Source organism: Garra rufa, chromosome 6 (assembly GCF_049309525.1).
Source record: "Garra rufa chromosome 6, GarRuf1.0, whole genome shotgun sequence".
NCBI classification, from domain to species: domain Eukaryota; kingdom Metazoa; phylum Chordata; class Actinopteri; order Cypriniformes; family Cyprinidae; genus Garra; species Garra rufa.
The window spans coordinates 38219518-38281374 of NC_133366.1; the positions used below are offsets into that span (position 1 = coordinate 38219518).

The following is a 61857-nucleotide window of genomic DNA, read 5'->3' on the forward strand; positions in this document are numbered from 1 at the left end:
AAAAAGAAGTCAGAATTTCCTGTTTATATCTTGTGATACAAACTCGCAATTCTGACTTTTTTCTCAGAATTGTAAGATATAAACTATGCAGTTCTGAGTATTTATCGCAATTTTGAGTTTACATCTTGAAATTCTGACTTTATTTCTCATAATTGTGAGTTTATATCTTGACATTTTGACTTTTGCAATTGCGAGTTTAGCCTACATCTCACAATTCTGAGAAAACAGTCAAAATTTGCCATATAAATGTGTAATTCTGAGGGGAAAAAAAGTCAGAATTGAGAGTTTTTATTTCGTAACTCTGACTTTATTTCTTGCAATTTCGGGTTTAGCCTATATCTCACAATTCTGAGAAAAAGTGCAATGAATCACATTATATACAACTCGCAGTTGTGAGTTATAAAGTCAGAATTGCGGGATATAAACTTTGCAAGAAATAAAGTCAGAATTGCGAGTTTATATCTCATAATTCTGACTTTATTTCTCGCAAAGTTTATATCCTGCAATTCTGCCTTTATAACTCGCAACTGTTTATTCTCAGAATTACAAGTTTATATCTTGCAATTCTGACTTTTTTCTCAGAACTGTGAGATATAGGCTAAACTCAGAATTGCAAGTAATAAAGTCAGAATTGTGATATAAACAGGAAATTCTGACTTTTTTTCCCCCTCAGAATTGCAGGATATAAACTCACAATTGCAAGTTTATACCTAGCGATTCTGACTTTATTTCTAGCAATTGTGAGTTCAGCCTATATCTCAGAATTCTTAGAAAAAAGTCAAATATTGTGATATAATGTGATTCTAAGAAAAAAGAAGTCAGAATTACCTGTTTATATCTTGTATCTGTCTCACAATTCTGAGAGAAAAAAAAAGTCAGAATTGCGAGATGTAAACTCACATTTTTTATTATTTTTTATTATTATTATTATTCAGTGACGGAAACAGGTTTCCATACACTTCTAATGTTTTAACATGTTCTTCTTGATCAGATAATTGCAGCCATGGTGGCAATTATGGAGCTCTGGGGAGAAAAAAAAAATGAATCCTAGATTAATATCTGATGCTAAAATTTCCACTGAAATAACACATTTGTTTTCTTTTCTACAGTAGATAATTTATTTTAGTCTTACACATCACTTACATAAGTGACCTTCAGACAATTATTCTTGCAGTTTGATTTAAATCATGTATTGTGTGGCAGTTAGTAATTTACCTACGTTTGTCACTTGCTAATTTTGGACCCCGCTAAGCTTTAAACCAGAAGATTGTTCAGTAAGCTTCCAATCTCTCACTTGGTCCGTGATATATGGTTATCACAGTGAACATAGAATGCATATCATACCAAAATCCTGCATTACACATTTTGCACATGATTTTTCACAGGGCATTAAGCCAGATTTAAAAACAAGTTTTATTATTCTCTTCCCGTCTTTCCTCACCACATGGAAAATTCTGTACTTGAGTTCGTCCTCGCGTCCTCGGTATGTCGAAAATGATGACATGATGTGTAGACAGAGCTCATGCTGGTTATGGAAATCCCTAATTAAATGTTATTAGCTACGAGCTGTGAATGCTGGAGCACATATATTTAATATCTGTCATCGCAACCTTGATGAGATTTCTCTAGAGATCTTGCAAGACGAGACGACCGCTCGCATTTAGAACACGCAAGGACAAAGCTGCACAATCTAACCCTGCTGCTACATATAGTGTGTGAGAAATAAATCTAATACAAAATCACTTTAACATATTTGTTAAACTCTAACTTACAACAAGCTACTTTAGGCTTCAAAACCTTTTCGACTTCTGGGTTAAGGAGACAGCCTTTTGTACCAGTGAAGTTCTTTCCTGAAAAGTGCCCAATGATTTTCCGTCCCTTGCACAATCCATGCCAACAACTTCAGATAAACAGCAACAGAGGCCATTGTTATTGATCTTCAGCTATAAATACCAAGTGACTGGGCACAATAGTTTCTTTTTGCTTACTCAAGGCCTCATTAAAACCAGTAGCTGACTAAGGTGAGACAAGCACACTTTGCACACACATCAAGATGAATTTGCTAATGTGAGCAAAAAGAAGAAACTCAAAAGAATTACATGAGCAAGAGAAAGATATGACGTCGTACAAAACAAGGTCAGTTTTCTGTACAGTAAGTGTGCTAGCGTAACACATGTTTTCTTTTTATTTTGTTTGAGTACATTTCTTAGACAAGTTTCAAGACAAAATTATTAAAGTTAGTCCTAGCCAATCAACAGATAAGCACATAGACAGACCTATAATAGTGGTGCCCTTCACTTTTTTACCCATAACTGCTTTCAAATTACATGCAACAAAGCTAAATGAGTATGATAATAATAATTCAGACATTATTGATAATCATTAGTCTTTAAGTATGGGCTCTGGTCTAAAGTCTTTTTGTGCTATGATACATGATAATCTTGTAAAATAGGGTGTAATTGAAAGCTATTTCCCTATTATTATGCCTTTTATATTAATTATTGTCATTATGATAGTGTAACACATTTCTAAAGGGTTATTCAAAGGGCACTAGTCATGCTTCACTGTTCGAAATCACAAGGAATTAGATCATTCACGTCAGCTGTGGTTTTTTACGAGACAGTGTTGCTGTTCTGTCTGTAATAAATGGTGTTGCGATGACAGATGATTCTTGGAAGAGGTGTGATAGAAAATTTGACAAAAAATTGACCAAACTGATGATCTTAGTTGTGTTTTGAATATAACTTGGTTTTATATTATAGGCGGAGGAGGGCATGTTTCTCATCCTTGATTTATATGTCATGAAAAATCTTGCAGTGTAATTTTTGCTATTTCTTAGAAGGCACTGGAAAACCAGTTTTCATAGTGCTAGACTTGCTTTCTGAAAAGGTCGGATAAAGCTTTTTTTTATTTTTTAACAACTGGGGGGTTATTACTCTTGCCTCCCTACAGACCATAAAGGCTTCCGTTCTCCCCTCATATCAGCGCTGGCTGAGGAGAAATATCAACCCCACTGAGTGATTTATACTTCCTTTTTGCCTTGTCATATCAATACATTTTTAGTTATGACAGATTTCTTTCCTAGAATTTCAAGAAATAAGGAAACATAGCAAGAGCTAAAAATAAATAAATAAAACATCCAAAAACAGATCTACAAAACACATTTGCTCACATAGGCAAGCACAGTGACAACGTGCGTTTTTGCTTGAAACAAGCTAAATAATCTGCCAATGGGGTAAGAAAAATAATCTTGTTTTTTGTTTGAAATAAGATTATTTTTCTTACGCCATTAGCAGATTATTTTGCTTGTTCTAAGCAAAAACTCACTTAATTTTGACTTGTTTTTACTAAAAACAAGAAAATAATTTTTACTTGTCTAGAAAATCCTTCCTGATTTAAGAATTTTTAGATATTTTTTTGCAATGCACAATCTTAGTTATTGAAGCATGTTGTCACTGTGCTTGATAGCTAAGTCTTATATTGTTAGAAAAGCTGTTCTTTTAAAATTTTTATTCTTCAAAAAATCCTAAAAAGTATTACAGGTTCCAAAAAGATATTTGGTAGCACAACTGTAGATAATTCTAATAATAAATCAGCATATTAGAATGATTTCTGAAGGATCATGTGACACTGAAGACTGGAGTAATGACAGATGAAAATGTAGCTTTCATCGCATGAAAAGATATATATATTTTAATGTATAGGAAAATAGAAACCATTATTTTATATTGTAATAACATTTTGCAGTAAGATTGTTTTTATTCTGTATTATTGAGCAAATAAATGTAGTCTTAATGAGTGTAAGAGACTTACAAGTCTTAATGATCCCAAACTTTTGAGCGGCAGTGTATTAATAAATGTTAATTTTCCACCCATTTTTGGTTTAATTTAAGCAGGAGATATAGTAATTTTTAAGCAACATTTTAGTTAAATAAAACTGCAGAGAAAGTTAGGTTAAACATTTAACCTAACCGCTGGGTCAAAACAACCCAATTGCTCTGTTTTTCACCCAGATGTGGGCTGTTTTTTTAGTGTAATAATTAGTTTTCATATTGCAGTAGTATTTAATTGGACTATTTAATTTAACTGGAAAAAGCTGATTACAAAATGTAATTACAATTTTTTTTTAAAGTAAAAGAAATGATAAGCAGTTAGAGTATTTAAAACATACTTATACATAAAAAAGAGAGAAACTGTTTGTCCACATGTTATTTGTCCCATATACTATGCACTTATTTTAAGTATTTCATAAAAGAAAAAAGAAAAAAAACACTATGGCGGTTTTGGTTTATCACAAATTTTACACCAGTGAAGCTCATTTTCATTATCTCACTAAGGGTCCCACAAACCCATAGCCTGGTCCTGGTCCTTGGCATTAAAGCATCTGAAAAAGCCCTGCTCTAAGGAGTTAAATACCATGGTGTTATTGCTCCAAGACTAATTGAGAGAGTCTTCACAATGTCCTTGCCTCCAGGGAGCTTGTGCTATCATGGCCACAAGCACATCTCAGAAGTCACTTAATGTAAAAGTAAAGCCGTTCACACTGACAGCGATTTACAATGACAAGGCGACCTGAAATCATTCATTTTCAATAGAGCTCTTTGGTTTGTAATATACAACCTTGAAGAGTATAGCTTTTTCAAGACATTTTATCAAGACATGGGTTGTTAGAATAGCTGTGTTCGATTTATGAATAACGCAAGGTCTGTGGTTAACATCACTGGAAGAGGCTTTCCTGTTCAATTCTACAACATAAATTGCACACAGTTCTACTTGAAATGTTTATTTTTAAACCATTGTGTTCTTTTCATACTCACTCTTCTGTACAACACTTGTACAGTACATTACAACTCATTCATCAAGCATGTCAAACATTCATACTATACCATGTATTCAAGTAATAAACGGAATAAATAGAAAATAGAATTTTGAAATTCATATTTGAGGTATGATTCTGTGTAAATTAGGTTGGTGGAGGGGAAAAAAGTGAAATCTCTTTAAAAAAAAAATTTTTAGTCAAAAATAGAAAGTTACTTATTCTAAAAATGCATTGACAACTCCTGCAGGAAACACAATAAGAATTAGCTTTCAGGATGCGTTCACACTTGTAGTTTGGTTTGTTTGGTTCATTTGGTCCGGACCAAAAAGGAAAATGATACATTTGGTTCTGGTTTGCTTAGCGTTCACACTGGCATTTTTGACAACAAACCTAAAGACACTGAACCTAAAGGCTTGGTGATATGTTCACAACCTGATTGTTTGGGTTGAATGACGTATATTTTGTGACGGAACTCACCAAACACTGGACTAAGCGCGTTCATTGTTGCGTGTATATGATTTTTATTTTCACCACCTGCAAACTCACAAAGAGCCCATAAAAAGGCACTTTACCTCCATGTTGCTTCACCTTTACCCTCTGCTGGTTTTGTTTTGGATACACCACTTGTTCCCTTTGTGAAATCATGTCGCATAGCATCGCATCTTGCTGTTTTTGGTTCGTTTAGAAGTATGTGGTCCGTCTTGCATTCGTATTTCAATCGAACCGCACCAGAGTTCGTTTGGAAGCGGACCGAGACCAATCTTTTAAGCGGTCTCGGTCCGCTTGTTTGGTGCGCACCAGGGTTCAAATGGCAGCGTTCACACTTACTCAAATGAACCGCACTAACAAAGCAATCGCACCAGAGTCCGTTTTAATCGAACCAAACATGACAAGTGTGAACACACCCTCAGGGTGTGCCTATATTGATGTCATGGCGGCTTTGGTGATTTCAGGCTCCTTAAGCTACAGCGGCCAAGTACAGTCAACCTCAACTTTACAGTTTTATTATTATTATTATTATTACATTTCTGGCCTTTTTGCATTTACTAATGCAAAATGAACCAACGACAAGAGGTGCGACTCAAACTGAGGTCTCGCTATATGTCTAACTGTTGCCCACAAGGCTATGGCTCTGACATCAAATCCATTTCTGAGCAACAAAAAAAGGGATAAGGAATTACGTTGGAGATTCTAAAGGGCAGCCAAGCAATCACAATATGCTGAAGCAATCAGGGTTCATCCACCATCATCTCTGTCACCGTGTGGCCCCAGGCCTTCGCCCAGTCAGAGGTCAGTTGACACTGAGTGACAGTTGGGACAGGAACAAGTGACTCATGGAATGGAGTTTGAGGGATATGCAGTGGAATATAAGATTTCCTCCAATCAAGCTCACTCCAGAAAGCTGAACCCTCTTGGGCTTAGGGAGGGCACCATGTGGGAAATCTCAGAGAATTTCGGTTTGTTTATTAAGCGTGAGAGCTATGGGGTGAAACCCAGACAAAGTGGGAGGAGCAGTTTGAACTTTTGAATGGTATAGGCACTGCCATTCAAAAGTTTAGGTCAGTAAAAGTTTTTATTATTATTATTTTATTTAATTTTTTAAAAACAAATATTTTATGCAGAAAGAAGCATTAAGGGATAGTTCACCCAAAAAATTAAATTCTGCCATTAATTACTCTCCCTCGTAAGACCTTCGTTCATCTTCGGAACACAAAATAAGATATTTTTGATGAAATCCAAGAGCTTTCTGACCTTTCATAAACAGCAACGCAACTAAAACAGTCAAGGCCCAGAAAGGTAGTAATGACTTTATTCAACAATTTCTTTTCTTCTGTGGGTGAGTAATTAATTAACTAACTTTTTTTTCATTTTTGGGTGAACTAACCCTTTAAAATTGTCAAATATTACAGTAAAGACTTCTGTTTATATTAAAAATAAATGATATAATCAAAGAATGCTGAAAAAATCTATCACGATGTCCACAAAATATTAAGCAGCAGAAGAATTTCTTAATTTAATAAAACAGAAAACAGTTCACAGAAAACAGTGTATTTTGTTTTTACAGTAACATGAGAGACATACTGACCCCAAACTTTTGAACAATTAATATACATACATATACTCTAAACTAGACTAGAAGTTGTACTCCCCTCTCTCTCCCTCTGTCTCTTTCTCCTGTTCTCCCAGATTCCCATCACTAGTGGGACTGAGAACACAGCTTTTAATTTCCAGTTGTTTATCTTTAATAAGCAAAATGCTAAAATTGTACCTCCCAGACATTTTTAGTCTGTTTTAATAAACATTCCACAGATTAAATGAAATGTTTTCTCTTAAGTGGAAGAACATGTTCCATTTAAAAAGCTGTTTTCGTACTGTCACGTTTAGTCTTTTAAAGGGTAGAGACACGGCGTATTTGCACAAATACATGAACATGTTTACAGATACAAATGCACAAAAGCAGAGCAAGCAGTAAAATCGTGTGTACATTATCATTTTGACACTAGAAAACAGCTTATTTAATGAGAATGCATTATGTATAATTTTTTACATTATAAAAATGCTTAGTTCCCTGCATCAAGTTCATTTTTACATAATTATAGTGTCATAAAAGCAGACCAAGCAACATTAACAAAAAAAGATTTTATTTATGTGTATGTCAGCATGCTAGAAGCCTGTTTTCACCACTGAATAAAAGTTTTTTAAAAAGGTCATTGCGACTTTTTATTTCACAATTCTGACTCTCTTTTTATGTCAGAATTGCATGATACAAACTTTCAAAGTTGCCTTTTTTCTCAGAATTAAGATATAATCTTGCAGTTGCAAGTTATGAAGTCAATTGTGTGATGTAAACTAACAGCTGTGAATTGTAAAGTCAGAATTGCATGAAATAAAGTCAGAATTTGTATATCTCGCATTTCTGACTTTTTTCTCACAAGTTTATATCTCGCAATTCTGACTTTAATTTTTAGAATTGTGTGATATGATCTTGCAGGTTCGAGTTATAAAGTCAGAATTGCCTGATATAAACTCAGCTGTGAATTGTAAAGTCTGAATTGTGAGATATAAACTCACAATTCTGACTTTTTCCTTAGAATTGCATGAAATAAACTGACAATTGTGTCAAATAAAGTCAGAATTCGTATATCTCGCATTTCTGACTTTTTTTTCGCACAAGTTTATATCTCGCAGTTCTAACTTTAATTCTCAGATATGTAAGATATAATCTTGCAGTTTCGAGTTATAAAGTCAGAATTGCGTGATATAATCTCACAATTCTGACTTTTTTCTTAGTATTGCATGATATAAACTCACAATTGCGTCAAATAAAGTATATCTGACCTTTTTTCTCACAAATTTATATCTCTCATTTTTTACTTTTTATGTTTATGTCACAATTCTGACTTTAATTCTCAGACTTGTGAGATATAAACTCAAATTATGAAGTCTAATTTTAATTGCGAAAAAAAGACTGATATGTTCTCAAAATTTAGTTGAGTTTAGTTGAGTGTGTTATGAATTCATTCATAACAATTCATCAGTTCAGAGTTTATATCCATTTTGACATTATTTTTCAGAATTGCGACTTAATTTCTCAGGATTGCGAGTTTATATCTCACAATTCTGAGAAAAAAGTCAGAATTGCAAGTTTGTATTACACAGTTCTGAGAAAAAAAATCAGAATTGCGAGATGTAAACTTGCACAAATGAGATGTAAACTCACAATTGCAGAAAAAAAGTCTGAATTTTGAGACAAAAAGTCGCAATTACCTTTTCTTTTCTTTTTTTTTTTTACTTTTTATTTAGTTGTGGAAACGGGCTTCCATAGGGAAATGCAATCAAACGTCTGAAGATTAATCTGAATAGTTACTTCTTTTCTTTAAGTGTTGGCTTATTTTATTTTCCTTACCATTTTAGAGAGAATTTTAAAGTGTAACTGATTTGTTATTCTTCTTTTTATAATTGTGAACAATAAGACCAAGAGCATGTATTAAAATGCAATCAGGGTTCATTTTGATTTCATGTTGATACCTCAACCATCTGTTGACTCCTTAGTTACATTACTGTAGACTTTAGTTACATTACTGTGCACCAAAGTACAAGTAGCACATGATTAAAAACTATAGATAGTAGTGCCTTAGAGGCCCTAAAATGATCTTAGAATGCTGTCCTGCTGATGCTATAGGATTGCTTGTTCTAAGTAGTTGCAAAATAATTTATTGCCAGGGCTGTTCTGGCTGGTTGCTGGACAGATGATAAGGTGTTCTTGCTGGGGATGAAATAAACTGAAGTTGTTTGAGATACATTGATGCATTTTACTATCTATTTTCTTTGGTTTCTGAGGTCATTTAAGAACTTTACAATCATAGTGGCACAATAAGTGAACCTGGCAAAGTCTTCTTGTATAATCCATCAAATGGCGACTGTCACAAGAGAGAAGAAGTTGATTAAATGAATACAAAAACATTATTTTTTTGTTTTCATTCTCATAAGACACTGTGATTTTGATAATTTGCATGTCATTTAGAGAGATGTATCTATTAAAATGAGGGTTGAGGGGCAGGAACAACATTTGAATACAAATCTTAAAAACATGCACAGAAGCGAAAAAAAGAAGCGAGGAGCAGACACTACGAAATGAGTTCCATCAGCTGAGAAACACTTTTAGATAAAGCAAAGCTGTGGCAGATGCAGAATAAAGCTAAGGATTCAGAGCAGGTGCTTTGACTTAGAGTCTGATATTCTTAACCCATTGCAGTTTTGAGAAAAATGTGCTTGATTTTTATTAATTAATATTTTTTTCTGGCTCACATTTTATCTACACCTTCATTTTCAGAAGGAAATAAAAATAATAATAAGTAGAAGAATAAAAAAGTTATAAATTGTAAAAATATTTCTTAAAAATTCTGTTTCTACTACACCGCGTTCCAAATTATTATGCAAATTGTATGTAAGTGTCATAAACACACAGTTTTTTGTTTTTCAATTAAACTCATGGATGGTATTGTGTCTCATGGCTCTTTGGATCACTGAAATGAATCTCAGACACCTGTGATAAATAGTTTGCCAAATGAGCCCAATTAAAGGAAAAGTACTTAAGAAGGATGTTCCACATTATTAAGCAGGCCACAGGTTTCAAGAAATTATGGGAAAGAAAAAGGTCTCTCTGCTGCCGAAAAGCGTCAAATAGTGCAATGCTTTGGACAAGGTATGAAAACATTAGATATTTCACGAAAATTTAAGCGTGATCATCGTACTGTGAAGAGATTTGAGGCTGATTCAGAGCACAGACAGGTTCGTGCAGGTAAAGGCAGAATGAGGAAGGTTTCTGCCAGACAAATTCATCAGATTAAGAGAGCAGCTACTAAAATGCCATTACAAAGTAGCAAACAGGTTTTTGAAGCTGCTGGTGCCTCTTGAGTCCCGCGAACATCAAGGTGTAGGATCCTCCAGAGGCTTGCAGTTGTGCATAAACCTACTTTTCGGCCACTCCTAACTAATGCTCACAAGCAGAAACGGTTGCAGTGGGCCCAGACATACATGAAGACTCATTTTCAAACAGTCTTGTTTACTGATGAGTGTTGTGCATCTTTGGATGGTCCAGATAGATGGAGTAGTGGATGGAACATGTCCCAACAAGGCTGCGACCACAACAAGGAGGTGGCGTTTTTGGCCGGAATCATAGGGAGAGAGCTGGTTGGCCCCTTTAGGATCCCTAAAGGTATTAAAATGACCTCGGCAAAGTATGTCGAGTTTTTGACTGACCACTTTCTTTCATGGTACAAAAAGAAGAACTGTGCCTTCCGTAGCAAAATCATCTTCATGCATGACAATGCACCATCTCATGCTGCAAATAATACCTCAGTGTCATTGGCTGCTATCTGCATAAAAGATGAGAAACTCATGGTGTGGCCACCATCCTCCCCTGACCTCAACCAGATTGAGAACCTTTGGAGCATCCTCAAGCATAAGATCTATGAGGGTGGGAGGCAGTTCACATCAAAACAGCAGCTCTGGGAGGCTATTCTGGCATCCTGCAAACAAATTCAATCAGAAACTCTCCAAAAACTCACAAATTCAATGGATGCAACAATTGTGATAGCGATATCAAAGAAGGGGTCCTATGGTAAGATGTAACTTGCCCAGTTAGGATGTTTTTGATTGAAATAGATTTAGATTTCAGTAAATATGACCACCTAATGCTGCAAATTCAGCAAATGCCCATTTTCAGTTCTTTACAACCTATACAATGTTTTAACTCTGTTGTGCATAATAATGTGGAACAGTGCATTTTCAGTTTTTTATTTTTGAAATAAATACTGTTATCATTAGGAGGTTTGTTCAATAAAATTCGAATTATACCCTAATGGTTGATGACTTAAAAATTATACTGACTGTCATTTGCATTGACTAATTCTGAAAACCAGAGAAAGATATCATTTGCATAATAATTTGGAACGCGGTGTATATGTTTTATCAAACAACAGCAGCTTTGGTAAGCTTAAAAGATCAAGGCATCAACAAATAGTCATCTTCTCTCCATAGGTCCCGCTCACTGGTGTTCAGTCGCTTAAAGGGACAGTTCACCCAAAAATTTAAATTTTATGTTTATCTGCTTACTCCCAGAGCATTCAAGATGTAGGTGACTTTGTTTCTTCAGTAGAACACAAACAAAGATTTTTAACTCAAACCATTGCAGTCTGTCAGTCATATAATGGCAGTCAATGGTTAACAAATCTTCAAGAGTAAAAAAAAAAAACCATGCACAGACAAAACTGAACTTTCTGTCACAGTCCAAACACTTGAGTTTGTCGTCAATGGGACAAATAGAATGAAAGAACGTTTGCTTTGGCGGTTTGGTTTAAAGGGGTCATCGGATGCAAAACTCTCTTTTACATTTTGTTTGAACATTAATGTGTGTTGGCAGTTTGTGTACACAACCACCCTACAATGATAAAAATCCACCTAGTGGTATTTTTTTAATCTCTAAAAGTAATACCCCCTTTTTAAAATTAGGTCCTTCTCACTTCTCGACAAGAATGTCTCTGATTTAAACGATTGAGGTGTTCTGTTGTTGGATGTAATAATGAACATAGCAGTCGTCATTTACTCCCAACATCTTAGCCGCTGAAGACGCAGAGGATTAAGGTTACATTTTTATTTTTAAAAAGGAAAGCGCCGATCCTGATCTACATATGCAAATCATTCGTGATGCAGCTTAACCCACAGCAGAAGTGAGTATAAGGGTTTTTTATGCATCTTTGCAAATGCCCTTTCTTAATAATGTGCTAGTTAGCAAGTTTCGCAGCTAAACGCGGCTAAATTCGGCTAGGGTAAACATTACGGCTCATCATCCCACTGCAGAAAAGGGCGGGGCGAGCAAAGCTCATTAGCATTTAAAGAAACATGCAACAGAATAGCTTGCTCTAAAAAGTGCTGATATTGACAAGGCAAAAAGAGTGTTTTTTACACTGAGAAATTTTAATCAAAGTATGTTATAGACTTTTCATTAAGACCCTAAAGAATCATATCAACTTGTGGAAAATGGGCATCCGATGACCCCTTTAAACAGCTCTGTCGCATCTTTGAACAGATTTCATAAGGATCTCAGCGTAAGGTACAAAGTGGATAGTTTACCATTTTGTTTCGTAAACGAGGCACAGTGTCATAGAGAGTTCACAAGGAAACATTTGTTGAAAGATTAAGCGGTAGGGGAGAGTGGGGATGGTTGCAACACTTTTTGCATTTCCTTTAGTTTCTCAGAGACTGTTTGTATTAGAAAGGCGAAATTTTAATACAATAAAGCCGCATCTGTCAGCTACTCACCCATATTGCTGCAACATGTGTACATATTATAATATACGTGCACTTTACGCTTAAATAGACAAAGTGAAATGTTGCAACCGTCCCCACAATAGGGGACAGTTGCAACATTCAATAAAATGTAATGAGATCATTCTTAAATATAATTTTGCAGTTTCTTTATTTTATTTGTTCACAGTCATGGTCTTCAATAAGGTAAATTGGCTTTAAAAAAAACAAAGAATAGTAAATTAAAAACATTGTTAAGTAACAAGTAGATTTTTTTACCTATTCACTTAAAAAAGGAGAGATAACTAACTATTAAAGGGGTTCATTAGTATTATCATTATAAAATTACAATTATGTAATGTTATGGCTAGCTTTTAAATCAATATTGTGGTAAGGGACAGCATGTTGGGATGGTTGCAACAGTGTGTTGCAACTGTCCCTACAGTGATAGCCATGATAAAAATTGGTATATTAGCTTGACAACATATCACTGGCACACGCTAGCTATGCCTATTAGAAACTAAGAACGCACAGATTAAAATGTTTTTACAATTCGTCACACAAACAACTTAGACACTATGACCAAAAATCTAATCTTTAAAAACAAATACTTTTTTACCAAGAAAATGATTTTGGGTAGAAGGAATGATCACATGTGACTGATTTCTTCCAGGAAGTATAAGAGGCCAATAAAGCATATGCAGTATGAATATTATCACTGTATCTTATTCCTGCTTGAAGAAATAAGCTGTGACGCGGAGTCAGCGTGAGTGGGATCCATTTGCAACTTTATTAAAGGAAAACTCATAAACATACAGATCAGGGTCAGCGAGGAGTAAACAGAGCAATGCAGACAAACCAGAGTCATAAACAGTCCAGGCAGAGGTCGAGGCAGGCGGCGATAAGACAGGGATAATCCGGTAGACAAAGCAAGGGTCGAGAGGCAGGCGGCAATCAAACAGAGTCCAAGAACAAACAGTAGGCAACGAGAGATCAGACCAGGAATAAACGCTTAGAATGTATGCAGAGCAAAACAAGACTTCGCGAGGAGGTGAGCGTGTGAGTGCTCTAAATAGTCAGTGGGTGATGACTGACACCTGTGGGTGATGACTGACACCTGTGGGTGATCAGTCACAGGCACGGGGTTATGGGAAGTGGAGTCCAAATGGGAACTAGTATTCTGGTGATGGTTCCCTCTGGTGGCGATTGGAGGGAGCCACAGAGACCGGATTTGTGACAGAGCCCCCTCCCTGCGAGCGGCTCCTGACGCGAGGAGGTGCACGACGCCGAGGTCTACCCCGAGGCCTTGGAGCAGGCCGATCTGGATGGGAGCGGTGGAAGTCATTTACCAGATTAGGGTCCAGGATGTCCTGGGCGTTGACCCAAGAGCGCTCCTCCGGTCCATACCCCTCCCAGTCAACCAGGTACTGGAGGCCTCGGGCTCGGCGACGTGAATCCAGGATCTCGTGGACCTGGTAAGCCTCCTCGCCGTCGATGATCAAAGGAGGGGTACCCTGGTCACCGGTCTCCTCTAGGTTCTCCACTCCTCTCGGACCACCAGCGGGCTTGAGCAGGGACACATGAAAAGTGGGTGAGATGTGGTAATTTTGAGGTAAAGCCAATCTGAATGAAACCGGAGTTATTTCTCTGAGAATTTTGAAGGGACCCACGTACCTGGGACTGAGCTTCTTGCTCGGGAGTCGAAGACGTAGATCTCGGGTGGACAGCCACACCCACTGACCAGGACGATAGCGTGGATTAGGGCGTCGGTGGCGATCCGCCATCTCCCTAGTATGGCGAACAGCCCTCTGGAGGTGAGTGTGAGCCAGGTCCCATGTCTCCTCACTCCGCTGAAGCCAGGAGTTGACTGCTGGGAGTTCGGAGGGTTCGCCAGACCAGGGGAAGAGTGGTGGCTGGAAGCCCAGAATGCATTGAAACGGAGTGAGGTTAGTAGATGGTTTGCGGAGGGAGTTCTGGGCATATTCGGCCCATAGGAGGTACCGACTCCAGTCAGACTGGTTCTGATGGCAGTAAGATCTGAGGAATCGGGTGAGTTCTTGATTTAATCTCTCAGCCTGCCCATTGGATTGTGGGTGGTAACCTGATGTGAGACTGACATTAATATTGAGCAGTTTGCAGAGGGAAGCCCAGACACGTGAGGTGAACTGTGGACCGCGATCAGAGAGGATGTCTTCGGGAAGGCCGTAAAACCTGAATACCTGATTACACAGGGCTTCTGCAGTCTCGAGGGCGGATGGTAGTTTGGGCAGAGGGATGAAACGACAGGCTTTGGAGAATCGGTCGACTACTGTGAGAATGGTGGTATAACCTGAAGATGGAGGGAGATCGGTGATGAAATCGATGGCGATGTGTGACCAGGGACGTTGAGGTATGGGGAGTGGTTGGAGAAGGCCGGCAGGTAGTTGATGTGAGGATTTGGTTGTGTTGCAGGTAGCGCAGTTCCTTATAAAGGTGATAGTGTCAGCCTGCAGTGAAGACCACCAGTAACGGTTGGTGAGGAGTTGTACCGTGGCGGTGATGCCAGGGTGACCTGAACTGGGAGTAGAGTGGACAAGCTGCATGAGTCTCTGTCTTAGGGTTTGCGGAACGTAGGTGCGGTTAGGTGGGCACTCTGCTGGGGATGGATCGGTAAGATGACCCTCTAAGATCTCCGTCGTTATATCCCACCGAACGGGAGCCACAACGATGGTTGGAGAAAGGATGGGTTCCTGGGTGGTAGGTGAGGAGTTGGACTCATAGAGTCGAGAGAGAGCGTCCGCTTTCGTGTTCTGCGTGCCTGGCCGGTAGGTGACTGAGAAATTGAAGCGGGTAAAGAAGAGAGCCCACCTGGCCTGCCTGTGGTTGAGACGTTTGGCGGATCGAAGGTACTCTAAGTTGCGGTGGTCTGTGAGCACGACAAAGGGGTGTTGAGCTCCCTCCAGCCAGTGACGCCATTCCTCGAAGGCGGCCTTCATGGCCAGTAATTCTCAATTACCGACGTCATAGTTCTGTTCGGTGGGACTGAGTTTGTGTGAATAGAAAGCACATGGGAACATCTTGGAGGGATTACCGTGTCTTTGGGAGAGTACCGCGCCAATGCCTGTGTTGGATGCGTCTACCTCCACTATGAATTCCAGATCCGGATCAGGGTGATGCAGGATGGGAGCTGACGTGAACCTGTTCTTGAGCTCCTGGAATGCTTCAACAGCTGGTGGGGTCCACAAGAGACGTTTTCTGCCTCCTTTGATCATAGACGTTAGGGGAGCGGTGATAGTACTGAAGTTACGGATGAAACGTCGGTAGAAGTTTGCAAATCCGAGGAAGCGCTGCAGTTCCTTGATGGTAGAGGGTTGAGGCCACTTAACAACGGCGCGTACCTTTGAATCATCCATAGCAACCCCCTCTGAACTGATGATGTATCCCAGGAACGATACTTTGGTCTGGTGGAAGTCGCACTTCTCCAGCTTAGCATACAGTTGGTGCTGACTGAGACGCTGGAGAACTGACCGGACATGCTTGACGTGATCCTGGAAGGAGTCGGAATAGACGAGGATATCATCAATGTAGACGATAACCCAGCGATTGAGCATGTCCCGAAAGACGTCATTGATGTAGCCCTGAAAGACTGAAGGACTGTTGGCCAGGCCGAAGGGCATGACGAGATATTCGTAGTGCCCCGTGGTGGTAGAGAAGGCTGTTTTCCATTCATCCCCCTCCCTGATACGAATGAGGTTGTAGGCGTTTCGCAGGTCCAGCTTGGTGAAGAACTTGGCGGTCCGTAATTGTTCTAAGGCTGCAGGGACAAGAGGGAGTGGGTAGCGAAACTTCACAGTTAGTTCGTTCAGACCTCGATAGTCGATGCAGGGACGAAGACCGCCATCTTTTTTCTTCACAAAGAAGAAGCCTGCCGAAGCGGGAGAGATAGATGGACGAATGAATCCCTTCTTTAGTTCCTCCTCGATGTATGATTTCATGGCCGTGGATTCAGGCTGAGAAAGGGGAAATACACGGCCCTTGGGAGGATGAGATCCTGGTACCAGCTCTATGGAACAGTCAATGGAGCGATGGGGAGGTAATTGTGAGGCCTTGGCCTTGCTGAAGGCATCGGCGAGATCCAGGTATTCTTCAGGTAGGCGTAGAAGATTGGGGGAGGTGTCAGTCGTTTCGACCTCCTTAGCTCTGGGTGAGATCTGGGGAAGACACTGTTCCAAACAGGCATCAGACCATCGTAGGATCTGTTTCTCGGTCCAGGAGATGGTGGGGTTGTGTTTCTCCAGCCATGGAAAGCCTAGGATGATGGGAGTTTGAGGAGTTGACAGGACGAACAGACGGATGCTTTCGGTGTGAAGGGCCCCGGAGCACAAGGTGAGATCATTGGTGGTGTGTTGAATCTGTCCGGAGCCTAGTGGACGCCCATCTACTGCTGCCACTGCCAAATGAGAGGTACAAGGAACAAGAGAAATGGAATGAGCCCTGGCAAAATCATGATCTATAAAATTCCCAGCTGCCCCTGAATCAACCAGAGCAGTAGTCTGAATGGTTCTACTCTTGGTCTTTAGTGTTACAGGAATTTTGATACATGAATGTGAATGAAAACCAGGACTCACCGCAGCAGTTCTACGAGATGGGCGTGTGGGACAGGATGATCTCATGTGCCCGGGTAGCCCACAGTAGAGACAAAGGCTCTGTTGCATCCGTCGTTCCCTCTCCTCCGAACTGATGTGAGTGACTCCTAGCTGCATGGGCTCACCCTCTGGTAGTGGTGAGATGGCCGAAGCAGTGAAGCTGGATGATCGTGCTGGACGGCGTGACCGGATGAGGTTGTCAAGACGAATGGCCAGGTCAATGAATTGGGATAGTGATTTGCCCTCATCACGACATGCCAGCTCGGACTGCAGATCAGCATTGAGTCCTTTGCGGAATAGCAGCTTAAGGGGTTCATCAGGCCAGCCAGTCTGAGCCGCCAGGGTGCGAAAAGACAAAGCATAGTCCACAGCTGAGGTTCTGCCTTGACGAAGTTGAAGCAGTTGTTCTCCAGCCTCCTTACCATCCGCTGAATGCTCGAACACCTCCTTGAAGCTCTGTGTAAAACTGGCAAAAGAGGGAAAAGTGGCACCATCCACACTCCATACTGCCGTGGCCCAATCGAGCGCTCTGCCGGACAGCAAAGAGCAAACAAAAGCTATGCGGCTCGAGTCATTAGGATAAAGGGCTGGTTGTTGATTAACAAACAGAGAGCATTGTAAAAGAAAGCCCTTACATCTGGATGGAGTTCCATCAAATTTATCCGGAAATGCAAGCCGTGGGCTGGTCGTGGTGGTGGAGACTGCCATGGTTGGACTCGGCGGGCTGGGTTGAGAGACGGATGGTTCAGCAGCGGGAAGTCGCATAGCCTGTAGCGTCTTTACCAGTTCCTCCGTGAGCGTAGTGAGGCGGGTAAGTTGTTGTTGGTGAACCGCCAACACGGACGCTTGAGCAGATAACTCCGTGGTGAGTTGGTAGACAGTTGCTGGATCGGGATGCGGCGAAGTCTTCTGTGACGCGGAGTCAGCGTGAGTGGGATCCATTTGCAACTTTATTAAAGGAAAACTCATAAACATACAGATCAGGGTCAGCGAGGAGTAAACAGAGCAATGCAGACAAACCAGAGTCATAAACAGTCCAGGCAGAGGTCGAGGCAGGCGGCGATAAGACAGGGATAATCCGGTAGACAAAGCAAGGGTCGAGAGGCAGGCGGCAATCAAACAGAGTCCAAGAACAAACAGTAGGCAACGAGAGATCAGACCAGGAATAAACGCTTAGAATGTATGCAGAGCAAAACAAGACTTCGCGAGGAGGTGAGCATGTGAGTGCTCTAAATAGTCAGTGGGTGATGACTGACACCTGTGGGTGATGACTGACACCTGTGGGTGATCAGTCACAGGCACGGGGTTATGGGAAGTGGAGTCCAAATGGGAACTAGTATTCTGGTGATGGTTCCCTCTGGTGGCGATTGGAGGGAGCCACAGAGACCGGATTTGTGACATAAGCAATGTTGCAACTGCCACATGTTGCAACTGTCCCCACTCTCCCCTACTAGATCTGACTGCAGCTGCATCACAAACTGTAAGTAAATTATTTCATAATGCTTTGTCTGGAATTAATGTTTTGTTTTGTTTTTTATCATGTTGCCAAAACACTCACATGCAATAGCGAGGGGGCGCTGATACTGTTTCCTATGCAATGACATTAGCCAATCATAACAGTGGTTAATTCTTGACAAACCTTAAAGGACCCGCCCCTAAAACAGGTAGTTTTAGAAAGAGGGTTAAAAATAAATATTTTCCACATATTTATTTATTTATTTATTTATTTAATTTTTTTCAAAAAGCTATTAACAACCAATGAATTATCAATTAACAATATAAGTAACATTTAAAAAAAATCATGTCATGACTTCTTTAATAAACACTATATTCCTGAACCTTTGCAAACAACCTAGATAATAAAGATCTAAGTATTTGCATGATTGAAACACAGGTCACATTTCACAATGTTTATCTGTTGGACTTTTTTTTACAATGTTTATTCAGGTAGACTCATAGTAAATAAAGTATGGAAGCTATACAGCACAGTAACAACAACTCTCAGTAGAAATCAACAAATCTATAACACTATAGCATCTTAAGAATAATGACTACCCAAGACACACAGCAGGACATTCAGTATCCTCGTTCTCTTATTATTCTCTCTTCTTCATTTCTTTCATTCCCTCTTCTCTAATTTCCCTCTCCTCTGCCTCGTTCTCTCTGCCCCAGGTTGCTGTGTGATGCTGGGCTTTGCTCATCGCTGCTCCTCTCATAAAAACTTCAACAGGATCAGCTGCTTTCCAGACAGACTTGGCTTACTCCAACTGGGTTCCTAAATTAACTATGTTGTTATAAATATTTGCACATACACTTCCTGTCTTTCAGGAATTTTATTTTATATGTTTATTGATGTGTTTTGCAGTGATAATCAGGGCTTGCTAATGGGGTGAAAGAGCAGAACGGGTTAAAGGGTCGATAAAAATTAGTGTCGTAATCACGTGTTTATTAAGTGTCTGACTCCATATGAATTTCGAGTGACATGAGGGTGGGTAGATCATTACAGAATTTCAGTTTGAAGAATATTACATGTATAAAAATGTGTGACTCAGTTTGACTGACCCAACTTAGACAAGGTCACTAAAAATGACAAATGGCTTTACCACTCTGTGAAATATAGATAGGAAAACATGTTTATGCTTATCATTCTTTAAAAACGAGCTTTTTGCTTTAATGGACAAATAAAATTGAGCAATTTATTACACAACGCTGTAATAATGTGTCAGCAGCTTGTCATATACATATTTGTCAAACTCAAGTTAAGATGCAACATGCAGAGCATGTCAAAATGAACAAATAAACCATAGATGAATCCATTTAATTTACTATGGCCATATGAGAACCTTTTTTAAAAAGTGAATCTTTGAAAAAAAAAACATGTTTTTGTTTTCTTTTTTGAAGCGGGTTACTAAAGCAATTTTATCATTGTTAAATAATAACAACTCCCATTTGTGATAATAAAAAGTTTATTATTGATTTTTGTTGCACACTAAGATCAGTACAGAGACCTATCAATTGTACAACCTTCGACTTACATTAAAAGATGTGCGAAAACTCACTAGGTGACAGTTGTTTTGTGGCCAGCACTCCGACCGTGTGCTTTGTTCAACACTAACCCATTATTTCTGTACCAACTTTGCACTGCTAAAGGAACTTCTGCTTTTTGAACTGACTTCTAAGACCATGAAACCAGGAACAACCTTAAATTAACTCAGAGAGACTGTATGTTGTATTAGAGTGGGAGTTTGGATTTTCTCTTTTTCTCTGTCTTGTTATATTATCATTTGGTTGACATGTTTCTGTGAAACATCTGTGAAAATCCATTTTAGTTGATGTTAGCAAATTTTTTAAAAATGCCAGAGGAGGGGTAAGAACACATTTTTACCATTCCCCATGCATAATCAAATGAAAACCTTCTCTACTCTGAAGGCGCATTAGGTCTGATTAGTATAAGAATTAAAGAATTAAACTGAATTATAGTGGTCATATGATGCGGTTTCTTGTTTTCCTTTGTCTTCGGAGTGTTACAAGCTTTTTGTGCATAGATAATATCTGTAAAGTTGCAAAGCGTAAAGTCTCAAAACCAAAGAGATATTATTATAAAAGTTAAGACTAAGCCACACCTCCCTAAAACGGCTTATATAAAACACACCCCCACTTGTCCAAGTCACAGGGATTAGATTAGCATAACACCGCCCATATGTATATGTAAAGAAAGAAGGCATAACTTTTACCGGCTGTAGTAATGTTGTGGCTGCCATGTTGTGGAGACGCAGTGTGTTTCATTGCGAAAGCGAAAGTACTTTGTTTGGCCTTGCAAATGAGGATGCCACTAGCAAGAGTGGTTAAGTTATATTCACAACACTGTTCCGGAACAGTACAACGCAAATATTCGAGTGGGTGATGCGCATTTCACGGAGGACTGTTTCCTGTACCTGGGAGAGCAGCTTACAATGCCAGCTGTACACAAAGGGTTAAGGCTATAAAGTGGGGCAATTCCAATGTCGCAAGAACAGTCTGTGTTTCCGACTGTCAGCCTGTAAGTGTGTTTTCATATTTAAAGAATTCGGTACTCACTATTCAAATGCGAGTTTTGAGCAGTGTAGAGCAGTGCTTGTTGTTTCTCGTTCTATGATTGCAAATGCAGACTTGTTATGTTTACACAACGCGATGCAACACAACGCGTAAAAAGACAGTATGAGTCATTATAATCAGTAGTTATGTCCCTACTGGATGCAATTATAATGGGTTTTGTCTCGTCGCGCCGAAAAACGGCATGGTAAGGGGTGTAACATTTCAGAAACAAGCTTGAGGTATTCGGCCAATCACAACGCACCGGATAGCTGACCAATCAGAGAACACCTCAGTTTCCATCAACGATGAGTTTTGTAAAAATTGAAGCGTTTCAGAAAGGCGGGGCAGAGAGGAGCACCAATATTGTACAGTATGTGGAAAATAATGTTTTTTTTGAACCTCAAACTGCATAAACACATTGCATTACAACAAATACACAAAATAATGCTCTTTTTAGCAACATCATATGACCCCTTAAAATACAGTCATGCATTTTGCTGATGATATTATTTTGTTTTATGCCTGGGATAATTATGAGTGAGGCATCACGTCATTTTTTTCTATCCAACAGTGCCACCTCGTGGACTAAATTGCATGGTGAATTGCATGTATTTAGTCATCAGGTATTTACATATTTTTGTACACGAAAAATATACTTACACTATTACACACCTCGGGTCTCTAGCTTTTTTTTTTTAAATGAATCAGAAAACAGACATTCTTGCATATTTAGGGCCCGAACCCAGAATGGGATTAGGATTCTTTTTATTTATTTATTTATTTGTAACCTTCCAGGCACTTTTGGGGGCCTTAACATGTTAAAAAACTCTTGAAAATTTGCACACACGTTGGAATCTGCGGCCATCAGAGCCGGACAGACTTTGACATGGGGGGGGGGGGTCACCTGGGGGGGCGTGGCACAGCTAAAACCATGTCGAATTTTGAGGGGCTCTGGAGCGCACACCAATTGACCTACACATACACATATAGACCTCATCGGGCCGAACAACTTTCGCGCTCATAGTCCGTGCTTCGCCAAACAGGAACTCAGCTATTCAGGGATGTCTAAAAAGCGCATGCAATGGAATTTGAAATACTCCTCCTAGGCCTTTCCACCGATGGCCACCAAACTCGGTCAATATGACCTCAAGACATTGGGGACGCAAAATTGCCAGGGGATTTTTGATATCTCGAAAGGTTTGGCCGTGGCGGGGCTACAAAGTTATGGCGAGAAATGAGAAACAGGAAGTGCCTAATAACTTTGACATACTTTGTCTGATTTTGACCAAACTTCAGCATATACTTACACTATTACACACCTCGGGTCTCTAGCTTTTTTTTTTTTTAATGAATCAGAAAACAGACATTCTTCGTCGTCTGATGCCGATCACAGAGATGTGACTATTATGAGTCAAAGTTATAGCGCCACCAACTGGCAGCAGAAAGCGTGACGTTTTCGAAATGCTTTAAACTCAGCCTCTTTAATTTTACTCAATTTGCTTCAAACTTCAATCACAGTAATGTCAAAACACGACCGATGAGAATCTGTGAAGGGCGTTATCCATAACTTTTATCATGTTGCCATGGCAACGTGTCAAACTTTAAATTTAGATTTTTGTGTTTTTGAGCCACTTAAAATACTTAGAATTTTATGAAACTCAACACGCACATCTGTTTTAATGACAGTTAAACACTGATAAAAGCCCATAAATGGGCACTGAGCGGGCGCTCCATAGCGCCACCTTTTGACAAACGTTGAGGGGTTACTTTCTCCTACAGTCACCAAACTCGGTACATATATTGGACTCATCAAGCCGGACAACTTTCTAATTTACACCCATTAGCTATGACCAACAGGAAGTCAGCTATTTTTATTTAAATGTAATGTAATTTATTTAAAAATAAAAAAATGATGCATAGAATCAGTTGATATGTACTGTACTGTCAGTGTACTTTTACATAATTATTTTGTATAAATGCTTAAAGAGCATTAACATCTTTTTTAATCTTTAAAGGAAAAATAATATGATTTATATACATATATACACTCTCACTGATAGGATAAATTTTTTTATAAGTATGACACTATACTGCTCAGTTCACTTAATTAGAATTAGAAACAAATACATCAAGCTAATATGTATTTATTTTTAATGTATTTGTTTAATTATTTCACAGATGCTTATAAATCATTAAAATAATATTTAAAAATGGTTGTAGATCATAAAACATGTTGGTAACTATTTAAAATAGGATCTCTTTTGTTAACATTAGTTAATGCATTAACAAACATGAACGAACAATGAACAATATATTTGTACTCGATTTTCTTCAAACTTCATCAGAATAATGTCAAAACACTAGGGATGTGACGAGACACTTATCTCACGAGACGAGACGAGATTTTGGGTTCACGAGAACGAGACGAGACGAGACAAGACTTTTTAACTTTTTTAAATAAATCCTCAATGATAAAAAATATATAGGGGAAAATAGTATTTTATTCAACAAAAAACACAAAACGCAAAAAAATGTAGGTGCATTTTGATATGAACTTGTACTTTATGAAATTAAACTTATATTTTAATGAATTATATGCAGTAATAAAAATGTAAACTAATGCTGCATGATTCTGGGTAAACTGAAAAACTATTTTCTTTTATAAACTGGAGATCACGATTCTGAAGAAAAAAGGAATTAGAAATCCAAACAAAATTACGTAATTTACTAGTGGTTCTGAAATAATGTTCATTGCTTAAATCTGAATTAAAAAAAAAAAAAAATAGAAAGAAAGAAAAAAAAAAGAAGGAGCCCCTGTCTCAATTAATAAAGACTTGTTTGACTATTGGAATCTCTTGAATATATAATTCAATGACAAATAGTTTTTTTTTAAAACGTGTAGTTGTCGCCCTCTCCTGGCGAAGAGAATAAACGTTGCTCTACATACGTGTTAGAAGATACTTTCGTTTTGATCGCTACTGTAGACAATTAGTGTTTATATCCAAACTATAAGCTTTTATCCCAGTACTTATGTTATTTAAATGTCTGTAACAAAGAAATAATCATGCTTATGTTGTTTAAAAGACTGTTGCTTTCTGAAACCGAAGCAGTAAAAATGCAGATTTGAATGTCGTCAATAACTTTCACATTGTAAGCGTCAGTGGAGCTCGTGAAACAGTTGTAATAGACATTGCTAAATCATTGTCATTCATGAATAAGATTGCATGGGTGTTTGAATAGAGATCGTGATATTTTAACTATTAGTCATGCAGTTCCAATGTAAACATTGCAAAATGTTTTGCTATATCGTCACGTTCTCGCAAGACACAAGATCTCGTCACACCCCTACAAAACACGGTCAATGAGAATCTGTAAAGGTGTCCCTGATGCATCAAATACTATTGCCATGGCACATTTAAAAAACATACATTAAAATATTTGTTTTCTGTGTTTTTGAGGCAGATAACATGCTTAGAATTTCATTTTCCATTTTCATTAATTTTATATCTTTAAAGTGCAGCATCCAAACTCTTTAAAACTTGTTTCATACAGAGAACTAGTAATTCTAAGGAAACAGTTCATTTTCATAGATATACAAAACTCTCTGAATAAAAGAAAATGTAAAAACTATCAGACATCTTTTTTCACTCTCCCTTTATTTGTGTGTGTGTGTGTGTGTGTGTGTGTGTGTGTGTGTGTGTGTGTGTGTGTGTGTGTTGAGTGTTAGAGTGAGTGCAGGGGGATGGGGTGAAATTGAGAGAGAGAGAGAGAGAGAGAGAGAGAGAGAGAGAGAGAGAAGGAGGGAGAGGGGAGTGGTGTTTAAAGGTTACTGTGAATGCATGTGCCCACTGGCCTCCGTTTTCCTGATTCTACCGGGATGGCGACTACACAGGTGGCGAGGGCCTGTTCATCGCTGCTTGCAGCTTTAATTTATTATTTGTTTTTTGTTTTATTGTTTATAATGCATAAATTGAGGAATACTAAGAAAGCTAATGCCAAACGTAAAAAAATGACGGGGGAGAGGGTAGTAAATGACGTCCCGAGTCACTTAAGACCTGAGGTATGCATTTAAGGGTTAAAATGGAATGGTTGCTTTAGCAACTGCATTTTTACCTCAGGTTTCTTTTGTCAAGGCTATCGGTATTTTTATAGGTAGGGTTTACTGTAGGTGGTAAATAATTTTCAATCACGACAGAGCAATAATCTTTTAGTACCACTCATCTACATTTCATTTTCGAACTTCCACAATACACCACACAACAGCTAACATAATGAAATGTTGCCAGATTCACATTCATCTGTTTTGGGTAAAACTCAACATGTTTTCAGCACCACTCATTTTATATTTTATTTTCAAACTGTCTTAAAAATAACGAGCTGAACATATAGTATATGGTTATTCTGACATGGTAAACTTGCTCAGTAGCTTACCCGGTACAGCACTGCACTTGCAGTTTTTTATTTATTCTTTTTGTTTTTGTTTTTAAGAATAAGAAAGCATCAGAATTTCATAGAGATTTGAAATTACATGATGATGAGTAAAAGATGACAGAATTTAGTTTTTAGGGTAAACTATACCTTTAACCTTGAGTGTCACTGGGGATTGTTCCTTCAGTATAATACAGTATGAATACTGCATATCAGTTTGGATAATTGAGTTTAGCAAATTTTTTGCCTCCAGTGATGTTTTACAGGTTTTGCTGACACGTTAAATTTATATAGCAGCTAATTATCTTTTTATCTAATCTCGTTTTATTTATCAGACATATGTGGGTTTCTTTGTTTTTTGTTTTAGTTTTTTGTTTTTTATCCGGATGCAAAGGGATGTTTCTGTGTCATACCTCTCTAAGAACAGGCTGTTCCAGGACTTTTAATTATGTTTTAAAATGTTTACAAATTTCCAAAAAACTCAAAGAGTCATCATAATAGTTGGATCTTTACCATACAACATATTTAATTTGACTGAACAAAATCAGGGCTGTGGCTAATTTAATTGGTTGTACTGTCTTAAAATCTAATTATCACAACTCATGTTTTTGAGTTTGTGTGTGTCTGTGTGTAGTGGAATTTGTTTTAGAAAAGCATATTTTCAGTGTTTCATCATTTGAACAAGTTACATCAAGTTACACAACAGTATGACCAATTGAATGTGCTGTTCTTGTATTACTCCCACCCAAATTAAATTAGCCACCTAAGCTGACTAAGGTCAATTCCACAGATTGTGGTGTGATTATTTATTAATAAAATAGATTTGACTCATGCCAAAATCCAGGCCCAAAGTGTTTGCTTTGGTGGTACTGCTTGCTAAATATCCCAGCGTGAGCTCAAAAACAGAATTATACCTTCCCAAGCTAGTTAGTGCTTATCTATGTTCATATCTGAATTTATATGGCTAGCTAAGCTTTGTTTATTCTGAGACAGATATGATGTCAAATCGATGCAAAACAAAGACGCACTGACTGTACTAAAAATGATGTTGTGACTTACACTTGAACCTAGGTTTTGTTAATAATTAGTTGTACTTTTTTGAGTAGAACTTGGATTGTTTGTCCCAAATAAACGAACTTGCTTAACTAGGGTAATTAGCCTTGATAGCGTATAAACAGAAAACCTTTGCACTGCATTGATTTCTTCAGCCATTATATTGTGTAATGATGTAGCTTGGTTTGTTAATTGTAATGAGCTCGGAAATCTAATGGGACCCTGTGGGAAAAGTTGTTTGCATGGATACACATGGATATTGGATGTCTGATCCAGGCATAGTAGTGAGTGTAACAGTTTCAAGCAAGAACTGTCACAAAATTTTAGACAAAGTAAATGCTTCACATTTTAACCCAAAAGGATTCTAAAAACACGTCAGAAATGACTACTCTGCTGACATGTAAACACTCAAATATTCATAAATACTCATATACTCACACAGCAGAGAATAGATGGGAAAGTTCAAACTTTTAACCCTGCACTGAAAGCCATACGCAACTCTCAAACTTCTTAGACAGTTTGCACACCACATAAACAAGCAATGCACAAATAAGCAAAGTATAAATGCAATAACAGGCTTGTGTTTCTAAGTTTTCTTGTTTTGGCCAAACTTTGTTTTGGTCTATTTAATTTTTTAAATGTGTGATTAAGAGTCTTTTATTGACTAGGTCTGTATTAAGTCTGGCAAAAATTAAATAAAAATAAAAAGTTATAAATAAATAGTGTTGTAAAACAGTTCTTATACTTGAGCTCTTTACTTCTGACCTGAGAAAGAGTTTATTTGTTTTGTTCTCTTTGTGGAGGGCTGAACTAATCAGCACCCCAGAAGTGTGATTGTGAGGCTGTGAGTGTGAGAATACAGGTTTGTCTCTCTCAGAAAGGATGTGTCATGGTGGCACTGCCTTTGAAGAAGCTTTTAGGACCCCCTGTGATCTTAGTCTTTCTTACACACTTGCACATATACACAGTTACACGCACATCCATGCAATCATCCACAGATTCCCCATTATGCTCACTTTTCTATACTAACCTATACACTATTTGTACAGTTGAAGTCAAAAGTTTACATACACCTTGCAGAATCTGCAAAATGTAAATTATTTTACCAAACTAAGAAAGGTCATACAAAATGCATGATATTTTTTATTGAGCACTGACCTGAATCAGATATTTCACATAAAAGATGTTTACATATAGTCCACTAGAAAAAAATGGTTAAATTTATGAAAATTACCCCGTTCAAAAGTATACATACACTTGATTCGTAATACTGTGTTGATACATTAATGATCCACAGCTTTTTTACACATTTTTTGTTAAGTGATAGTTGTTCATGAGTCCCTTTTTGTCCTGAACAGTTAAACTGCCCACTGTTCTTAAAAAAAAAATCTTTCAGGTCCCACAAATTCTTTGGTTTTTCAGCATTTTTGTGTATTTAAACCCTTCCAACAATTACTGTATGATTCTGTATGATTGAAATCCATATTTTCCAATGAGGACAATGAGGACGAATACGCAACTTTTACAGAAGTTTCAAATGCTCACTAATGCTCCAGAAGGAAAAACCATGCAGGGGTGTAAACTTTTAAACAGAAAGATGATGTATACATTTTTTTTTCTTTCTTTTTTTTTTCTTTCTTTTTTTTTCATTTAATACTGCCCTTTTAGAAGCTACAAAAGGTACTTACATGTTTCCCAAAGACAAAATAAGGTAAATTTACCCTGATCTTCAAATTTATTAATGCATTGTTTCCTTCTGAAGCATCAGTGAGCGTTTGAACCTTCTGTAATAGTTGCATACAAATCCCTCAGTTGTCCTCAGTGTGAAAATTTGGATCTCAAATTTGTACAGTCATTGTTAGAAAGGGTTCAGATACACAAAAATGCTGAAAAACCCTAAATTTGTGGGACCTGGAGTATTTTTCTTTAAAAAAAAAACAGCGGGCAGTTTAACTGTTCAGGACAAATTTATTCAAGAACAACTATTACTAAACAAAAAAACACAGCTGTGGATCATTCATGTTACAACACAGTATTAAGAATCAAGCGTATGTAAACTTTTGAACGATTTGATTTTTATAAATTCAATTATTATTACTATCATCTTTTATGTGAAATATCTTTTTCAGGTCGGTACTAAATAAAAAATAACATACATTTTGTATGATCCCTCTTGTTTTGCTAAAATAATTAACATTTTGCAGATTCTGCCAAGTGTATGTAAACTTTCAACCTCAACTGTATGCACTAAGTGTAATGATTTGCTGAAATCTGAAATCCCTTTCAGAACACTTTCTATAGAATAAACATCTGCAGTTTTAACAAAACCAAACAAACATGTGACATGACTAACTAGTTTAGTCTTCAATTTTTTGGCCATATAAATATCTGGATGTGTGTTTTTGTTTGTATGAGAGAGGAAGAGAGATGAAAAATGTCAGAAATCCTGCTCTGACGGGAATACTGTTGAAATGTAATTGAGTGTCCCTTTCAGCGCGTGTCAGCATTTGACCTCCTACATTTCTCTCTCTCAGGGCTATTTAGAAATACTTTGATTAAATTTAAATTAATTTAACAGAATTGTTTTGAATTTACTCTGCCTTGGAGGGTTCTGGTAAGGAAATATGAAATGTTACGAGTGTGTTAACTAGGATAAAATTGGTGGCGTGACCCACATTTCTGCCAATTTAGGTGTAAGATTACCACGGTGCACACTTCAAAAGAAAGACCGTCACGGCAGTTTTCGGAGCCCTGATCTAGCCAGTTGCTAATACATGTGTGCTTGACACACACACAGAGACCTGGACACAATCCTTGTGTCTGAATATACCTACACTCTTAAAAATAAAGGTGCTTCAAGATGCCATAGAAGAATCTTTTTTGGTTCCATAAAGAACCTTTAACATCTGAAGAACCTTTCTGTTTCACAAAAGGTTCTTTGTGGCTAAGGAAGGTTCTTTATATTATAAAAAGGTAAGAAAGAAATGGTTGTTTAAAGAACCTTTAACTGAATGGTTCTTTGTGGAACCAAAAATGGTTCTTCTGTTGCATCGCTGTGAAGAACCTTTTAAAGCACCTTTATTTTTAAGAGTGTATTTCTATACTATATAGAAGGTGACAAACAGGATGTGAGCTGAGTAGTATGTCCAAATTCATAATATTCATAACACAGTAGGCAAAAAGTTCTCGGTTGATGAGATTCTGAAGTGTGCATCTGATGGATCCCATGAGGCCACGGGAGAGGATTGTGAAGGGCAGTGAAGCAACACTATGGTCACATGACAGTGACAGCATGGCAGATGTAGTACGCAAACAGTTTTTGTTAAAAAGGAAGAAACATTTCAGGTTTGGTGTCAATGAATGATTACTTAAGGTTCTGTGAGGGCACCTAAAACAAAACAAAAAGAAAAATAAATGGGGAAAACCCCAGTCTCGACAAAGCTAGTCTGTTACAGTGTTTGTACCAGAGATATTGCATCTTGATAAAATTGTGAGTTCTTGCTGTGTGGAGATTTGGAGTTTGCCAGAGGGTCCAGTGCATATGCTTTGCATGCGCATTCATGTGTCTGGTGCCTTCAATTGCGAAGGTTGTGTCTCTGTTCATGCGCATATACACTCAAAGAGGAACAACACCACCCCTCAGTGCTCAGAAGACATCACTGCATCCTTTTTACATTCAATGTGTTTGTCAGTCAACAATTAAATCTTTCTAAATAACCAGCTGTCCTGTCACAAATTACAACCATTTTGATTGTAAAATGAACGTAATTTGAATTAGAGCAGATCTGCAATCTGAGCATATCGCCTGTCAATCACATCGTGGGTGTTATATTAACCACTTATTTCTGTCGCCTCAGGCATGGCTGAAAATTACTGCTTGAATCTTTTCTCCTCCACAGGAGATTCTTATTTTTAGCCTTGTTTTAATTTATACTCTAATATGGAAGAAGTGGGTGGTCATATACATCAGAGTTGTGGGTAATAGCACAGTAACAATGGCTCTGCTGTCAAAATAATGCAGTAGTTTATGTGAGAAGATTACAGGGAAGAACACAAAAGCCAACAGAGGGAGGGAAAGTTTTAATTAACAGCAGCCCTGAGGGACACTGTGTTGTATCTGTCACAACTATACCAAACAAACACAGAAAAGAGACCTCAAATGAGGAGACAAAAAAATAATAAATAGGCCCTGGGCTTTTTGGTAAATATAGCTCAAGCTGGTCACTGAGGCCTGCAGCTACTTTTTGTACTAACTTTAGCCTTCCAAAACACACAATGTCTTTTTTTTTTTTTTTTTTTGCCAAATTGGTCTTGTCACCTAAAGGAATAGTTCACCCAAAAATGAAAATTTTCTGAAAATGTACTCACCCTCAGGCCATCCAAGATGTAGATGAGTTTGTTTCTTTCTCGGCATAGATTAATAGAAATATAGTTTCCCCAGTTGATCCTGTGCAGTGAATGGGTGCCGTCAGAATGAGAGTCCAAACAGCTGATAAAAACATCACAAAAATCCACAAGTAATCTCATAGCTTTTCACTTCACAAGATGTTAATCAATTGATGGACTGGAGTCATGGTGGGTTATTTGTCGATTATTGTGGCATTTTATCAGCAGTTTGGACTCTCATTCTGACGGCACCCATTCACTGCAGAGGATCCCCCTGATAAAAAAAAAAAAAAAAATCAGCTAAAACCAGCCTAGGTTGGTTGGCTGGTTTTAGCTGGTCAGCCAGGCTGGTTTTAGCTGGACATAGTTGGTCAGCAGGCTGGTTTTAGAAAGGTTTTGGCCATTTTCCAGATAAAACCAGCTACTTTCAGCTTAAACCAGCTAAGACCAGCCTAGGCTGGTTTTAGCTGTTATTTTTTCAGATGGGCCATTGGTGAGCAAGAGATGTAATGCTAAACTTCTCTAAATCTGTTCTGAGAAAAACTTAATTATATCTCGGGTGGCCTGAGTGTGAGTATATTTTCAGCAAATTTTCCTTTTTGGGTGAACTATTCCTTTAACATATAAGATATGGGGGTTAGTCATTAAAGCGAGTTGCTGTTCATAGTGTTGAATGGCTCCAAAAACGTGTGCTCTGAGGTCTCGTGGGACCATGATCTGACCCCGTTGGTTTGGGTGTAAAAAGAAAGCACATAGATGAGAAGAAAAATGAAGAGAGAGAGCAAAAGAATGAGGACAGAGAAAGTTTAAATTGGATGATGTCTGAAGATAGGAGAAAGTCATTAGAGTTTAACTTGGGCGCTATAACAATTAAGCTTTGCCAAAAATAGCTCTGAATGTTTTTCCACGTGCTGTGCATCACAGTCCAGGTTTTCTGACAGGACTCGTGCCCAGCGAAGGGGATGTTAAGGGGATTGTTTTCTTTGTAATAACATACAGCAAAACATTTGAGGGTCAAAATCAATTGATATGATCCAGCTTGGCAATTTAAAATATAATGATGGCTATTTCTTTCATATCAAACAGACTGAAAAGACTTGAGAAGATAATTAGAGTGGTTACATGATGAGAGCGGCCCTGCTCTTTCTGCCATTGTCAGAAATAAAATAATACTCTGATCTGTTCATCTCAATGGCCGGAACAACAATATTGGTGAAATGAATATCAGGAATCGGTTACCGCTTTGTCCATGCATGATCTAAAAGCATTTATTTTCTAAAAAAACTACTCAGACCAAGGCACTCGAAAATCTTCTTTTTCATCAGGGTGAAGGCAAGTTAGCCGCAACGCGTCGGTGCATGGTATCTGTTTTTAATTGTTAAGCCATGTGAATAAAGGCTTTTTATTCTTAAGAAGATTTTCGAGTGCCTTGGTCTGAGTAGTTTTTTTTGAAGATTTGTAAAGATTCCCGCGACCAAAGAGCACTGATTTAAAGACTTTACACCCCAGCAGCATTTTGCATATTTTTTTGGATTCAAGCATTTATTTTCTATTTTCTCTTCACACTAGGCCTTAGTGCATGGGGTTTTCAAAGTGATGACTCCATAGCAAGTCAGTGCTGAGGGGCCAATGGAACATCTGATATCTCAATGACCTGAAAAACAGTCTTAGTAAAATTAATTCTGGGAATCTGTTAGTGCTTTGTCCGTGCATGATTTAAAAGTGCGAATAAATGCTTAAAACAGATTTATTTTCCATTTTTTATTCAGAATAGGTCTTAGTGCATGGTGTTTTCAAAGTGAGGTCTCCAAAGCAAGGCCAATGGGACATCAGATAGATATAGTGCGAAAGTATTCATACCCCTTCATTTTTTTCAGGTTTCACTGCTTTAAATAACTTTTTTCCACATCATTCTACACCCCATACACCATAATGACAAAGCAAAAAAAAAAAAAAAAAAAAGATTTGTAACAATGTTGCAAATTTATTATAAATAAAAAAAACATAAGTATTTATACCCTTTTCTAGGACACTTGAAATGTAGCTCAGGAGCATTCTCATCACAGATGTTACTACACTTCGAGTGAATTAACCTGTGGCGAATTCATTTGAATGAGTATGATTTGGAAAGGCAAACGTTTCAATAAATTGTCTAACAGTTGAAAAACCAAGTCCTGAGGTCAAAATATCCGCCTGTAGAGCGCAGAGACAGGATTGTGTAAAGGCATGGATTTGGGGAAAAGTTAAAAAAAAAAAAAATCTGCTGCATTGAAGGTTCCTTAATGAAAGAAGTCTGGAACAACCATGACTCTTCCTAGAGCTGGACACCTGGCCAAACTGAGCAACTAATGGAGAAGGGCCTTGGTTAGAGTGGTGACCAAGAACTGATGGTCCCTCTAGTTGAGCTCCATGATCATTTATGCAGATGGGAGAAACTTACAGAAGGACAAACGTCACTGCAACACTCAATCTGGTCTTTATGGTGGTGTGGCCAAACTCAGTCCTCTCCTCAGTGAAGAAGCATGAAAACTCACTTAGAATTTGCAACAAAGCACTTAAAGAACTCTCAGATTGTGAGAAACAAGCAATTCCAAGCATCATGTTTGATGGAAACCAGGCAGTGCTCATCACTAGCACAGTAGCATCTCAACAGTAAAATGTGGTGGTAGCAGCCTCATGCTGCGATGCTGTTTTTTGGTGGCAGGGACTGGGGAACTCATCAGATGAGTTGCCCAGCCACAGCCTGGGCTTGAACCCTATAAAACATTTCTGGAGAAACCTAAAAAAGTCTGCCAGCCCCCATCCAAGCTGACAGAGCTTGAGAGGTGAAGGTGAGGGGAAGAATGGCAGATAATTGCCAAATGCTGATGTGCAAAACTTGTCGCATCCTACCCAAAAAGACTTTAGGCTGTAAAAGTGCTTCAACTAAGTTAAGGGTATGAACACTTATGCAGTGTACTTATTTATTTTTTTATTGTAAAAATTATTTAAAGTAGTTTAACATAAAGCTGCAACAAAACATGAAAAAATTAAGGGGTATGAATACTTTCGCAAGGCACTGTATATTGAGATTACATTACATTATATATATTGAGAAGGTTTCTTTATACTTTAATTCTATACTCTAGCTTTACTTACTGTTTATTAGTTATAAAGCACATATTAATGCCTTATTCTGCATGATCACATTTTAGATTCCTTAGTCCTACTCAATACCTAAACTTAACAACTACCCTACCTGACTCAAAAAAAATCGTTCATATGATGTAATTTGATTGCTTTGTGTGAAAAACAGTCTGAAAAGTAAGTCAATATTCTCTCTTAATCTTGTTCACTTTTTGTATCTGAAAAAAGAACTTTGATTTGTTTACATAAGTACAGAGTGTACCTAATGCCTTATAAGGAGAAGAAGGCATAAAAAAGCTGTGCACAAACCTCATTGGTTCTCACATATTGTATCTTCAAATGGTGTATATCTGCATGTTTGAAAGACAACAAAATCAGAACTAGTTGGGAAAGAAAAAAAATAATTTAAACAGATTTTTTTTTAATGGCCATCAATTCTAGAAAGATGCTCTTTGCAGTGAAAAGGGGGACAGAGTGCATTGGGCCCAGAGGTTGAGAGGCGCTTATAACAATGTCTTTTAAGGGGCCCGACTGAGATCAGCATCCCAACACCACTGTTTTTGAACATAATGATTATTAATTAACTTCACTGCTAGAGTAAAAAATGATAAACCAACCTAATTTTGACACAAGAAACCAACACAAAAGATGCTTTGATATTATTTAATTGTATTTTTAACAATGAGTAAAAATCATGTTTCTTGAAATAATAATTTTAAAACTAATATTAACATACCCGATAACATTTAATGCCACATAAACCTCATTCATTTAAGTATAGATTATTAATTAATTGTTAATTATTATATATATATATATATATATATATATATTTTTTTTTTTTTTTTTTTTTTTTTTTTTTTGTAGTTTTACTGTTTACTGCACTCTAGTTACCTTTAGTGGCTAATGAATCAGAAGTACTGCACCTTCAAAGACAATAGCTTACATTGCAAAGTAAGGTAGATATCATACAAAACTGTAAAATAATCATGGTTATCTTTAGGGCTTTATGGTTATATTTAGGTTCAAGTCATAGACTACACAATATTGCCATCTTAAACAAATTCTCATGTTGACTATGTGTCTACGTTAGTGCTTTCTGCGCTCCAGTGTTATCCAGATGCCTCGCTCTGGTCGCAGTACCAGTTCGCCAAGTGGCCGGAGTTCATCCCGCTTCTGACATGCTACTATGTTAAAGTAGCGCAAAATAGAAGCCAGAATAACCTTTTCCTCCATTAAAGCAAAACGCTGACCTGAATACACACAAACATAAAACTCTTTGTTATAAAATATAAATAAATAAAAAATATAGAAAAGTAAAATGACATTATTTTCATTGTATGTCATTTATGTTTGTGTAATTCTCACCGATGCAGTTGCGAAGACCGGCAGAAAATGGAATATAGGCATAAGGATGTCGACCGGCGGAATTCTCCGGCAAGAAGCGCTCAGGACGAAACTCTTCAGGGTCAGGGAAGTAGCGTGGGTCACGGTGAAGAGAGTAAGTTATAACAATGACATTTGCTCCTTTAGGGACTTTATAGCCATCTATGGAAGACACACACACATATCATGTCAAATGATACTGTTTCGTAAGGGAACAGCTTACCTAAACATGAAAATTGACTCGTTTTTAAGCCTTATGTTGTTCAAACATGTTCACTCTTAAAAATAAAGGTCCTTTATGATGGCATAGAAATACCTTTTTTGTCTAAATGGTTCCATAAAGAACCTTTAACATCTGAATAACCTTTCTGTTTTGAAAGAAGGTTCTTCAAATTATAAAAAGGTAAGAAAGAGATGGTTGTTTAAAGAACCATTGACTGAATGGTTCTTTGTGGAACCAAAAATGGTTGTTCTATGGCATCGCTGTGAAGAACCTTTTAAAGCACATTTATTTTTAAGAGTGTATACTGTTTGAGTGGAACGTAAAATAAAATAAAATAATAAAATATAATTAAATTCAATTAAAGGACATACTACTTTTTGTTACTGCATGGGGGGGGGGGTCAAGATTATAAAGATTATTTGTGTTCACAGAAGAAAAGAAGGTCTTACAGGTTCAAATTTGACCTATTTGTGTGTGAACTATTGCTATAACTGATGGACGAACATAGCAAAATGGATGGTAAAAAAAAACTAAACTGTGTAAATTAACAAAATATCTCATTACTCAATGCATGCATGACCCCACGAATGAATGAATACGTGACAAGTCGACTAATATATGGAACTCACTGATATGTGTATCTTCACAGATGGTTCGGGCAAAAAAGGGAACAGAGGGGAATAGACGCAGAGCCTCCTTTATCACACACTCCAGATAACGCAGTTTCTTCAGATCCTCTGTGTTAATAGGCCTCTCAGACTCGCCTTAGATACACACACACATTTCAAAATTATTCAAATGAGTTTGAAGCTGTTTCAGGCTGTTTTACATCACAACAAAGCATAATAACTGCATAATTTGAAACACAAGCGGACTTAACGCACCAAAAATCTCTTGTAGTTCTTGTTGCGCCTTTCTTTGGACTTCAGGATGGGAGCCTAACAAGTGTACGGCCCAGTTCATGGCAGCCGCTGTAGTGTCATGACCCTGCAAAATGTAGCAAAAATGTAAAACATTATCAGTGATGGCCGGTTTTGGGACATTTGCAAATCTTTTGCTTGGATTCAGTGGTTCAAGTTATGTGATTTTAGAAAACGAGTCTTTGTTATGTCATACTGTGGCAAACCTTTGTTTCAAAACAGTTTTACTACCTGGTCTCATGATGAAAACGTTCCTCTGGAAACTTCCCAATCGCAAGATGGGAAATATGTACCAATAAGTACATATCACTGCTGTTTCTAATAGAAGTGAACGCTATAGAGGCGGTAAAAAAGTGAGCACTTGTAATCGTTTTCATACACAGTTTTGATTACTGCTCTATATGTCTGCTTTCCGGCTATAACAAGCTTGCTTGGTAGCTCAGCTGGCACAGAATTGGACTTTGGATGCAGAGCCTTGGGTACAAATGCAATCAAAAACATCACTCATGATGAACAAGCAAAAAGATGGAGAGATCAAAAAACAAGCCAAAATTGCATGCTTGCAATTATGTTGTTATGTCACATTTGTTCATACTATCGGGTAAGTTTAGGCAGTGGTCGAATTCGAAATTCAGGGGTTATGGTGATTACATTTAAAATATTATACTTTCATGAAAACGTTTGTAATTGGTTTGTAAAAGGTGTAATTATACATGTTTGGGCTGAGTTTTGCTGGTTAAACAATGATTTTTTAAATTGTTTTAGCCTGCCTGTGTTGATTAGAGTAGTAAATCATTTTGCAAATTGGTTCAGTTAATTTGTAGCTTCAGAAAAGCTTTGTTTGTCCCATCACTAGTTTTCGAAACAGTTCCTACCTCAAACATAAAGGTGTCCACTTCCTCCTGAATATCTTTGTGGGTCAAGTTTTTCCCATCCTCATCTGTTGTTTTCAACAGCATGTCCAAGAAAGCCCGCCTTTTCCTCATCCCCTGATCTGATTCGCTGTCAGACTCAACGTAGTGGATGTACTCTGCCCTCTCATTAATCACCTGCGTGCCAGAAAAACACACAGGTGTAATCAGAAAGCAGCCTTGACCAGAATAAATATGGTCAGATATTACATAAACACTCACACTTTCCGTGAAGGAGTGGAGGACTTTCAGACTACGGTTGTGTTCTCTGCCTTCGCCAAAATAGTTATACACAAAATCAGGCCAATACCAGGGCATCCTCTGGCGCCTGGCGATGATGTCACTCATTCTGTACCAATCAGAAGAATAGAAATTGCAAGTAAATATCATATTCATTATTTGTTGTTGGTCTGTAAAGCCTTCATCTTTTACACATCTTAGACACTTTGCACTTGTTTTATAATTAGTGATGTTGAACTTTAGTACTCTTATGCATAGTTCTTTGTTGTTGTGTTTCTTTTCATTTATTGTTTTATTTTTATATGCATTATAATTCTTCTTGTGTTTTGTTGTTGTCAATAAAGCATTAAAACATTAAAAAAATGACATTTTAGTTATACATACACATTTGCATTATTGAAATGAATTATTACTCTATTTATTACTAGTAAAAACTCTTAGAACTAGAATTGTTTTGAAGTACACAAAGTCACCTGTTGCTTGGCCTTTACTCTATCCAAGCAAACATGACAGAGGAATAAAAGTAAACTTAGCATGCCAGTTAAACACACGTGCAGAGTTACAAACAAGTATTGATTTGTACTCAAATGCACAAACTTATATCTGTCTAGCATCCACACTAAAAATGTCCCAGCCATGTGAACATTAATAAATGTAAAAAGCCCTTACCTGTACACACTGCGTACATATTCAGAGTCATGGTTGCTCTGTGCATAGACCTTCTTTCCCATGGCAGTTTCTGAAATGCAACAATTCCACATCCTTTAAACAAACTAGTTTGCATTGTCATCTTTCACTAAAACTCAAAACCACCATAAACACACACACAAAAGATATGTCAATAGACCTTAGTCTGGTTAGGTGCCGTATTGAATTTTATGTGGATGAAAGCAAGGCTGTTAGGGAATAAAACTGCAGTCTTTACATTGTCATGTGATATATATATATGGTCCAAAAAAATGGTTGGAAAAAATGGCATATGCTGGTTAGGTACACTATATTGCCAAAAGTATTAGGACACCCCGTTCTAATGAACAGGTTTGACTACTCTAGAAATTTCAGTGGGTACAAATCCTAATGTTTAAGCATATAATGATATTCTAAGGGATTGTGTTCTTCTAATTTGATAGCAACAGCTTTGACAGGACCCTTTTCTATTCTAACATGACAATGCCTCTGTATATAAGGCAAGGTTCAAAAAGAAATTATTGATTCAGTCAGTGTGGAAGAACTTGACTGCTCTGCAGAAAGCAAAGTCCTAATCCCAGCTGAACATCTCTAGAGTGACTTTAAATGCAGACTTTGAGCCAAAAACTCATTACCAAACACCAATGACTTGTAACTATGGGTGACACTTGACACGTTTGTTTCCATCTTTGTTACCACAGTTTTGGAAGTGCCTTTTTCTGTTTTAAAGAAGGGATGTACTAATACCTTTTTCCATATAGTGTATGTATAAGTCATTAGCCGCTTCTCCACTGGCGGGCCAGTGCAAGCCAGAGCTAAGAGCGTGCCAATGGACTCAAGTCGCAAGCACCAAGGCCAAAAGTAAGCTGCGTTTCCACTATCGAGCCAGTAGCCTCGCTGCGCAAACCTAAAGACCGCCCTTTACACACAATGGTATTTGGTGATGAGTTTTGTCACACCAGAGTTGTTCAGCTAAGATTAGGTCTTTGCTTTCTCAGACCAGTCAAGTTCTTCCACACTGACTGAATCAATCATTTCTTTTTGAACCTTGCCTTATACACAAAGGCATTGAAGAGAATTGAAGAGGGTCCTGTCAAAACTGTTGCTGTAAAATTAGAAGCACACAATCCCCTAGAATGTCATTATATGCTTAAGCATTAAGATTTGTATGCATGGAATTACTAAATTAGTCAAACCTGTTCATTAGAAGGGGGTGTCCCAATACTTTTGGCAATACAGTGTATGTTTTGAAGCATGGAAGTTGGTTTAAGCTGGTCCTGAGATGGTTACAAGCTGGTTATAAGCTGTTTTAAGCTTGTCATGTGCTGGCCCTACACTCTTAAAAATAAAGGTGCTTCACCATGCCATAGAAGAACCTTTTTGTCTAAATGGTTCCATAAAGAACCTTTAACATCTGAAGAACCTTGCTGTTTCACAAAAGGTTCTTTGTAGCAAAAGAATGTTCTTTAGATCATAAAAAAGGTAAGAAAGAGATGGTTCTTTGTGGAACCAAACATGGTTCTTCTATGGCATTGCTGTGAAGAACCTTTTAAAGCACCTTTATTTTTAAGCTTAAACCAGCTCATGAACAACTAATGACCAGTTTAAACCAGCTCAAACCAGCTGACATGCTACAAAACATACCTAACCAGCATAAGCTGATTTTTTCAACTGGGCAAAATCATACAATTCTCACAACTTACAACTTCAAAGCTTCTTTGTGGACTTCTGGTCTACCGAAAGTTATTTTCAAAAAGATGTTTTGTTAGCTGAATGATCAGTTTGTTGTACAATAACTGACATGTAGTACAATCTACTGAGCACAGAACTTTCACAGCCTCATTTTCATTTCATTTCATCAGAAATAAAAGATTGTGCTACCCTGACTAAGGTTTATAACTTGTGTCTTGTTAAAGGTTAAAGGGATAGTTTACCAAAAAATAAATTAATTACTCACCTTCATGTCATTCCATACCAGTAATCCCTTCATTCATCTTCGGAACACTAATTAAGATATTTTTGATGAAATCCAAGAGTGTTCCGACCCTGCATAGTGAGCAATGCAACTGAAACGTTCAAAGCCCAGAAAGGTAGTAAGTACATTGTTTACAAGCAGAGGAATGCACATGCATGCGTCGTAGCTTCATAAAATTAAGTTTGAACCACAGATGTCACAAAGACTATTTTAAATATGTTCTTACTACCTTCCTGGGCCTTGAACATGGTTGTTGTGTTGCTGTCTATGCAGGGTCAGAAAGCTCTTGGATTTCATCAATAATATCTTAATTTGTGTTATGAAGATGAACGAAGGTCTTACGGGTTTGGAATGTAATTAATGACATAATTTTCATTTTTGTTGAACTATCCCTTTAAGGTATCATCAGTATCTTAAGTATGTAAAAATGTACAGAAAATTACACAAACCACAGATGATGTCAAGGGCACAGAGAGTGATGTGGCTAAAACAGTTGAAAGGGCCTTTTCCAGCTTGTTTCTCAAGTTTATCTATGAGCACCTCCGCCTGTTCATTCATCACCTCCAGGAACTCATTAAGTATAGAGAAGTGAAATGTTGGGGTCAGCAACTTTCGCCTGTGTCTCCACTTATCCCCAGTACTAAGAAAAGAAAAAGATAGTAAAGAATTTAAAACAGGTGGCCTATATTTGAGTTTGGCGTTATGAATTTATTCAGTAACCTCTTTAATGGATGGTTTGATAATTATTTGCAAAAGGGATAATCATGTTTACTCTTTAACTATTATTGAACTGGATTGAATCAGTATTGAACTGTCATCTGAATCACAACACCACTATCTTCAGTTGACTTGCTTATCACTGAACTGTACTTGTTTTATAACGGATGAACTACTGTACTGAATAAACACTGAACTTTATTTGACCCTCTAACTCGCACTCTAGCACTCTATTCTAATTCTATTCTTTAAAAAAACTTGGCCCTTTAGGACTTGCACTCTATTCGTTTTTTAACCGCTTGTTTTCTTAAAGAAAAAAGCTAACACTAGCTTCTCTAAGTAACGTCTTTTATATTTTATATTTATTATATAATTAACAAAAAGCAAAAAAAGGAAGGCCTCTAACACTAGCTTGCTCTATTCTTTTTCTATTCTATCTGTTTTCTTTTTATTTATCATATAATTAACACAAAAAACCTTGCTACCATACGTGTACTGCATTAGGCCTGTCATAACACTTGCATATAATTGCTCTTTTGTTGATTTTGATTGCTTTCATTGCCCTCATTTGTAAGTCGCTTTGGATAAAAGCATCTGCTAAATGACTAAATGTAATGAATGGAGCTGAATAATGACAGTATTGCCTTTTTAGAGCTGATTTGCCTTTTATTTAATAAAGCTGGCATTACAGTTCTGATTTGATACTATTAACTGACCCTGTTTAATACTATGTAAGTAGCCTTAATTAAGTTTGTAAACAGTTTACCTTGTAAGTAGTCCTGTTCCCAGCCAGGGATGCAAAAATTTGTATGCGTAGGCCTTGTCCATGTGAACAGGATTATTCAGCACTGTCTGTATAAGTGGAAACATTTGAAAAGAGTGACATATAAAAGTGAGCACCTTTAAAACTGTCTTTGTAATAAATATTAATAACGTTCCTTTTCCTGTTTTTGATATGCATAAGTGTAAACACCAAATCTACTTCTAGTTCTATTCACACTTCAATGCATTGGACTTTAATACACTATATATTCTCTTTGAATATTCTGTTCTAATCTTTAAAGTCTTATGTATTTATTTGTACATAGATAACATATGTATCTTTTTCTTACATCTAATGCACAGTCATTAACTTTTGTGGTGCCATTAGAGTTCACACAAAGGTTTCTTTATCTTCAAACACCCACTCATATTGTAAAATATACTGATACTACATCAGAGACCCTGATTTAACAAGTGAGTGTGTGCACGTTGTTCTGTCTGCATGAAAGTGGATAATACCTCAATAGTCTCTGCATGGTATAAGATGAGAAATGGCACAGGTCCGATCCATAGCTTAAACAGAGGAGAATTCCAGAATTCTTTTGTGTAGCCAACCACCTGGCAAAAGAAATCTGAAAGACAGTTTTCAATTCATGTTAGAATTTATAGAGATTGGGAATAGTTCCCACACAAGAAACTATATGTGTTTATATATGTGCCATTTCTATATATATGTTCTGATTTGATACTATATATATATATATATATATATATATATATATATATATATATATATATATGTGTGTGTGTGTGTGTGTGTGTGTGTGTGTGTGTGTGTGTGTGTGTGTGTGTGTGTGTGTGTGTGTGTGTGTACACACAATATTAATGGTCCCTTTTGAACAGTCTGTTGACAAAAGTGAAACCTACAGTAATTTTTAGAACAAATTTTAAAAATAGAATACTTTAGAACAGAATATTTCTTTAAATATTTCAAAAATAAAATATCTATGTAGTTTTCCAATATGTCATAAACTGCGTCAACTGATAGAAATATGCTTTAAAAACATTATCGCATGTTGCAGTGTATTAGTACGGCTTTCATTGCTTTAATTTTTTTCATATCAATTATTTGTTTGATTTTTGTCATTCTCTTATCATTTGTTTTGCAATATTATCATGTATAAATTATATGTGTATTTCATATTTATTGACGATATTAAAGCAGACAAAATGTCGTAAAGATGCTGAGAATTTAAAAAATGGACCAATATAATGCTCTTCTCACCTCCTGCGTTCGCTTTAAATTGCAGTGCGTTCCCGATGAACGGATATGTGTTTCCAATGCCCGGGATGGGCTTCAGTTGTTTCCAGTTGTGCAGGTAGTTTTTCAACAGCTGATAGGTGATATATGTCAAAAGAATAACGCAAACCGATGCGGCTACGAACCCAAAAGTATACACACCGACGAACGCGCCCATCTTGCCACTGAGACCCACGGCGATGCGTTTGTGTCTCTATCAGCAGCTCCCTTGTGTTTCATAATGACTGTGCTACTGGACTTTGGATCATCCGGAAGATAATTCTGCAAGGTCTGCTACAACCCAGTGAATTTACTAAAGAATGGCAGAACCCCTTAAAATCTGAAAATTTGGTTGCTGTGTTTATGTTAGGAATTCGTGGCAGGGCTATTGCTGTTAAATTTGTGACTCATAATCTAAAAGCCTGTTTAATCTACATTCCAAGTTAAATAACAAGCAAAATGTTTATCAGAGACTTACATGCTCTGATAAAATTATATAATACATTTATCATTGGAACAATCAATGGTAAGCAATACTTGATCCGGTGTTCATGCCACTATATAATTCTAATTGGCCGTCCCAAGCTGGCGCAGGGTCCAGTGAGGTAGGGGCCAGGGGCCCGTCAGTCCGTTCGCACCAGTTGCACCTCCCTAAGCACGGCCCTGTTTATAATACTTTTTGTTTTTTGAAGCATTATATTTTTTTAAATCAATCAAAGCAAAAAAAGTCATGATAAAGATCAATCACAACTGATATCAGCTGGCTTTAAACTGTTTAAAGGGATAGTTCACCAAAAAATGAAAATTTGATGTTTATCTGCTTAGGGCATCCAAGATGTAGGTGACTTTGTTTCTTCAGGAGAACACAAACTAAGATTTTTAACGAAAACCGGTGCAATCTTACAGCCAAATAATGGCAGTGGATGGGCACCAGACCTTTAAAAGTAAAAAAAAAAAATGCACAGACAAATCCAAATTGCCTATACTATGCCAGAGCGCGTACACATGTAACGTGCCTGATGCTGAGTTAGTGCTCATGACAGTTGGACGCGGCTGTTTATCAAAGGTAAAAAATTATATAAATACTGTTCAGTTTCTCGCAAAAAAACGATCGTTTCGTGTCTTAGGACATCAATGTATTGTCACGAGCCGCAGTGTGTAATTTGGATTTGTCTGTGCATGTTTTTTTTTTACTTTTAAAGGTCTGGTGCCCATCCACTGCCATTATTTGGCTGTCAGACTGCACCGGTTTTTGTTAAAAATCTTTGTTTGTGTTCTGCTGAAGAAACAAAGTCACCTACATCTTGGATGCCCTGGGGTAAGCAGATAAACATCAAATTTTCATTTTTGGGTGAACTATCCCTTTAACTGGTGAGCGTGGGAGGTGCATTCATGCTTTTTGTCATGGTCCTCATTGGATGATATAAAAAAAAAAAGGTAAGCCTATGGGCAAGACTTCCGGTTCATTAGTGCTATAGGGAAGTAATTAGTAACAACATGGAATGTTGAAACTGTTTTCACTACAAACCAGTGTTCATAATAAAGATGATACATTAAAATAATATCCCAGCTAACAATTTTTGGTTCCCAGAATGTTCTGGGAACGTTAGCTTTTGGTTCCCATAACATTCCCGGAACATTTCCAAGAACGTTCCCTATTGGTTAGCCAGGAAAGTTTTCTTTACGTAAATAGAATGTTCCCTTTAGGTTAGGGGAACGTTCTGGGAACCTACTGGAAATGTTCTGGGAATGTTCTCTTTAGGTTAGGGGAACATTCTGGGAACGTTCCTGCAATGTTCCCCTGACCTAAAGGGAATGTTCTATTTACGTAAAGTAGTACCATACCATATAATAACCCAGATTTTATGTTTATTAAAGCACCAAATGACATCTGGGAACGTTCTCTGTAGGTTAAAAAATGTAATCTAAAAATAATCTGCAGGGAACGTTCTGGGAACGTTCTCTGTAGGCTATAAAAATAAAACCTAAAAATAACCTGCAGGAAACGTTCTGGGAACGTTCTCTGTAGGTTATAAAAATAAAACCTAAAAATAACCTGCAGGGAACGTTCTGGGAAGGTTCTTTTTAGGTTATAAAATTAAACCTAAAAATAACCTGCAGGGAACGTTATGGGAACGTTCTTTATAGGTTATTAAAAATAGAACCTGCAGGGAACGTTCCTAGAACATTCTCATTTGGTTCCCAAAAAAAAATAACCACATGGGAACCATATGGGAACATCAGGGGAACGTTCTGTGTTTGCTGGGATAGTAAGATGCAATAATTTAACAAAACAAGCTAAAATTAGCTGTACCCGGATGAAACCGAAAGCCAGACCCATAAAATTTACAAATGGCCTCTTACAGAAAAATAAGGTGGATAGGCTACTTCATGACAGAGTTTACATAATGTTTTATAAAGGAATATATAGTGTTCAGTAGGGAAGGGTATTTTTAAGGTAGGCCCATGTTTATGTCCAAAATGCATAAGAAAGTGCAGACATACTGCAAGAGGTCACTGAGAAACGACTTAAAAGTAGGCTAATGTTAGCAGTTGTACAATGACTTATACAATTTCAGGGCTCTCAAGTTTTGAAGACAGGCAAGAGTGACATCTCTTGTAAGTGTTTGTTGCCTTTTACCTGACATCTTTGAAAGACAGATGCAATGTTTAATGCGTCCATGGCCAGGATATAATTATAAAATATGACATGATTTTAAAAGTGACCTATAACATCAACTATGCAATACACTTGAATTAATTTAGTGCTAATAAAATTATTAAGCCTATTGGAGAGAGATATATTTATAATGTGACAATATGTCAGTCATCGTGTGATAACGAAAATATGACTAGGCCTAGACTAACGTTACTTGTTCTGAGCAGATGTTGTCAGTGAACAGGCTGTAAAACTGTTGGCTAAGTAACAGACACTCATGAAAAACTGATGTTAATTATGTGGGAAACATTCTCTAAAAGCAGTCAAGTTTTCATAATATTGTTTGTGTCAAACAAGTTGTGAATTTGCTGTAACAGGAGATCATTACTTTGTGCTCAAAGTGATGCTCGGGGATCCAGTGGTTTCCTCTGTGGGTGAACGAGGAAGATGGTGAACAATTTCAGGATGCTTTTTTTCATTGGTTGTTGCGTTAAATCTTACCCAGATACAATAGTGCTATTTTCTGATTGGCTATTGTGTAGCCTATTTCTTTTTTTTGATTGGCTGATAAGTGGCAGGCTCGACTTCCAGGGGAGACGCGCTTGAATCCTGCCGGTTCCATAGCGAGAGTGGCGCGGCCAGAGAAATGTTGGGCGCTGCGGTATATTAAATATATTATAAATAGTTTTTTTCTGCGTGAGAAATACAATGTGTGGCGGGAGTGCGTGACAATAGACCGAAATGAGTGACTGTCACGCTCAATGCGTGACACTTGAGAGCCCTGCAATTTCACTCGATTTTCCTGCTAAGGAGATAAAATGTGTGTGAAAGTGAAGAGTGCGTCCAAATATATATTTTAAAAGCGCAGCCCATATTGACAGAGTGTAATGTTTATCTATCCATGCGTGCACGCAAAGACGGAGAAACGTTATACTATCACTTCTACATTTCCTCAGCCTTGACAAAAGTTTCTGTTACCAGGTTACGGCGATTGGGACTGCAATTATTCAGCTCCGCGGGAGAGGGAGACATTGAGCGCGGTAAAGTTAGAACTTTTGCATCGCCATTGACAAAACATTAATGTTCATCATCACTGTTTAGAAGTGCGTTTTACTAATGTTAACGTAACACACTTACGTAATATTAATATTTAATGTTAAATATGGTAAAACACAACTAATTTTTACACTGATCATAGATCATTTACATAAAATTGCCATATACTAAAGTGTTATATTTTTATTATTATATTTTTATATTATATCCTGTAACAGTGATATTGTTTCCACTTACCTCTTCTGTTAGACTTAAAGTTGAGTGTGTTGCCTAGGAACGGGTAAGTTGGACTGATTCCAGGGACAGCTTTCAGTACTCTCCATTTATATATGTAATCTTTAAGCAACTGATAGGTTATGAAAGTCAGCACAAGTAGAAGTGGGATAAAAACCGCCGATCCGTTTAACAGGTCAGCAACTAGCATTTTGATTAGGTTTTGTTAGCTCCGTAGTGTGGTTTTAGAAGAGCTCCTCGCCTGTCAAATGAGGACTTGAAAATGTCTGGTACATCCCCCTTAAACCATGGGATGTGCTTAGATTTTCAAATACACGCCATGATTTTTTTTTTTTTTTTTTTTTTTTTTATTTAGTTTCATGAAAAATAATAAACCATACAGACTTCTGTAACACTGATATTTTACAATAGATATGTGTTGTTGTTTTTGTATGTAGGACCAAGAATAGTTATCACATGGGGAAGTTGTCACATATGACAATATCTTAGTAACTACAAGGTTTTATTACACGTTTTGTACACAAACAATAACCTACACCAAATACTCAGTGGTGTAAAAGGTGGCAACTAACCCCGGTCTCCCCACACAATACCAAAAAAAAAAAAAAAAAAAAGATTAGTTTACATCTTGTTAAAGAAATGACCACTAGATGGCTGCATTGTACAAAAGGTTTCAATCGGTTTGCATTCTTAAATACTCAAGCATAAGACATTCACACTGTTTGTCCTTAACAGACAAGACTTTAGAAAACAGACAATGTGCAACATTTATCGTAAGTTTGTACTAATTACCACTTCTCAAGCAGAAACAATCAAATAGTTAGTACCTTTGAGAACATGCCAAAGCTTCTTAACTCACACTGCTTTACTTAACTTACTGCTCCACTGTATTTTGTTGGTTTTAAAACTATTCAAAATCGAGGGGGGGAATGCTAGCACCAATGCTATTTCTTTTGAAATGGTGTTATACATTTGTGATTACTAAAGAGGATAAAAAAGGGTAGTGAAACTTTTCATGTGAGTGTATCTGTTTGTTTAAAACAATTCGCCAGGTCACATTTAGTAGGTTTTGCTAGGAAGCAGTGCTCTACCTAATTCACCTGCAAATTCTTTTCAAATGTAAATGTATGAAATTGAAAGTGATTGAATCGAGAAAACAAAAAGTGAGGACCTAGCACATAATAAACATGCTTTGTTTATGAAAAAAAAATTCTAGTTGACCTGGTTGGTAGAAGCTAATGCTGAGCGGAGTTTCTGATGGAAAGCTGGGATTCGTTCCCTGTGTAATGGCCAGTCGAGGACACAGCGATGTCTCAACATGCCACGACGAAGATGCAGAGAGTGGTTCAGATTGTAATCAGTCACTTCTTGCAAAAAAATCAGGATCAGGGAATCACGATTGTCCTCCATTACCTGGTGAAGTGCATGATGGGCTTTGAATCTGCAGAGGGGAGAAGGAAAAAGTGTAAATACTTGACTACCTGTGCATTTTAGTAATTTGCAGAAAAGGAAGCATGCGTTTGGTGAACATGACAGGTGTTTTTTTTTTTTTTTGAGGATCTGAATGTACACCTTAAAGAACTGAAATTGGTTAGGGGTTTGCATTTAATTAATGGTCACTATGTAGTTATGTAATGTAATAAGGACAATTTTACTTACCGCCTACACCATGGATCCTTCAGAAGCATCTCTGTAATAACAAAAATGATTTTCCTGGATTGTCCCATGTTTTCAACAATGGTGTCAAGTTGAGAAAAGCCAGGTACTGCATCTCTGTCTTCAAGAAAAAAATTGAATTGTTCATCCTCCAGGGGAAGCAAGCTTCGTTCCACCCATGGTCTGTCCTCAGCACTGTGGATGATATATGCATCATATGCATATCTACCCTCAGTAATGCCTTCGTCCTTCACCGACCCCATCAAACGGTTTACCATTATGCTCCAGAAGAACTGGATTCTCCATCCTTGGAAGTGTACCAGGAAAGCTGTAAATAGCAACATTAACACTGCAGTGCTACTCAAAATGTACAGTGCCTTAAAAGGTGTCATATCCTTGCAGGACAACGGGTCAAAGCCCATGACGGAGTGGTTAAAGTAGGCATTCGGGGTGTTGCACATGTAACCTTGAGGCAACCCAGGAACGCTGGCATTGGTGGAGTTAAGCCACTCAGAGAACCACAGGATGCTCTCGCAGGTGCAGTCAAAAGGGTTGTGGTCCATGTAGAGTTCTGTCAGGTTGGACAGTGGCACACCAAATGTGACACGTTGGACGGATGTTATAAGGTTCTTCTGAAGATGCAAATACTTTAAAGACCGTAGGTCATCAAAAACAGAGGCATGCAGCTGATTCAAGAGATTACCACGGAGACTTAACTCATACAACTCAAAGAGGCCGCGCAAAGCATCAAGTGGTATCTCATCTAAACCATTGTAATCCAGATCCAGAACAGACAGTTTTGTGGCATCCTTGAGGAACAACACTGGACCACCAGGGTTGGCCGTCTTCCACAACCTAGCCAAGTTGTTGTGCTGCATTTTCAACACTTTCAGATGGTACAATCCTTTCAGCAAGCCAGCATTTAGGTTTGCAATGTTGTTATTACTGATATCTAGAATTGTGAGGTTGACAAGTGGCCTAAATGGAGATGATTCCATATCTAGGGTACCTTTTAGGGCTCGGCCGAGCCTTAAAATCCTCAATGTAGGAACGTGGATGAATGACGTGTTGGTAAAGGAAATACTTTGCTGGTTTAAAGACATGTCAATCTCTTTAATGTTAGAGAGGCCCTCTAACTCATCTCCTTTCAACTGCTGATTAATGAAATTGTGACTAAGTAAGAGTGTAGTGAGGTTGCCCAAACTTGAGAACGCCCCAGACGCCAACTTGTTGATACCCATGCCAGTAAGATTAAGAGTCTGAAGGAGTGGAGATTCTTGCAAGGCAGCAAATGTTCTGTTTGTGACTGTCTTCAACCCTGTAATGCTCCAACTCAAATCCAATGTCTTCAGGTTTAGAATTCCAGAAAAGATATGTTCTGTTATCTCTCGGAATGCAGTATTTGTCATGTATAGATGCTCTAATTGGACTAAATGGTGGAAAGCAAAGTCGTCAATAATCGGTAAGGATGATGTATGACTCTTAACCAGTGCTTTCTGAAGGTTAAGCTGCCTCAGGTTTGCCAATCCACGGAAGGTGTTGTTAGTTAGGTGTCTAAGGGAGTTATGCTCCAAGGATAAAATTTCCAGTCTGGGTAACCATCGAAAGGCGCCATCAGCAATCTTCGACATTGTGTTGCTGCTGAGGTCGAGCACTGTGATGTTAGTCTTGTCTAGACCTTGGAAAATTGTGTTTGAGAGTTGAGTCTGTTGAATGCTCCTTAGGGAAAGATTTCGCAAAGCTGTGCCAGCAAGTTCTTCACAAAGATTGGTGGTAATCTGAGGACTAATCTTGCAGTAGTCCAGCACTAAGTCTGAAAGGCTAGCAATAGCCTGGAAACAGCCATTTTCTACCTAGGTTAACAAAACAATTGAAAGGGAAGACATTAGTTGGAGTGAGAACAGCAGAGCTAAACCAGATGTAAGAAACTACATTTTATAGCATGACACTAAGTTTGTTCATGTGCAGAGTTATATTCGGGTTACAAAAATGCATATAAACGTACTAATTGTTAGAATGGCCAAGCATCAGCAATCTCCACATAAAACGTATCGTGCAGATCAAACCAAAATTTGTAGACTTAAAACATGACATCTACAATATCACGAAGGCTCGCCCCAGCTTTCTAACTTCTAAACGTCAGTCGCAGGCTTAAGTGTCTTATTTGATTGAAATCCTTTGCTCACGCTGGACAGATTCGATCGTGAGCCTTGGCAAAATTTAGCAAACTAGTCCTAGGTTTTTGGCCCGATAAGAACCAAACCAGTACAGAAAGATTCTCTGGAGAGTGAATATCAATAATTATCAAAAAAAGTTGAACTTTCCACTCACTGTCGCAAAGGGATGCCAAAACATTTGAAAGGGACATGGCCACTTTTAGTAAAATGCCAATTACTCCTGAACAGAATGAGATATAGCCAAACTCAGAACACTTATGTAAAACCTCAATCTGAGGTCACATAAGAAAATAAAAAGCAGAACCTGATCACTTGGTGGTGCTAAGAGGGAAAAACATAAAAATGTCTGTAACTATGCAACTATTTGTCCTTTCGTCATGAAAATTGCTGTATACGGTCTTGTAGTACAATTCCCTGGACTCTATGTCAATAATTAATATAAAAAAAAGTAGAAATTTACCCTTTGGGAAGCTATAATGGGGTTTAGAAAAGGGCCCTTTGTTTGTTAATCTAATGCTACGCAAAAACTTGCTTATACTGCATTAGTGTGTTTTCAGGTCATGTCAGTAATCAGAGTCAAAAGTTATTCGATATTATTCTATCATGAAAATATCACAGCAAAGTCCAATTGTCTCAGCACCAAAGATAGTCCAAACAGCTTTCCAAGAGAGATAAGGATAGATGTGAGTAAACAAACACTGTGGCAAACATGCATGGTAGAATCTGAAATTCTGAAAGGGTTTTTATAAATAGATTCTCATGTGCTTTCAGTGAAAGTAACCTGACATGTTTCACATTCTGTTCCTCTTACCTTTTTAAGAGACAGAGACGAGAGTATCAGAACCCGAAATGCAGAGGAATTGCTGAGGAACCAGAAGTCATTCTTTTGCAGCATGGAAATTTCATTTCCAGAGAGAACAAGGGTCACCAAGTTTGGCAGTTGCGGTTGTGTGCCCAGTTTAGCCGATTTAAGGCTGTTCCGCGATACATCCAACCATGTCAAACTCTACATAGGGAAAAATTGTTAATAAAATGTATTATCTATAAGATGAAAAAAATATATTTTCTAAAAAGTAAAAAAGAAGCCACAGCATGAAATCAGATATTGCCTTATCACTGTTACATAATAAACACAAAAACATGGTTTGATCCTGTTTTTCTTATTGAATAGAAACAAAGTATAGGGAGTGTTAACTGTGAACAAACAGTATTTTCAGTTATACATTAAATTGTTATCACTCAGAGGTGACATACTGATCTTGTCTCTTTGGTTTCACAAACAATTAATAATATAGCCTGTCTGTCTATGCAAATATTCGGGCGAGATAACACTGTAGCTACTGTTGGAAGAACCTAACTGAATTACTGAACTAACTGAAACAAGCACATAAAAAGACATCTTAAACTTTTCGTTGCATTTAATATTTAATAAAATGTCTTCATAAACATACCTTTAGGACAGAAAAGGGCTCCCCTTTTAGTTTCAGCCTATTGTCAGACAGGTCAAGTCGTGTCAAATGAAAACAGGTTTGCAGGTCTTTCTCGTGTATCAAATGCACTTCATTGTGTTGTACATTAAGAATTTGCAGGTGTGGCAGAGAAAGACATAGATCCTCTTCTATAATAGTTAAAGAGTTGTAGCTGGCATCTATATTCACCAGATTCGAGTACATATGCAGAGAAGACAGATTTTTTAGTCTATTGTGAGACACATCCAATGTGGTGATATTTTTGGGTAAGTCCGTTGGAACTGCATTTAGATTCATATGACTACAGTCTGCCTTGGTATTCCCGATCGTACATGATGACTTGTGTGGATATGCAGTGCCTGCACAGTAGCCATGTAAACACATGCAGAACAAGGGCAACAATATGAGTTTCATCAGTTCCATAGGCCTATATTTTTCTTCCTTCCTATTTTTTTTTCCTCCAAGTCAAGCTGTAATAAACATAACAATGTTGTTGACAATAATATTTTACACACACAGTGTAAGTTTATACACAGCAGTTTTCTAGAAAAGATATAAAGAGGACCAGGACTAAATTGTCAGTTTGGGCTGGTATTCAAAACAAGTAGCCTAATATTTCGCTTTTGAAAAGTCATTAAACTTAACATAATACTTACAAACACATTACACTGTAGCATTTTATGTTTCACCAAATGTACTTTGATGAGAGAGTTAAATTAAAAACATGGCAACTATCCGCGGTCTCCACTAGCCTACTATTATTAAAGAAACATACCTCGAGAAAGTTATACTTTTAAAATAAGAATGAACTATAAAATGCTGGTTAATGTTTTAGTCTAAAACTGGTAACATGATGCTGCAAGTGAACGTTAATCTGTGACAAAGTTTTAATGTAGCATGTGTCATCATCATGGACTTACATGAACTCGTGACGATCTAATTTCCCGTGTTCAGTTCAAATATCTGCATGTTTTAGTGGCTGAAGTGTGAAGCAACTCAAGACAGTCCTCTTGTATAACTACATAATCTTCGCATGAGGGGAAATAACCTTCAATACGGAATAATTCCTCTTTCTTGAGAAGTGAAACAAATGAAGAGGCGTATCCTATCCCGCAGACGTGTCCTAGATTTCAAATAGCCTATCGTAATTTAGATTCGACAGAGAGATTCATTATATATTTGATTACATGTTCCCCTGATTATTTAAATGCAGATTCGCTCAGATTTCAAAATCCTTAATAACAATTGCAATCGAATCTGACATTTTCTTATGTCAGCCACTAAGATTAAGAAATAACCCACTTCCTTATTATCATATGAATGTGCTATTAATTTCATATCACTTCTGCTATTTCTAACATAGTTTTTCCACTTAATATTTGTATTGGCCTTTAAAAGAGAGAGAGAGAGAGAGAGAGAGAGAGAGAGAGAGAGAGAGAGAGAGAGAGAGGAACTGAGAAAACCGAGAGGGATTTCCCCTTTTTTCCCACCAGATGCAAAATGTACTTGTTGCAGACTTTCGAGATTTTGTTAAGATGTTATAAATAATAATTTATTCCGATTATCTATTTCGATTATTTACTGATTAAAATTTATAACCGGAAAAAAAACTGTTTTATATTAATCTTAATTTAAATGAGACGGCGCTTCAGCAGTAATTTAGCTAAATATCCGACTGGAGGCGCCAGAGATTTCAAAATGACATGAAGTTGGTCAGGAACGAAAGAACAAACACTTTGTAATAACTTAATCTTTAATACATAAGCATTTCTATATTTGAATAAAAAAATTATGTTAGCATTTTAAATGTACTTGAATGAATAGTCAGCATAATATGCGGTATGGTATAGCTAAACATGAAATATTATACACACTTTGAAGGTGCAGGCCATACAGCATTGGCTGAATTCTCTTTTATAACGTAAATTAAATTCGAAAATTTCATTAGAACTTGACATTTGATTTCATAAACTTGCAGTGAACACTTTCATGTCAGAGTTCAGTGAGAAAGGTGTCTTAAGGAATCTGTATATGGTTCTTTAGAATTTGGATTCTGAGGTTTGCTGTTACCTAGCAACTGCAGCAGGAAGTAGAAGGGCACCTGAATCTGATGACTCATTGACAAACAGCAGGTTACTGTTCTGCATCAGTATAGCTCTTGGCCTTCAGACAGGAGACCTTTCAGGATGTTTATTCCATCAGCATATTAGTTAAAAACAAACAAAGTGATGAAAATAGACGTCTGGAGCGGCAGGTTTGTATTGGTAATGAAACTAAATGAGACTAAAATCATGTATAACACCCCTTGTTTAATTTCTGCCGCATCAATATAACCTCCTTTCTATTTCTCCATACTATAGTGACTAAACAATGCTAGACAGGTATTTAGTGTGTGTATGTGTGTCCTTTTGGTCAGCAATTATTCACTCCACACAAGTGATCAATATTCTGTATGTGATGCTGGTCAACCTGTGCCTGTTTCGCTGACACAGTTAATAGTAACATGCTGCTATTCTCACAGATAGTTACTGCAGGCAATCCATCACTCCAGGCACCCATACAGACTCTAATGTACGCTCTGTGATTCTGAAAGAATCAGCGGTAGGTAATGCTTGAACCATTAGAAATTTTGCATAATTTATGGAGTGTATGAATTTGCATGTAAAAGGACGAGGTTGAAGCCAGTTAGGTTACCAGTTACTGTACAGATCCTAGCTGAGCTTATATCATCTTGTTATAAGAGCATCAAGCGTTTGCGTTAGCAGATGTATTCAGCTGACAAGGCCATTTTTTGTATTAAAAAATCACTTATGTTCTGGGCTCTTTAAAAATATAGGCCTATACAGTTGAGGGATCATACAAAATGCATGTTATTTTTTGTTTAGTACTGACCTGAATAAGATATTTCACATAAAAGACATGTACATATAGTCCACAAGAGAAAATAATAGTTGAATTTATAAAAATTACTCTGTTCAAAAGTTTACATACACTTGATTCTTAATACTGCGTTGTTACCTGAATGATCCATAGCTGTGTTTTTGTTGTTGTTGTTGCTGATGTTGTTTTTGTTAAGTGATAGTTGTTCATGAGTTAAACTGCTTGCTGTTCTTTAGAAAAATCCTTTGGTTCCCACAAATTCTTTGGTTTTTCAGCATTTTTGTGGATTTAAACCATTTCCAACAATGACTGTATGTTTTGAGATTTTTATTATTTTGCCTAAATATCATATATATTTTTTCATTAGGCACTGCTCTTCAGAAGCTACAGAGGATACATGTTTCGCAGAAGACAAAAAAAGTTAAATTTACCCTGTTTCAAATTCAAAAAGTTTTCACCCCCGGCTCTTATTGCATCGTGTTTCCTTCTGAAGCATCAGTGAATGTTTTAACCTTTTGTAATAGTTGCATATGAGTCCCTCAGTTGTCCTCAGTGTAAAAAGATGAATCTCAAAATCAACTGCAGAGGCTGCATTTTTTGCTTATGAATGTGAACAGGGCAGATATGGATTCAAATGTTCATCGTATCCATTTGTCATAATTTTATTTTAAACTTTTGTATTTGTATTTACAGCAGTCTTTTTCCCATATGCCATAAATAATCCCTAATCTGCCTCCATACCTGTTCAGTTCATGCATAATTGAAGTGATAACATAATACGCTTTCTTTCTCCTAATCTCTCCAGACAGAACTCCTCTTTTGTCTCCTCCTTTTATCTCTTCTCTCAACAATCTCTTTCAGTTTGTTATTCCCAAGCATTCTTTCAGGACAGAAAGATGTGACCCTTAATGACCTTGAAGTGATGCCAGTTCAGTCTACTTCAGTCTATACTGTATGCTGCTTACAAGGTCTGTATCTTCTACATCAATACATACTGTATATAGTGTGTATAATATATTGATATGTATTTATTATACAGAAGGTTCAAATGCTCACTGATGCTTCAGAAGGAAACACAATGCATTAAGAGCTGGGGAGTGAAAACCTTTTAAATTCGAAGATCAGGGTAAATTTAACTTATTTTGTCTTCTGGGAATAACTTGTGTTATTGACCCTTGATGACCTTGAAATGATGCCAGTTCGGTATGCCTACATCAATCCATACATAATGTGTATAGTAAAAATAATTTAAATTTATAAAAATGACCCGTTCAAAAGTTTACATACACTTGATTCTTAATTCTGTGTTGTTACCTGAATGATCCACAGCAGTGTTTTTTGTTTAGTGATAGTTGTTCATGAGACCCTTGTTTCTCCAGAACAGTTAAACTGCCTGCTGTTCTTCAGAAAAACCCTTCAGGTCCCACAAATTCTTAGTTTTTTCAGCATTTTTGTGTATTTTAACTTTTTCTAACAATGGCTGTATGATTTTGAGATCCATCTTTTCACACTGAGGACAACTGAGGGACTGAAGATACTTACATGTTTCCCAGAAGTAGGCATGGGCCGGTATAAGATTCTGACGGTATGATAACCTTGGATAAAAATATCACGGTTTCACGGTATTACGGTATTGTAATCACTGCTCTACAATGTTAGATTTAAATGTCTGGGTAAAAAAAAATACCTTTTTTCTTTTTTCAAACGGATTACAGTATATTTTATTTTAGGAAACATATAGAACATTTTGTAACATGGAACAGAAGGCAAAATAATTAAAATAAATAATTGAATCTTCTTAATTAAATTAAATTGCAGTCACTTGTGTTAAAGGTGCATCGTGTAATATTTAAGATGATCTCTAGACAGAGGTGCAATAACTATGTTTTCAGGGGTGCATAAAGACTTATGTTTTATTAACTTCAACACAATGATGAACAAGTAATATTCACAATAACATAGTTTTATTGAATGATTAAGTTAATATAATTTCTTAAATTACGTTTTAAAAGAAATCTCACTATTCGTTGCTGTCAAAAAAAGGTGAGATTTTAATCCTGTATCGGCTTCCGTAGTTCTGTAAAGGGAGGGGTGAGCAGTGGACTGTTGCAATTCACAATCCCGCCACTAGATGCCGCAAAACCTACACACTGCACCTTTAACGTGACAGAAGGCTTAAAAGCAAAGACGTGATTTCACTTTGTTGTGCTAAAGTTCAATCACAGAAACGTAAAATTAGTACATATAGTCTGCTATTCCCCACTCTGTGTTGTGAGGGTTCACCTCCTTTGGCCGTCCTGAACTTATATTACTGCTGAATCTCACTGACTGTGGATCACGTGCACAATCACAGACACGCGCCTGCACGCTAACCGCTGGGGGAGGGGCTGCATTGTTTTCGCTGCAGGGACGCACACACACACACACAACCAAGTAGCGAGTCCTGCGCTTTCACTTTGATGACACAGAAAATGCACATATCGTAGGAACGGTATAACTTTTTTTGTTTGCGGTTTTGAAACCGTGACTTTTTCAAACCGCGGTAAACCTTGAAACCGGTTATCATCCCATGCCTACCCAGAAGACAATTCCATTGCTTATTCTATTGCTTCTCTCTCCCTAGAAAAAGAAAAAGAAAAAGAAAAGCAAGTGGAAAATCAAAAGAGAAGAAAATTGAGTTGAGCCGAAAGGTGGTGGTCTTGTTGTCAGCAGTCATATGTCTCCAAGATTTGATTTGTTGCCATTTATCGGTACAGAGCTCTGCACTGTGGCCTTTACAGAGTGAGGGATGCAGAAGAAAAATATTCCTACAGGGAGAGAGGAAGAAACAAGAGGTTTAGAGAAAATTGATGGACAATTAAGTAAGAGAGAAAGGAAACTGAGAGAGCGAGAGCAAACCTTGCAGAAATCAGCCGTGCGCTGGAGTCAGCAATGGAGAGGAAGACAGAGAGAGCTGTTGTGGGAAAACATTACTGTCAAATTCACAAGCTGGAATCTACTTACTTGGATACAGTTGGACATTTCTCGGTTTAAGTCCACTCATGTAGATGGAATAACCACAACGGCTGCTGAGGAATCACAATACGTTTCAGAAAGACAGACAGAGACAGAGAGAGCTAATGAATGCGTAACAGCGTTTTTGAAGTTATCCCTCAGTCTGAGCATCACATATACAGACAAACAAGATACAAGCTCTCTGGATTTGGACTGTAGAGCAACTTTGGACAAGGTAGGAGATATGGGAGTTTATGGGTACGGAATAACTGTCTGTCAGTTTATCTATCTATCTAAAATGAGAAGGAGATAAGTGTGTGTGTGTGTGTGTGTGTGTGTGTGTGTGTGTGTGTGTGTGTGTGTGTTTACACTTTTCCTAGAGTATTACACTGCGGTAGCAAGCCTGCATTCTCATTTGCTGACAAATGGTGTTTAGAGGTCAGCTTTCTCTATGTGTTTGTGGGTGTGCGGGTGTTGATGTTGTACTGGAAAAAGGAATTGCTGTGGGTTAATAGCAGTGGGCAATTTCATTTAAGTCCTGCTGGTTAAGTAATGGTGCTAATATAGATACAGGACATGTAGATCTACCGTCGATATCTAATATCTGAAAATGTCTCGGTAGAGCATCCATCACCTGATAAAATGTCTTTTCAGTGGAAGGTCAGGAAGACGTTACAGTATGGGCCATAAAGTCTCGTAGCTTTATATATGGATAATTGGTAGAGTCTGTGCTTTGTGATGACGTGTGTATGTGAAAACAATAGCTCATGGCGCTTTTTTCACATCAGGGGCTGCAGTGCAAGCCAATCGCTGACTCAGCCACACAAACACACACACTCACTCACACACATTATGTGCCCCCTGGGGCAGCAGGGCATCAATACTACACTCAGATCAGCAGCATAGCTCAGCACAGAACAGAGCAGAGCAGAAACACAGCCTCTAATACAACACAAAACAGCAAGAGTAACATTAAACTGTGTAGGAAACACCAGTCAGATTTCATTGAAGGCCTTTCCTGAAATGGCTTTACTTATCCAGGCCCTGGATTATCCTTACATCTCATTTTTTCTGTGAAGATTTACTTGACTTACTTATGTTGTATTTAATCATTATAAATTATTGATACAATATTTTTATTATATATGATGTTTTATCTGTTTTATTATTAGTATTATTATTATCTCTAATATTATTATTAATGATTTTGTATTGTATCATTATAAATCATTGATATATTTTTTAATAGATGGCATGGTTTATCAGTTTTATTATTATTACTATTATTATTATTATTATTAATGCTGTTGTATAATTATTAATGACTGATACATTATTTTTTAATAGATTACATGTTTTATCAGTTTTCATATTATTTAATTATTATTATTATTATTTTTATTATTACCTCTAATGTTAGAGCATTATTATTATTATTAGTGCTGTTGTTAAATCATTTGATAATTTGAAAATATTGATACAATACTAATTTTTTTAATAGATTACATGTTTTATCAGTTTTTATTATTATTATTACTATTATTATTAATGCTGTTGTATTCATTCATTATAAATGTATACATTTATTTTTCATAGATAACATGTTTTATCAGTTTTATTATTTATTATTATTATTATTTCTAATATTAAGACAATGTTATTATTATTACTAATATTAAGGCATTACCATTGTTATTATTGCTGTTGTATTTAATAATGATAAATTACTGAAATATTATGTTTTAATTGACGACATGTTTTAACAATTTTCATATTATTATCTCTATTATTATTATTATTATTATTAATGATCTTGTATTTATTCATTATAATATATTTCATGCATTATTTTTAATAGTTGAAATGTTTTATCAGTTTTATTATTGTTATTATTATTATTTCTAATATTGAGACATTATTATTATTATTATTATTAATGCTGTTATATTTAATAATTATAAAGTAGTTCAATATGTTTTAAAAGATGACATGTTTTATCAATTTTCATATTATTATTATTATTATTATTATCTATTTTATTATTATTATTATTAGTAGTAGTGTTTTTATTATTAGTATCAGTGCTGTTGTATTTAATCATTATAAATTATTGATATTATTTTTCAATAGATGGCATGTTATATCAGTTTTCATACTATGAATAAAATGAAAAGTTTGTTTAATCTTTTCTTATAAACATGAGTAAATCAAAGAAAATTTATACAAGAGTGTATAGAAATTAATATATATATATATATATATATATATATATATATATATATATATATATATATATATATATAATGAAAAATAAAAGTTATAGTTATAGTTGTTATAAATATATATTTTATGATAATTAGAAAAATATAATATAATAGGCATTATTATTATTATTATTATTATTATTATTATTATTAATGTTGTTGTATTATTAATAGATTATAGATAGATCTATAGTTCATATGTTTAGTTATCAGAATAAATAAAAATTGAAATTATTTTTATTGTTGTTGTTGTTGTATTTAATCGAGCAAATAAAATTAATTTCTTTTTTAATAGATTAGTAAAAAGTTTTTAATTTGTTAATTTAATTCTTATAGTTAATTATGAAATGTGACCCTGGACCACAAAACCAGTCATAAGGTAAAATTTTACAAAACTGAGATGTATACATCATATGAAAGCTCAATAAATAAGCTTTCTATTGATGCATAGTTTGTTAGGATAGAACGATATTTGGCCGAGATACATCTATTTGAAAATCAGGAATCTGAGGGTGCAAAAAATCAAAATACTTAGAGAAAATCACCTTTAAAGTTGTCCAAATTAGGTTCTTAACAATGCATTTTACAAATCAAAAATTACATTTTGATATATTTACAGTAGGAATTTTACAAAAAATCTTCATGGAACATGATCTTTACTTAATTTCCTAATGATTTTTGGCATAAAAGAAAAATCAAAAATTTTGACCCATGCAATGTATTTTTGGCTATTGCTACAAATATACCCCAGCGACTTAAGACTGGTTTTGTGGTCCAGGGTCACAAATGTCATTATCTTTTAAGCCAATATGTCAAATTCAGGAATCTTTTTTGAAATCTCAAGTAGTCATAGAAACAGAATAAGAGGGTTAACGTTCAGACAATAGGTGTATCCATATACAGTTGATTTACAAGTACAGACAAGAGGCAATTTATAAGGCTGCTGTATTATATTTAATTTATTATGTTAAGTATTACTTTGTCATTTTGGAGCGGTCAGACATAACAAATACTATAAAACATGGTC

The 61857-nt window shown here is 36.9% G+C and overlaps 2 protein-coding genes across 3 annotated transcripts; both read right to left on the minus strand.

Moving 5' to 3' along the window:
- Positions 1-35120: 35120 nt before the first annotated feature.
- On the minus strand, positions 35121-47628 carry cyp4v2a (cytochrome P450, family 4, subfamily V, member 2a). 2 transcript variants are annotated; one of them, XM_073841731.1, is made up of 11 exons: positions 47394-47628; positions 42661-42773; positions 42146-42231; positions 41112-41302; positions 38670-38739; positions 37983-38109; positions 37725-37898; positions 36814-36916; positions 36559-36693; positions 35689-35868; positions 35121-35573 (listed from the first exon to the last, which is right to left on the minus strand). In XM_073841731.1, the coding sequence occupies exons 1-11, from the start codon at positions 47578-47580 to the stop codon at positions 35410-35412; spliced, it is 1530 nt and encodes a 509-aa protein (XP_073697832.1). In that variant the 5' UTR covers positions 47581-47628; the 3' UTR covers positions 35121-35409. The 2 variants fall into 2 exon arrangements, with proteins under 2 accessions (XP_073697832.1, XP_073697831.1); XM_073841730.1 differs by lacking the exon at positions 47394-47628 and adding an exon at positions 43427-43662.
- A 102-nt stretch (positions 47629-47730) lies between these two features.
- Positions 47731-53792, minus strand: tlr3 (toll-like receptor 3). Its single transcript, XM_073841729.1, has 5 exons — positions 53613-53792; positions 52675-53162; positions 52035-52229; positions 49050-50899; positions 47731-48831 (listed from the first exon to the last, which is right to left on the minus strand). Exons 2-5 carry the CDS (start codon positions 53113-53115, stop codon positions 48603-48605), a joined length of 2715 nt encoding a protein of 904 aa, XP_073697830.1. The 5' UTR covers positions 53116-53162; positions 53613-53792; the 3' UTR covers positions 47731-48602.
- Positions 53793-61857: the final 8065 nt, after the last annotated feature.

What these genes read in the sequence shown, in the direction of transcription:
- cyp4v2a (XM_073841730.1), bottom strand. Translation starts at nt 43,619, where the DNA reads ATGGGCGCGTTCGTCGGTGTGTATACTTTTGGGTTCGTAGCCGCATCG. An exon ending in TGCCCTTGACATCATCTGTG is followed by an intron (nt 38,740 to 41,111) that starts GTTTGTGTAATT and finishes GTTGCATTTCAG; the next exon opens with AAACTGCCATGGGAAAGAAG. An exon ending in CGGTCTTCGCAACTGCATCG is followed by an intron (nt 35,574 to 35,688) that starts GTGAGAATTACA and finishes GTGTGTATTCAG; the next exon opens with GTCAGCGTTTTGCTTTAATG.
- tlr3 (XM_073841729.1), bottom strand. Translation starts at nt 53,115, where the DNA reads ATGGAACTGATGAAACTCATATTGTTGCCCTTGTTCTGCATGTGTTTA. An exon ending in AGCCCTTTTCTGTCCTAAAG is followed by an intron (nt 52,230 to 52,674) that starts GTATGTTTATGA and finishes TTCCCTATGTAG; the next exon opens with AGTTTGACATGGTTGGATGT. An exon ending in CGTCTCTGTCTCTTAAAAAG is followed by an intron (nt 50,900 to 52,034) that starts GTAAGAGGAACA and finishes TTGTTAACCTAG; the next exon opens with GTAGAAAATGGCTGTTTCCA.